Genomic DNA, 72,089 nt, shown 5'->3' with positions numbered 1-72,089 from the left:
TCAAACCTAATTTTTTTTTCTTTTATGTTACGTTTGAATGTTTGAGGATTTAGATTTAAAACAATTTCTCCATTTAAATACGTAAGATTTAGATTTAAAACAATTTCTCCATTTAAATACATAAAAACTTATAGATTTAGATTTGATTCAAATTTAAACTCATATTTTTATTGTAACTTCTTTACAATTTTAAATTTCTTCTATTTTAATTATTTAAAATTTCAGTTACTTCAACATTCTCATTTTTGCATGTTTCTATTATTGATACACTTCGATCACACTCATCTCTCATCTCTCTTTTCGTCCCTCACATGAATAGAGATGAGTTCATTACTTTCAATTTTCTGTTTTTTCTTTGAATTTCAATCATCTTTCTTCTAGTTTTAAAATTTTTGCATTATCTAAATAAAAGATTTTAAATATTGGATTGTAAATGTGATATTTTAAATTCAAATTCATCAATTCAAATACCACCTTAGATAATTTTATACGAAGTTCATATCCATATCAAGACAAGTTAATATTAGTTTCTGAATGTCCAAAAACAAGAACTAAAAATACAGTCAAAATCCAATTAAAAAAAAGGGAAAATTGCATCCAAGGACCAATTTAACAACATATATTGCCAAAAAAATATCAAGCAATTCTGAAATAGCTTTGCAGAACTAAAAGACTAAAATGTACTTAAAACTTATTATGAAAAGACAAAATTATCTCTCATTTTTTTAAAAAAAATTACCCTCACTATCACTAGCCATCAGAACATAGCCAAAGGTAGCCAGATGTCACGGATGATATTTCCGTGACCGTGTAAAGACCAAGATAATGAACGGTCCGCTGGTTAGCCTCGCACAATATGGGTAAAGGGGGCGACATTAGCATTGGGGGTGTTCTGCCTCAGTCTTCGGACTGTGTGCACAACTGGTCGGGGGCTAGTGCCGCCTCCCTGATGAGCCCATGGCAGGGCGAAACCAGTGTGATCCGTACGTGGTAAGGCTTGTCCTGAGGATTATGGGGTCCTCCAGGACGCCGCACGGGCGCCGTGTGCTGCGCCAGACTCTCAGCCCGTGACAGAGTGGTATCAGAGCAGGACGTACTTTACTGCCGTGTGCGCGTGGGGTCCCACGTTGGGACTGGTCGGCCTCGGCACCGCTCCAGAAAGGCCTCCGAGCAGGTGGGTCCAAAAGTGGGGGCTCGGGCGGGATGGTTGGCCGTTGTCGACTCCACTCCTGTTGGCTCGCGGGTGCGAGTGGGTTCGAAGAGTGCAGGACTCGGGTGGCCACCCAGCAAGTAAGCTGGTGTGTTTGTGGCAGTACTGTACGTACGATCCTTGGGCGGAGTCGTTCTCCCCTAGCACGAGGGCGTGCTAGATTGGGTGTGGGAGAATGTCACGGATGATATTTCCGTGACCGTGTAAAGACCAAGATAATGAACGGTCCGCTGGTTAGCCTCGCACAATATGGGTAAAGGGGGCGACATTAGCATTGGGGGTGTTCTGCCTCAGTCTTCGGACTGTGTGCACAACTGGTCGGGGGCTAGTGCCGCCTCCCTGATGAGCCCATGGCAGGGCGAAACCAGTGTGATCCGTACGTGGTAAGGCTTGTCCTGAGGATTATGGGGTCCTCCAGGACGCCGCACGGGCGCCGTGTGCTGCGCCAGACTCTCAGCCCGTGACACAGAGCTCTAACGTAGGCCACATAACTACCACCGTAAAATAGATCTCCAGCTACCCAATGCTAATGATATTAAATTTTTAAGGTGGTCAAGGGAGGTGGCTACCAATTCTTTTGGTGACCAAAAAGTTGAGTTCAAACTCCTCTTGGCCATCTTGAAAAGTTAAATTTAGTTGTTATTTCACTTGAGCTCTAGCCACCTCCGAAGGTGTTCCGATGGTTGGTGACAATGGTGAGATATATGCACATATATATATACATATGAAGGCAGTTTTGCTTTTTCCTCATAAATTTTAATTACATTTAGATATTTTAATTTTGCATAACAATTTCAAAATTATTTGATCATTTTTTACGGAAAATTTGATTCCTAGGTCCTCTCGTGTGATTTTCCCTGAAAATAGAAAAGCAAATAACCCCACCATGAAATTATACAATGTCACATCTTTAATAATTGGGAGGTTGTTTACTCCACATTAGTGAAACATCAACTCTATACTTAGATTGAGTAGAAAATAAAAAAAAATTAAAAGAAAATTAAATTTAAATTTAAAATATACTGTGAATTATCTGAATTTTCACCACTAAACACATTCGTAGAATCATATAGTACACTGGACAACATGACAATCTCTTCAATGAGCAAGACAACATGATTTTTGAATATTAATAACTCTTGCAAACTGAAACAAGCAAGATTGTGCACATACAAATGCATTCACCGATAGGAAGTGAGGAAATTATGTAGAGTTTAATTACACTAATTATACATTCAAAACTTTTCCCTTGAAACAATTACACAGACCAGAAGGAAGGAAAAGAATATGTACTCATGGAGTCACAGGGAACACTTTTGTCTCCAAGAAATTGAAGAAACGTTCGGCATACAACTTAGGCTCAACGACAGATATTGTCACAGGGTCGAATTGCAAAGATTTATAGGCATGTTCAAGTTTCTTTCTTAGGTTGTACTCCTGCAATATATCAATTATTCCCATGTAAAGCACAACATCGTACACCTCAAAAAGCTCCACTTCTGATGCCTCCACCTTGTCCTCCAGAAGCTTTCGGTTTGCTTGCGCTGGCATGTTCACGCCTAACTGCACCCGCAACCTGAGTAGGAAAGTGATGACACACTTGGTTACAGATTAATTGACTGCGTATCACAATGGCAACAAATATTAATGCCCAGAATGTTTAAAAAAGAATGATAGATGATTCGATTTCGGTTCTCAACAGGGTTGATCGTGTCCGCTCGATTAATTCAACAGATGTCCTCAAATTGATGAAAACTTGAAAGCAAGTTAGAGGCAAGGATACAGGTAACAGAGAGTCAGGTGTTTATATGATAGGAGAAGCTGCACATCTCATCCAAGCTAGTGGCTGTAAAGGCATTAGTTGCCGATCATTTCAACTCAATGAAAAGTGAAAACCCTTTGAGCTTGAGAACTCTGAGGAAAAAACAGCCACCTGGTACTGAAATTTCATTTACTTATGAAGAATATGGTTGGCAAGAATTGAGCCCTTGATCATTGATTCATAAAAGCTGTAACCACATAAGAAAACACTGAACTATAAAGTCTTTTGAATAGTTTCATGGTAATCTCTTATTCTCCAACAATTACCGCTGACAATATCTCCCTTCCCAAGGTACTTATGTCAGCTGATCATCCAAAATTGACTGGTAAGTTTAAAGAAAAGCTTCGTGAGGCTACTGGATTAAGATCTCATTGATATGGGAAAAACAATCACAATTGTTTAACATACAAGAGAAACAGGCTTCATGTTAAGCTACCTTGCAGTACCAGGCAGTAGAAGATCAGCTTCTTTGTCACCTATAGAGTATGCCCTCAAAGTATTTCCTCTGATGTGAGGTCCAGGTGCCGTGTTGACAAAACTCGGTTCATGCGCAACTATTAACAGACCTTTAGGAAAAATCAACTGCTCCCCTTGTTTGAGTGCATCTAGGTTCAAAACCCAGTAAATAGACAGTTAAAAATGTTAAGGTTACTAGTTATGTGAGCTTGGGCACTCGAAATGAAACGACTAACCAAAAAAGCAAAAAAAAAAAAATGAAGAAACTAAAATATCAATTAGAATGCATGCTGTAATCATAAAATGTCCCAAGCAAGCAAATAGGGACTGAAGGCAGAAGCTTTTGGGAAGAATATTTACTCCCAGAGTGAAGTCTTACTAAAATTCTACATAATGCCTAATCAGCTCAACTTGGTTGCAGGCAACCATTTCATCCATCTGACACGAAGAGGCATCACAAACGAGATTTTCTACACTGCAACATATTCCTAGTGTTCACAATGTCAACTTTATCTTCAACAGAATATTAAATTTATAAAAAAAAATTAACACATGTAAAAGATCTGAATACCTGATTTATACCAAAATGCAACCTATAAGTTACGAAAGAAAACTGCAATATTACATTATCACTAACTCGCATCAGAGAAATTTACCATCACTCGAAGTTAAACTCTCCTGCTGTTCTGCCAAGGCCTTTAGATTCTCAGGAGCTCTAAAATGCAATCCCAATAGAAGGCTATAATCAATAATTTGTTGCGACTCCAAGAACCCGCAGTCCACTCTAATTTGACTGCACCAGGAAAACAAACTTATGCTTATGATGCATTTTATAATGCATGCCCATGCAATTATTCACAATTCAGATGTAACTGCTATCATGCCACAACCTTGTACCACTATAACAATAACCAAATCAAAATCCATGGCACCCTAGTAACTACACTATATACAAGATTCAATTTCAGTTTATCTAATTAAAAATTTGCCATTCAAAAGTTTCACAGATACACAAATAGTTTCACTATGAAATCATACAAAGAACAATCTGACATGAAGCTGCATTTAAAAAGGATTTAATCTTCATATGTATACTATATAGATCAACAGATTTTGGAATGCAAAGAGATAGACTGATCAGATTTTCAGGCATTGAAGACTATGAATTCAAAGAATTAATGAAACATAGTATTGTAACTTTGTTCACTGTATCAGCAAATAGCTGTTTAGTAACGAGACAAGACAAATTCTGAGGCTTCATAGTTTAGGATCTCAAAACCATAAGCAATATTACTTTTTGGCTGATGCTACAAGGGAAAAACCATGTCTCAGTGGAGGAACTTTATAAGATAACTAAGGCAGCTAATTTCCATGATAAAGAACGTTACAAATAAAACTTGCAATGCGATGGGTGAATTTGCTCCAGACGAAATTTTTTAGAATCATAATCTTAGGTTGTTTCAGTAAGTGGTCATTAATAAAATAATTACATATTAACCACATTACTTGTGAGGTATGGACTTACTGAAGCAGTGATTCTCGCAATTTCTTGTCCATATGAAATTCATATTTAAGATCCAGATCTTTCAAGGTTGTATTTTCATTGATTTTGTCTTTACAGGTAAATCTTCCTTGAGAAGACCCCTTCAAATCATAGCGACGGTGGATATGCAGTTCTGTGCAAAACATATTCCCCATTACCACGAAGCGCACCTGATAAAATTGGCAAGAATATATTTACACAATTTGATTGGAAAGAATAGTGAGAGAAGCTAGAGGAAGATGATGAATAATACCTTTTTCCCACCTCTTAGCATTATTCGATGGAGCCCAAAAAATTTTGTGATAAGAGTATTTTCAAAATTTCCTACATGACTATAATATTTAGGAAGCATCTGAAGTAGAACCTACAAGAAGAGAATATATGAACATAGTCATGAATAAGGAACACCTTTATTACAATCATTTCTTAAAATTTTCATAAAATTATAAAACTATTATAAAATTAGAACTAGAATAGAGAGAAGTTGACATACTATAACATTTACTTCCTCAAAAGAGCAATATAAATACATATTGGGACAACTCTTTTCATATTGAACTGACAGAAACTAATCCATACAAAATAGTATAATAAGAAGTGTTTGCAAAGAAAATTATGCCAGAGAACAATTAAATGTTGATCAATATTGTCAAATCAATTTTAACACTGTTACTTTAACAGAGTAAGTACTGAGTATCCACACTAGAGGCGCACCTTATGCTATCACCCTTTCAAGAAGTATTTAGGAAAGTATTGTGAATTAAGCAAAGTTCTTGGAGGACCCTAAATAAAAGGTTATAAGTTATTACATAGTAATAGTATTAATATCAAGAGAAGTTTCAGGTTTACAGGCAACTGTTATGTACTCACCAGCCTTGAGCCTTTAAGTTCAACATTTATGTTTTCTCCTGAAATTTTCCTTAACCATTTGATCTCTATTCTCTTTAACATGCCAATTCACATAAAAGCCCCATAGGCTTTGAAGCAAGGACTATACATAGACCCATTCAAATATTGTTTTAATTTATTTTGTTATCAGAAAATAGAGAGAACCAGCTATCTCAAAAGCTTGAGATATTAGGAGAAGGCTGATCTTACATCAACATATACCATCTATCTCAAAAATTTGAGATATTAAGAGAAGGCCCGTTTTACATTGACATCTATCACAGGAAACAGAAATATGAAAACATTCATCTATCAAATGAACAAACTAGGCATTGGATTTTATCAAGTATGCTTATTGATCCCAAGGATCGAAGACATGACAAGAATCAAATGGATATGCCTAATTATGAATGTAATACTAAGCCATACTGTAAAATTTCTTCTTCTTTCTTTCTTTCTTTCTTTCTTTTTTATGGCCAACCGACCTCAGAAAAGACAAATAGTGACTACAAACCTTCAGTTCAGATTTTGTCAAAGTTTTGATCACAAATCTGTCATCTTGAGAAAGATAGAAGATGCTGCCACTTTTTCCAGGAGATGTTATGTCTCTCAGACCAGAGTCACCACAAATGGACATCATGTACTCTGCAGCATCTAATTTGAACATCTCTCTCAAATTCCTGGAAATTTATGCTTAAGTAATTATACAAAATACAAGATAAAACAATAATAAGAACTATTTGGACATGTTTAGAGAAACATAAATAGTCACATGCGTACTGCAGGCACCTAACTGCATCAAATGCACAAAGCTTTAGTTTGTAAATCTTCAATTGTTTGTGCAAATTCTACCAGGTCAGCCAAATAAAACATGATGAGATAATTTTTCCTTGCCTTAAAACTTTGAAACGCTTTAATCATGCAGCCACTGTCAGATGAATATTCCAATACATGGCACCCATGATATAACTCTTCAACTTGGAAGTATAGGGTTCATGAAGTTGATTAATACCTGAAGACCATGGGGCAATAATCCTTCCAATAGAAGTCTATGGATTTATGTGGAGGAGTAAACTGTGATCCCTCTCTGGGGAAGTACATTCTTATTCTTGCTCGATCTCCAAAATCAGATGAACGAACTTCACGTGCAGGCACTGGTGTAATCTTGCCAACGGTATACCTGTGAATTCAATCAAATTTAGTCTAAGCTGGACTTTTGCCTCCTTTTTATTGTAACCAGATTAATTATGGTCTGATACACGTGCACCGTTGCCTCCTTTTTATTGTAATGCTGATATTTTAAAATTAGTTGTTTTCAGGTAAAATGTGTTATCTCATTGCATTTGTTACCTACCTAACAATTCAGAAACATCCAACATAGACACTTGACGGCAATTATACAAGAGAATCAGAAAATTGTTTTCAAGAAGTCCAATAACTTGTATAGTCAGGGTGTAGAGGTTATAAAGCAAAAGGCATAGTTAAGGAACTTCATCCATTGACTACAATAGCAATAGAAATCATCAGGATAGATAAAGCAGCATTTTCAAAAGTGCCATGAGGGATTTGCTTTATATCATGGAAACTGACATAACGCAATTATTACTTCCATTATTGCTGCTGTTAAATTCAAAACATTAAAATCAATCTTGGAGAGAACAGAGGAGATAGGGGAAATGTAAAAAATAAAAGACACGAAAGAGAACAACTTGTAAGAAAATAAAAGAGGGCTAAATGCTTAAAACATAAACGGGGAGGATGATAAGATTACATCAAAAACAGAGGAATGAGGAAGAATGCATGTAATTATCAAAGGCCTCAGACCATGCCTCATCAAATTCAGCTATATATACAAGTCTAACAAGTAGTCACCCATATCAATCTATGTGCCTATTTATTAATCTATCACCATCTTTCCTTCTATAATCATCTTGACATGCATCTTATTACAGCATTGAGGAGTCCACAAATTACTACAGAGGATTATTAATCCAACCGACAGAAAGTAGCTAACTAAATGTCTAAATGCCTCCCCTTCAGCATTAATATTTTCAACGATAACTGAAAAAAGTAAGCAAATACTTTGGACATGTATTTTATTAGCTAGATCAAGCATCATCAGCTGCATCTTATTTTGAATAACTGTACCAAAGATATGTCGCATTATTCTACACAGCAAGCAATAATTTTATATTATTAATATGTGAAGCAACTAACAAGTAGGTATTCACAAACTACAAAGAAGTCCACCATCTTAATGACTTCAACTCATCAAATCAGGTAATACAGATGTATAAACTCATTTCTTAAAATAACAGTAATCAAGATAAAAACAGTAACAATAAAAAATAGTATACATCCCTGCAATATTTAAATCTTCTATTGATTATTGATAACAGCCACCAAATCTTCCAAAGCAAATTAGAAGGGATTACCAAAATCTTAGATCAACAAATTTACCTGATGCCAAGTTGCAAGTTAAGCTTCAGATAGTAACTTCGACAACCTCCAAAATGTCCACACATGAACTTGGCTTTACTTGTTGTGCACCAAACTTATTTTGCCACTTGTTTTTGTGTGATAATTCTGAGTATTTCCTAGTTTTCTCCATAATCAGAACTCCTTGCATGTATTCCCTTTCATAAACCCAACTAATTTTATCTGGGTCCTCAGAGTGACCTTCATCAGAGGCAAGGGACCATCTCTGCGAGGAATCATTACATATGCATTCTTGAGCAGGACGATGCTGGGTCCAACTAGAATCCAGTGATGAAGTCCTGTGAGATATATGACGTGAATTTCTTAAGCTACCACTAACTGATACCTTTTCTGAAAGGCTGCGCTTAACCTTTGACTTTGGAGCCCAATGTTCCTCTGAATTCAAATTTGAACCATTATCATCATTGCTAAGAGTGCTACGCCATTTCTTCAAAGAAGGATGTTTACTGCCAGCAGGGTAGAATATTCCTTTTCCATCCTTTAGACCCCTACTCCAAGTCCCGATATAAAGCCCTCCATCTGCAAATCTATAAACTCCTGATCCATGTCTAAGCCCATTTAACCAACAACCGTCAAAAATATCACCATTAGCCCACTTCATAACCCCTCTACCATCTATTTTACCACTTTTCCAATTCCCAGTATATGTATTTCCATTACTCCAAGAATACCTACCACTGCCTTCATGTACTCCCTCCTTCCATAAACCTTCATAAATATCCGAATTGGAATACTCCTTCCGTCCTATCCCATGCTCGGCATTCATCCTCCAGCCCCCTCTGTAAACAGATCCAGAAGACATTGTGAAGGTGCCATAACCATGGAGGTAATTCCCAGAGAACTCACCTTCATACTTTGCTCCTGATGACCAAATAATCAGTCCCTTGCCTGTCATTTTTCCGTCTTCCCAGTCACCCTCATATACCGTTCCATCTAACCACATGTATTTTCCCTTGCCATGGGGCAATACTCCCTTAATCTCACCAATATAGACCTCCCCATTTGACAAGGGCTTCTCATCAAGCCTACAATATATAAAAAACAGTAGAATATAATAATTGCATACTGATGAAATAAATAAAAAGACAAAGAAAGATGAATAGAGTAGGTACCAAGGGGAAGTATTCATAAGGAACAAAAGAGAGAGAGCAACGGTATGTAAATTGGTTCATTACTCTTGAATAGCTTTCTGTGTACAAAGCCTGAGAACAGCTCTCTTATTTTTGGAGCCTTCTCTCTCTCTCTCTCTCTCTCTCTCTCTCTCTGTTTCTTTTTACTTCATCTAGGATGGAATCGAAAGGTCTACCCAACTCATGATTTTTTTAAATATGCCAATCTTAGTTTTTGTATTCTATGCTTAAGATTACGATTGCTATGGAGATTTCTTCTGATTTCCCATGAAACTAAGCTTAGGAAACTTAGAACACCACTTTTTGTAATTATGCAATGAAGTTTCCTAAGGAATCTTAATTTCCTTCAGCACCTACTTTTTCACAAAATTTCAGCAACTTAATACCAACTGCATCCATGTAATTTCAGTTTTACCATCTTATTTTCTTACATATATTCAAAATAACATTTTAATTTTTTATTAATTGCCAGGGTATCCTGATTAAACAAGTCCTTGGGGTAAATTGAAAACCTTTATGCCAAACACCCCAAAAAATGAAGGATTTCCACACTCAAAGGAACAAATCTCAACATCAAGGCATCTCAGTGAAAGACTATATCCAACAATAAAGCAGACTAAGGGTGAGCTCATTGACTCAAAAGCAGGCATGCCTAAATTTATTTAGTGTCACCTCCTTGGTTGCTGCATTCAGCTTTTTTCATGTATGAGTGCTGCAGATCAATAATTAGTGACTCAGTCCCAAATATCCTATCTTTAGAGCACTGAGAATAGCTGATGATAAGTTGCCATTGACCTGAGCATGAGCCATGAATCCTGCTGTAAATATTGCCAACAAAACTGAGAACAAGCTCATCTAAAATCAAATATATAACCACAATAAGCCATGAATCTCACTTTATAGACTACAAAGGCAAATAATACCATCATAACGCTACATTCTTTATTTGTTCTACTTTGCCAACTAATGAAATTTTGCTTCGGGGAATTCATGATATGATTTAATAAAAGAATTAGAAAAGGAAAAAACATATACATATGCATAATGAGTATAAACATAATGTATCTTATTTGTTCTTAATAAAATTGAAAGGCCATATGAGTAAACCCAATCCTAAAGTCAGAGCGCAACCCAGAAACAAAAAACGAAGGTAATAAATCAAACTTTTGTAAGAGACTATATACAGGGATACTGTAGAACTTCATCGATCTGATTGGCATTCTGCTGTTTCACTTTATCAGCAGACAAAGAAATAGCGAATATGCCAGCATTGAACAAATAACGTTTAGTTGGTTTGTTCAGTAAAACAAAAGGGTGTCAATAAAAGCATCTACACTCCAATTGATTGTACTTGAATCCATAAGCTACAGTAATACAGTTGAAGATGATACAACAGAGAAAATCAGCAAATCGAAAGATCCCGAAAAGAATCAACAAACTGACCTTGGGTTGATTGGAGATCAACACCCGTCTTCCCAAAGCGAAACTCTAATTGAGAAGATTCCCCAAAATTAAGCTTCAAGCACACAGCAAGTGAACCCTTATTTTTGGAAATATCTGATACAGAAGCTCACGATTCCTTGCCTAACTGGCCTTTATTCAGTTCCAAGCCGACAAGTGAGTCGTCAGTGTCACCCCAAGATTAAATATTGAATAATAAAATTGAGAAAGAGAGAGAAAAAGATCATACCTGCAGATACTATGCTTGAATCGACACCTCATGCCACCCCACTCTCTCTCTCTTCTACATATATTTCTCTTTCTCTCTCTATCGCTATCTCTGGAATGAGCAATCAACAATCGCTTCTTGCTTAGCCTTTCCTTTGCGTTTTATTGTAGCTGGAACAAGGTTGGTTGGCTTGCCCATGCAACGCATTTGCGGGGCCCTTTTCGCAGAAATGCTTCTGCCTTCTTGTCCCCTCCTAAAACTTTGAGCATTATATGTAGCGTCAGATGCATGAAGTGAGAGGAGATGAAGTTCGAGAAATGAAGAACAGTACTGATATTAATTATTAATTATTAATGAATAATGAATTGTTAAAATTTCAATATTATATGACATGCATGAACTTTCTTTCTATTACAGCATTTTAAATCTAATCTTACTTTTTAAAAAATTAATTAATTACAAATTAATATCATTTTTTGATATATGTCCTTATTTTAATCAAAAAAAATACCTTATACTTACTCTATACTTCCTCCATCAAAAAATGCAAAATATTTTTTAAGAAGTTAAATGTTCAAAAATATAATACATTTTTAATCTTTTAAGATGTAATCATTGTCTTTTTTTTTTAAAGTATCCCTATTGATAATGATTTTATATTTATTATAAGGTGTTTAATAAGAGTAAATATAAAAAGATAGGATTAGTTTGAAAGTAGGTAACTATTTTATTGAGGGGTGAAATTCAATTAAAAATGTTTTACATTTTTTAATGAAGGGAGTATTTTTTAACATTCAACCTTTCAAAAATATAAGAGGAGATTATAGAAATAATGTTTTTTATCAAACAAAAATAAATGTATTTTTAGTCATTACTTATTTTGTAATTTTTTTTTACATGATTAATTTATTTTTACCTAGAGACGCTTTGGTTCAACTAATAAGGGGATTAAATTAAATTATCTTGTGCCCTTAAGATGTCTGTGAGGCCACCATTAGCCCCACGTTTTTCAGGATACAAGGAGATGGAATCAAAAATTATTTTAAAATTTATTTATTTTGATTTGATGTCATATTATATGATATTTTTTTAAGAGTTACTAATAATTAAAAAATATTTATTTTATATTGTATATCCTCTAACTTAAGAAATTAAAAATAATTAAATAGAAACGAGCGCTGATTCCATTCGCATGGAAAAAATGGGAACACCATCTGTTCTTTTTTGAATTTATGTATAAATAGTCTAAATTTATTATAAACTATTTGAATTTTAATTTTTTTATTTCTTAATGCAAAAATCATTTTAAAAATAGAAGTCGGGGCTTATGACTTTGAAAAACATTTTATTTTTTGCATTTTATTCACATTTTATATTTTGTATATTTTAAATTACAAAATTCTAAAACTAGAATAGTTTACAAGATATGGAAGGTCTAATTTTTTAACTTATATGGTTAAATTAAAAATAATCCGTATATGTTTCATTTGTAAGATGAGTATAGGATCTAAAAACAAATATCAATCAGAATAAATTTAAATGGTCTATATTAACACAATTCTACTTTACTTTACTACACTCAAGAGTAGGGAATTCATTCTCATATTATTGTTATTACAACAATATTGTTATTAACTATAGATGGTAATATAGGTCAAGTCCAACAAGCCATCTCTAGTAGGGTTGAAAAACTTTAAGGTCGGACTTAAGAGCTAAGAAAAATCTTAGGATACTAAAATGATACTTACAATGTTAAATATGTTAATCTATGATTGGTGACTAGGATCATTAATCTTTGTTAGGTGGAAACATGATTCTATAGATTAACATAGTTCTCCACCCTCTTCTATTTTATGTTTTAAATTTCGATATGTTAAGATATAATTTCACCTCTTTACAAAGATTAACATTAATTAATATCAACATATTTAATCTTGTTAGTATATTCTCATCATTTTTTGGATATATTATAAAATAAACAAACCAACTTTATACCCAAGATAAATTAGAAGAATATGAAACAATAAAAATAATTATATAATAAAATTATAGAGACTAATGGCCCGTTTGGTTTAAACAATTATAGAGAATATAATATAATGTAATACTAAAGAATGGAATGTAATAAGGATTACATGTGTTTGTTTGTTATGTTATATGAGAAGGGGTATTTTGGTATAAAATGTGGTTATAATAGGGATTATATATATTTATTGATGTAATCCTCTTTAGAGCATATGATATACTCCCTTCGGTCTACTATATTAGTTGCATTCTAAAAAGAAAATGTGGTCTACAATATAAGTCATTCAATGATGATGACTTTGCATTTCAAAATGAAGTTCCCAAAATACCCTTACTATAAAGGAAAATTGAAAGGACTTTCTTTACTTTAGAGAGAGTAATTTTTGTATAAAGTATGAGAAGGAAATACCAAAAAAAATATTATATTGATTTGATCACTTTTTATTTTTCATTTGAGGGTTAGTTTTGAAATTTCATTTACAACTATTCTCTGTACATTTATTGTATTGATATTGATGAGATTAGTAAAAATGACTTATAAATAAAATCGAAAAGAGTAATCACCTTTACTTCATATAATCTCTTTTGTCTTGTCTAATGCCAACCAAACAACTGAAATCCTATAATGCATTAGGATTACAAGGAATCTTCTTACAATGCATCAAACCAAGCGAGCTATAATACTCTCTCTTATTCCATTTATAAGTTACAAAGCGGCTTTTTAAATAATATTTGAAATATATTTTTAAAATTTTTCTTTTATAAAAGATAAAAATAATATGATATTACTTTTTAAATTTATCATATAAAAATATATTTAAAATTTTATATATTTTTATTTTTTATATTAATATTAATAAAATTGATAAAAATAATTTATAAAAAAGATTGAAAGAATACTTACGTAGTTCTTTTCAAATGGAAAGTACTAGGATTTACCAACAGTACACAGACAAAACATGCAATGCGAGTACGGCACATTAAAAAGTGAGGGAGTTGAGGAAAAGGACGTGGACGGGTTGAAAAGTTGAATGGGACGGTTGACCATTGAGAAGTGGACACGTGGTGGAGAAGCGAGGAAGCAATGGTTGTGAAGGCTAAAGCGGATACGCTGGCGCGTACTTTGTGATGCGCCACGAAAAGGATAAAGCCACTTCGCCAACCCGAACCTGATTCTGTGCGCCGCCCACGCCACAACCTCGAACCTCCCTTTTGCTTTACCATTTTTAAAATATTCTGACTCGAAAATATCTAATGCCCTTTTTGTTCACTTTGTTTATGTTTTCCTTTTAAATTTGAATTGAGTATAATGAAATTTTTAATTCCCAACTTTATCTCAATTGTTGATTTTATCTTTTAAATTTAATTTTTATTAATCTTTCATTTTACATTTTTTAAAATTATAATATTAGTTTTCTAGATCTTGAAACACAAATTAGTTTTCAAATTAATGTGATATATAAAATATAATAATAACTTGGTATGGATAAACCATCATTTCCATTTCCATTTTAGCACACAAAGTCAATATGGTGATTGAATTTAGTTCTCGTGATTTTGTTTTGGCCTACGTTACTTTTGGTTTTGTCTTTGTTTTCTTCTCCTACTAGCATTCTTATATTTACAATTCAAGCTTCTCAAATTTACAAGGGAATCTTCATAATTTTTATATTAATTACTCAAGTTTTACATGTAATTAAATTTCCAGTTATTAACTTCATGGTTTTACAAGTCGATCACGGATTGATTAGGGACAATTTAATCTTTTGCACATGCAAAAAAGGACACACATAGGCCTTGGGATTCCACAACGTGTTAATAAATTCGTGGGACTTATTATTTATAAATAAATCCATTATATATGACATAATTAAGCTATTATTATTGTTGTTGCTGTTGCTAATGTTCTGTACTCACAATATCCTTAATATTAATAAACGTTGGCTCTAGTGAAAAGGAGCTACAATTATTTAAACATGAATTTTTGAGTTTAAGTTTGTGTGAATGCGAAAAAAATACCTTTAAAAAAGAGTATTTATCTCCAATTGTAAGCTTAACAATAGTTAAATCTAACTTAATTAACCATATAAAAAAGATCCTTAACTTATGGCAAAAAAAATTAATTAAAAAGCTTCCTTAATTTGAGAAATGAGCATTATTAACCTACAACTATTTAAACATAAAGTCTTGAGTTTAAGTTTAATAATGCTCTAATGAAAAGGTGCTTACGTACTGGCTAGGGGATTAGTATAGCTTAAGTCTCAAATTTAGGGCCACATATATGTAGCGGCTATTAAATTCTTGATGGGAGAACGCCCCTTACTCTTAAAAGAAGTGCTCGCAAGCTGCCAACTAAATTAATTTAGGTCAAATATGAAGGATATCATAGTGAAAGAAAAAAATGAAAAAATTTTTGTGAGAACATGTAACTGTCATAAGAGAATGGAGTGTTGAAGAGAGATTCCTGTCCAAATATAGACGTAATAACGTGGGCTAGTTCATGAGAAACATGTGGAATATTTCAAGTGCGACTTTAATTTTTTTTATTATTATTATTATTTAATACAAATTTGCAACTTTTCATTTAAATAAGTTTTAATGAACTGGGCGTGCATGTTGGGACCAAGATTAATTGTCCGATCCTTCATAATTTATAAAAGAAGCAAATAAAGTGATTAATCATGTGGGCGTCATGCTTTTCTGACACCTAATATTTATCCGTATTGATACTTATCAATATCAATAATAATTTATTTTCATGTCCAAAAAATAATTCTTTTGTTTTCTGATTCAGAGCACACTTTTGTTGATCAAACAACTCATTGGAACAGTTTGCATGGGATGCAATGCAAAGTATGTATCACACAGCTTTAAATATTTGATTATCAATAATCACATATTTTTAATTGTTTTGAGAATAATTAATTGTCTAGTGACAAAGCCATGACTACATCTTTTTAATTAAAATATCTTATTATTAAACAAAATGCAAGCCTATGTTAATTTAATAATCATTTTTTTAATTTTTTAATCATTAATCTAAAAACTGTTAACACTTATATTAATAAACATATGTATACCAAGATTATGTTGCAATTTTTTTATTATTTATATTGAATAGATTTTCTTAAGAAGAATCTTAAAAAAAATTGGTAATATTAGTTGGAAAAAAATATTTTGTAAAACTCTAATTAGCTTTGATATTAACAGTTATTGTAATTAGCTTTGTATTAATAGTTATTGTATTAATATTAACTGCCAGTTCAAGTGAAAGGGCTATGACCTCCTCATAAACATGAGATTTTGAGTTTGAGTCAATAACAAAGCATGGAACATCTTTAAAAAGTTATTTTCAATTGATCCGACAATGTTCAATTCTAACTTAGTTGAATGATGACATGAAAAAAATACAAAGCAAAGTAATATTTTGATTAATGTTAAGTATACTAATAGTTAGTGTATTTATAAATTAACATGTTGGTCATGTCACAGAAAACAATATTTTTATTATAACAACTCAAATAACTTTTTGTAAGATCTCCACAACTTCTATGTTTGACTCGGAGATCTAAGGCCCGTTTGTTTAAAATTTGAAAACAAAAGTCATTTTTATATATTTTAAAATTTTTATAAAAATTATTTTATAAAAATTTTACAAAAAAAACATATATTATTTTATATTTGATTACAATAATAAAAAATTATTATTTTTATATATGTTAAAGATTTTATAAAAAAGAGATTTTATATACTATCCTTGATCTATACTTTGGTAGTTATATTGGCTTGAGTGATTGACTAGAATTTCCAATTTGTGTTTGTGCTCGATACTATGATGAAACAAAAGGGGATGGTCATTCACATTATTCTTTTACAATAGAATATACTTCAACAAAAAGATAATGGTATTATGACTTGAATACATATTAACAGAAAAATGCACGTATTATATTCTCCATTATCAAGTTATTGCACGTTTCTTTAATTTAAAATGCTATTTTGTATGATATATAAATACTTCAATTTTGGCACCTTAAATTTGTTGCAGAGATGAGGTTGCAATAGGGATCTAATTTCTACTCTCTAAATTTGCAATTGCCTTGTTTTGTGCACTCTTAAATGCATTTAAAAATTGTATCTAGTTGCGCTATGTCATATAGTTCTTGTTTTCTTCGTCACACTCAACAGGATCTGTTTGACTGACCAATTAAACTTATTTTTATCAATTTCCTTATTTTTTTTGTTATTACATTTAGTTTTTTGTTTTATTATTGGTACTATAGCTCTCTTCAAAAAAAATTAACATGATTCTTTTTCTTTTTTGTTTTGGTTCGTGATGTAGGAAATATATAGTTTCATCTTTATCTTTTGCTTATGATATATAATCGTGTTTAAAGGTTATTGGCCAGTGAAAAAGATAATGAAGATGATGAAGTTGATAGTGGTATTTACTGTTTAGGGATTATGATGTTATGTCCACTTTTAGTTTTTTTTTTAAATTAATTTTAGTATGATTTGACACTTAAGTATGATTGCAACACACTTTTGACTGCGTAATGAATTAATGTGATACTTAGTTCTTTACATATTTTGATACGATTTATGATTTTTTTTATGCATAAAAATTATTATTATTATTATTATATGTTGCAAAGTTAATGAAAAAGATATTTTAAAATTATTGTGAAAATTAATAATTCAAATTATATAAATAAATAATGAAATTTGTGATTGAAGATAGTTTCGTGATAGATTTGAGATAAAAATATCCTTGACAAATTTGCGACAGAAATTTTTCACAAATATTTGGAACAGGTTTGTGACAACATTTGTTTTCCTAAATTTGTGACTCCTTTGCGACAATAAAATTCATTCCAAAAATAGCGTCTCAACTTTGTGGCAGATACTAGATTTCAAATGCAAAAAAATTGCAATGACCAAATTAGTGACAGACATCCTTCCATCATAAATGTCATTTGTGACGAAATATCCGTCTCAAATTTAGGCTAAAATCTATCGCAAAATGCCTGTTTTCTAGTAGTGAAATGCTAGTGGCTTCACAAGTTAATAATTTAACAAATAGTTATAAAATAATCTACAAGTAACATTGTGGATTTAACAAATAACACAAGGGAATTAACAAGTATTAATGTTAGCATTTTTACAAGTAAATTTAATAACTTAACAAGTTGGAATGGATGGATTTAACACAGGTTAGATAATGTATGAGTAATGTTATGGGCTTGACAAATAACGCAAGGGAAGAAACAAGTAATCTATAAGTAAAGTTAACAAGTTGTGATGGACAAACTTAACACAAGTTAAATTTAACAAGTAACACAATGAAATTAACAAGTAATGTTAGAGGGATTTTACAAGTAAAATTAATAATTTCTCTAAATCAATTAAGAAGGATATTTTAATCATTTTGCTTTAATATTTTATTTCACTTCAGTCCTAAAATTATGAAGTGTATTTCAAAATATTTTGTGTCTAATTTGTAAATGACTAGCAATTGTAGTCCTTACATGAAATTCTTCCAATAAAAATATCACCATGTAATTGCTAATGGTTTTGCAGCCTGGTGAAATATAAACTCCTCTATAAGTAAAAGGTTACAGGTTTTATCTCGCTTATGATCTTAAGCCTTAGTGCTTGCCTTTCTAATTCTATACACACATACATACATATATATCACCATGTTACCAATAGCCATTACTCGTAGTAGGAAAAAATATGATTGTTTAAATATGAGGTCTCGAATTGAGTTAATGTAAGTCCAAAAAATATTCTTAGAAGAGCTATCTTTTGTTGAGTTAAACATCGTTCAAATCAAACCTAAAGAGGTGGTGATTATTAAAAAAAAAATTGTCATGTTGAGTATGTGGGTGAAGGTATGAGTTGGGAACACGATGTATAATGGAAGGATTTTGTTAAAAAAAGGAAAAGGAGAAGGAGAAGGAAAAATGACAGTAAAATCTCATCAAAATATATAAATAACAATCAGGTTTTTGAAAATGTCATAATTCATTCAAAATTCTTAAGTACCTTTTAGACATTAATAATTTTAGGTTAAATAACTAAATTGTCTCTTGTTTAAGATAAAAATAACGTGTCTGGCTTATTTTCTTAAATCACAACTTTTGTTTAAATAATTACAACTTTTATTATGTGAATAGTAAAAATTGAATAAGAAATTACAACTTCTTGTGTGAAATTTTATAATTGATAAAAAAGTTCTAAAAATAACTAGTCCCAATTGCAACTTTAGTTACGCAATCATAACTTTAATTCTATGAATCACAAAAATTAAATAAAAAATCACACTTTTTCAGGTGAAATTTCTTTTATTATTGAAGTCTAAGTTTTAAAAATAACAAATAATAACTTTTATTTAAGTAATCACAACTTTTATTATGTGAATAATGAGAATTAAATAAGAAATCATAACTTTTCACATAAAATTTCTTTTATCATTAAAGTCTAAGTTTTGAAAATAATCAATTATAACTTTTGTTCAAACACTCACAACTTTTGTTGTGTGAATCATAACAATTAAACAAAGAAATCATAAATTTTCATGTGAATTTGTTATTTTTTATTTTAAATAAGGGGTAATTTAGTCATTTAATCTAAAATAATTAATTTCAATGTTTTTGAAACCAGATGAAATATTGAACTAAAAAGGCCAACAGTTTATAGTTTGCATGGTTTAATCAGGTTGGATTAATAATCAAACAAGGGACATAATAATTAAATTAAAAATTATCTATGTGTATAATAACCTAAATATAAAAAATAAATATACAATTGCTAATTAACTTAAAAATTAAACCAAATATTTTAAGTTTATTGTGACTTAACAAGTTATGTGATGTCATATAACATCAAATGATTAAAAAAATTAATCATTTTGTAAAAAAAATTGATAAAAAAAAAGAAAAATGTTATTTTTTTTAAGCAGTTTGGTTTTTTTAAAATCAAATCCCGTTCCCAGCTTGATCTTAGTTCTCAGTTTGACCGTTGGTCCAAAGCTGCCCAACCCCCCAAATAGTTTTTCATGCTGACTGAGTCAAAATCTAGACCTGTCGATGATTTGACCATCCAGTTTGTTCCAATTTTTTAATCATTGTTAATTTTAAAAAAGTATCTAGAGGCTTTAAAAAAATCATGACATTTTGATAAATTTGATTGTTATTTATCTACTTTAGTAGGTTATTATTATTATTTTTCAAAAAAAAAAACCTACATAAAGGAAGGAATCCAATATATATGGCTGGTATGGTGGGATCTGATTTCTTCTTCCATGATCGCACTTCCAACCAAACGAAGGAATCAGTACCTTGAAGCAACGATCGACAAGAATTTTATTGGGGTGAGCGTTTATGTCTTTTTATTCTTTTTTATCTCTCTTTCTCTCTTTTAATTTTTTATAAACTTACATATTGTATAAAGAAATATTTTTCCTTTTCTTTCTTACACATAAACTATAACATGGCATGACAAATATATATTTCCTCTATTTAAAAATATAAAATATTTTTTTAAAGTTTGAATATTAAAAAATATAAGATATTTTTAATTTTTTAATGTGTAATTATTTTCTTTTTTTAATACCCCTATTGAATAAATTACTTTATATTTATTTTAGAATAAAACACCCTATTAAATAGGAATAAATATAAAAAAATAGTGTTAATTTAAAAAATAATTATTTTATTGAGAGTGAGATTTAATTAAAAAAGTCTTATATTTTTAAATGAAAGTAATATTAATTTTTTATTGATTTAAATATTGTTTAAAGAACGTAATATTTTTCTTACAAACATTACAGTCACAGAATCTATTGGACCGAAGGAACCTATAACGGCATTGCATTTCATAAAAATAAAGAATTATGGGTGAAATAGATTAGGTCACGTTAGACTTTGATCAAATTAGCCTGAGTCTGTGTGATAAATCGAATGCTTAAGCATGACTTAAAACTTGGATAAAGTTTTTTTCATAACTCAAGCTTAAGCCTACCTCAAGTCTGGCATGGTTTTAAAGTCTATTTAAAAACTTAATTAAAAGTAAGTGTTTTAAACAGGCTCACATTTTAGTTTTAAACTTCTCTAACATTTCTTTCATTAAAAAATGTAAGATATTTTTTAAGAGATTAGATGTTTAAAAATATAAGGTATTTTTAATCTTTTAAAGTGTAATCATTACCTTTTTTTCAAAAGTATCCCTACTAAATAAATCACTTTATATTTATTATAAGGCGAGACATCCTATTAAATAGGGGTAAATATAAAAAGATATGGTTAGTTTGAAGACAAGTAATTATTTTATTGGGGTAAGATTCAATTAAAAATGTTTTATATTTTTGAACGGAGTAAGTATACTTTAAAACTATTATAATATATAATATATAACTTAATTTATCAATTACAATATATAATAACTGAAAAAAACTTACTAACTACAATAATAATATCAATAAAGTAATACATTAAAATTAATATATAAGTTTAATATGATTGAAAATATAATTAAAATTAAAAAATTAATTAAAAAATTAAATAATAAAATTGATGTGTTTGCAATATATTATAATATATATGTGCGTGTATAAATATATAGGCTGACTTGTTAAACTTGTAAGTTAAGTCTTAAAAAAAAAATCTAATCTATTTAATTAAATAATTTCTGTTAGAAGCCTGACTTTTTTAAGAATTTTGCCCTTGCCTATTCTCACACCTAATCGATTCTCTTCTCCACACCTTTTATATTTTTCCCAAAAAAGAGAGACTATGGTGAAGTCATTATAATTAATCTCCTCCTGATTTTCAAATAATTATTACTCTCACAATCTAAGGGAGGATCGAATAAAATCCAACGACAAACATCAAGGCTACATATAGTTAATTACAATCCAGCAAGCGGCCATCTTGATGCATGTGAATGGAGCACTTGCCGACACTTTCCCTTTTGCAAAAATTTATGTAAGACGTGTAAATTTTATCTTTCTTTCTTTCTTTCTTTTTTTTAAAAATATGGTTGACTTTTTTTTCGCCATCCCCACCACGAGTGACAGTTCTAGAGGTTAACTCTTGAAAGGTTAGCAATGGATCACTTTCCATTTAAAGAAAAAAAAACACAAAACACTCTTGAGAGGCCAAAGAATTTGTGAAAGTGGGGGCCAAAATTACTTTTAGTATTTTTTTCAAAATTAAAATAAACAAAGTTTATAATCAAATATTTAACTCTTCAAAGATCTATGTCTAACAGCCAAGGAGGGAGAGCCCATCCTGGCCCCTCGCCAAGAGACAATCTTGATCCACGATGGACCTACACACACGCATATATATCTTAGTGGGGCAGCTGTTCCCATAATTTCTTTTAAATTTCTTTAATAAATATATTTGTAGCGTGTGCTTGTATCTCATACTCTAATCTCATAATTGGTTACAGTGAGTGAGTGATAATATTATTTTCTTATGCCATCTATTTTTTTTATGTAAAGTATAACAATTGTTATTGTAGGCAATTTTTTGAACAATGATAATGGGTGTAGTTGTTAAACTTTTGAGTTAACTCTTTAAATTTAACTTTTTTATATTTCTAACTTACATAACTATGTCAATTTACTCATCAACTTAAAGTAATATAAACTTAGTTAAAATTTGTGAGTTTAACTCCACACTTATCATTTTTATGATTCTAACATGTAAAATCATATTGACTAATTTATAAACTTAAATTAGATATAAATTTTATTGAATTTATTAAACTTATCAAATTTTTTACCGATTTAATCAAGCTAAGCATATATTGCATAAAATTTGATTTATAGAAGTGATAGGACCTAATTTAAATAAAAAAACTTAAAAAACAAAAAATAATATTAATAAAAATAAAAAATATCAAAATAAGTTACTCTATTTTTAAGTTTTGTAAGACAATTTATCAATATAAATAAATTTAATTTTAATAATTTATATTTAAAATATATTTAAATTATTATATAATCATATACTTTTAATAAATATTTATTAAAAATAAACTCTTATTAATTTACAATTTAAATTTGCCACCTAAATTTATATTTCTGTCACAATTTACTTCTTTTTTTTTTTTTTTGAGCCAAACTGTCACAATTTACTTCAATTCGCAGGTTTGACAACTTTAATAATGGGGTCCATTTTTTGTTTATGGTCAAAAAGAAAAGGAAAGTGGAAAATAGCAAAATTGGTGGAAAAAAATATTAGTAATGACATGGTATTTGCATGCAGATAAAAATATTTTAATAAATAATAAAAAACTGAATGTGGGACCCTTAATAAATCATCAATTATGTTGTAAAGTAACAAACGACAATTTTTTGAACAGTGATAATCGGGCCCATTTTTATTTATGGTCAGAAAAAGAAAAGAGAGAGTGTGGAAAAAAGAAAATCGGTGAGAAAAATATGAGGAAGAAACATTAGTATGTAGATAAACAATACTTTAATAAATAAAAAAAACTGAGTGTGGAACCCTTAATAAAATAAAAAATTTAATTTATAAGAATAATCACGCGGTGTGAATTTTAATTCAGACAAAATAACAAATTATATTTTAAGATGAATTGTTCCTTGCATTTTTAATATGTGCTAGTAAATAAATTATCTATATTTTTGATATGTACCAAAATAATAAATTGAAAAAAACAAGACGTTTATTAAAATAATTTTTTAATAAATGAAGCATATGATATAATAAGTTATATATGAAATGAAATGTCTAGCTTTCAAATGGGCATGACGTAAAAATTAGAGATGATTTTACACCTGCCCCACAAATTTTTCCATCCTTTGTAAATTAACATGGCACCCTTAAATTTAGGGTTCAAAAAATAAAATTCATAGAATTTTGCCCCTAACGATTTACCAAATGAAATTTTTTTGAACATTGCTGAATGAAAACTTTGGCCTCCATGAATAAATCATAGCTTTGTGCTTGGTTAAAATTACTCTCTTCATATCAAATCATAAAATACTTTTAAACAAAATTTTAAATATCAAGTATTTAAAAAAATTACGGGAAAATAAGGCATATTGCTATATTGTTAGCATGCAAAAGAGTAACAAATATTTTAAAAAAAACAAATTCAACTTACACAAGTTTTAGAAAGGTAGAGTTTGAAATATTAATTTATAAAAAAATAAGTATTTTTATAATATAATAATCTGTTACTTTATTTTTATGAATACCAAGTACTAAATTATAGAATAAAATAAATTTTTATTTGTATTTAAAGTATGTAGAAGAGTGATAAAATTTAAATAATAATAAATTATTATTTAAAATTATGATATAAGGGATGTATATGGTAATAAATCTTGGATTTGGATTCAGTGAATGTATTTAATATAGGTATTGAGTACCTATACTATCTGAATTGTTGAAATTCACATTAACAATTCAAATAAACTCACTCATTCATTAATCTCAAATGTAGTATAAATTTATCGTCATTGATTTAAATCTTAACAGTTTAAATGGTATAGGTATAGGCCACTCAGTGTCTATATTAAATAGAGTTGTCAAATCTAAATTTACATAAATCTTTCTTTTCTTCTTATATTGTAAAGTGCATCATTCTATCACTATAGATCCACAGTTTCCTAACCAGTGTATTCCCCTATTACCCTTTAATCAAAAAATAAAATGAAAACTAACATAAAATTCAGTCCTCTGCCAAAAACTAAGAAAAATTAAGGAAAAAAGAAATCCAGGTATCAAAATAAAAAACAGCTACCAAGATTAAATTTAAATCAGACTTAAAGGACAAAAAATCCAAAAATAATAAAAAAATCAGGACTAAAACAAGACAACAAAAAAACCTAACATTAAACAATCAGAAATAAAATCAAAATAAAAATGGAAAACTTAAGAGTATAGCATATCCCAAGTAAAACAAAAAACAAAATAGGAGCACAAAATATTCTTATCAATGCACAAAACATCAATAAATTGATAAAGAAAAGAAATAAAGAAGAAGATGAAATGAAAATTTAAAACAAAAAATGCAGAATCTTGATATCCAGTCTCAACAAAAATATGATGGGAAGGGAAGAGCACATGTGATGCAATAGGGGAGTTCGATGAGCAGATCGGAGCCAACAGCAGAGGTTTAACAGTAGATCCGAGTCGATGGGACATAGATTCATATACAAGGAAAGGACAATGGAATCAAAGTGAAAGAGAAATGGAGAAAGGACGAAGGAAAAGTTTGAGAAGGTGAGGTTGGGAGATCCAGATCCTCTCAGAGGCATTTTCCCTCAACGTGTCAACCTTAAATCTTTAATAAATATTCAATGTCTCATATTTTGTCACATTATCCTATGTAAAATAATTTTGTTAACCCAATCTAAGAATTGAAATACAAGTGTATGGTGAATGAGATCAGTAGTAATTATTAGTCCTTCAACTTCAAAGATGCCTCTCAACTCTACTGACTTAATATCAGTTTCTTTTTTAAAAGTTCATGTTGTTGATGGCATGAAACGCGAAATCCCAACATTGCCTCAATTTAACGTAGTTTCAGATTGTCTTGTTTTACTGTTAGGCTCAAATATTGAGAAAAGGGCCCACTACATCAAATTGTAGGCCTCACCCATTTATCATGTTGGCCCCAAAAAAAAAAACATTCATCATTTCAATCTGCTTTTCAATAAAAGTTCAACGTAACATTTATTATTAATATCCTTCCTATTTTACGGGAGGAAAAGTTGAAATATTTTAAATTTAATTTAATGAGGTAATCATCCTTTCTTAATTGTAATGAGATGATTGAACGAAAAACATAAATCAACTAAAATTGCAGGATGATCAAATAACTAAAAAACATCACATGAAAGGTCCTTCAAGTGAATATTAGCCTCATAATTGCAGGAGGACAGCAAGGCTTAGATATAAGCCATTCAGTCCCCAAGGAAATATGATATTTTGCTGACTGATTTCATCATTGGCTATTTACATACAGAATGACACGAAGCATATTTAATCATGAAACAAGATTAACCAACAAATTAAATGTCGTCTATGAACAGAACACAACAAACTAGGTTGGCAGAAATTAAACATTAAAATGTAGAAAAAGCTATAAATAAATAAATAAATGTATGTCATGGGCAGCCCCAAGAGGTAATGGCAGCAAATCTGCTCTACAAGGACAGCATAAGGGACATCCAACGAAGGAGCTCCTAAAGGAAGGAGAACCATCAACGTCAGAGTAAATTTATATGTGATGTTTTACTTGGAACCATGCAAACACAGCAAGTTTGCCTCCAATCGTAGTAAAACATCTCAGCACTTATACAAATGTGATGCAATAAATTGCGAGGCTCAAAACATACATACATACATACATATATCAGGTATAACATCATCTCAGAATTGCAGAATAACAGCAAAGAAATAAATGACACTATTACCTAGATTCATTACCTAGAAACATGACCCAATCTACTGGAGGAATTCCATCACTGAAAGAACGAAAATTTCAGAAATCTGAAAGACTATATCTGGCAAGTGAAGTGATATATCGTCATTGGGTAAAAGCGAAATATCAGACTTACGTCTCAAGGCATATTCAAAAAACGGACACTATTATGACACGATCAAAAACCAAGCATATATATTGAACAAACCTTAAGAAAAGTAGTCTTGTCTCTCATGCCAGTCCCACAAAAAGCAATCACAGCATTGAGTCATGATCTGTCAACATCGATGATTTTCTTAATTGCGACGTTAACTTGGGAAATCGGAAAACACAAAGCAATAATCTGTAACTACAAATTGAATAGGGAGTCGGTAATTACCTCAATCACTTCTCATTCCGAGGAGGAAGAGACCGAAGAGAAATTTTGAAGTCTGATATTACAGAAGCTTTTGCGTCGCCCTAAAGAAGAGAGGTGCGAATATTTATAGTATATTACTAACTAGGGTTTGGCCTTTTTTTTTAAATATTTTATAAATAGTGAAACGACTGGAGTTTTGGCGGCTGAATTGGCAAAAGATAAAAACCTAATAAAATAGTGGTTTTTTTGGTACATAATAAAATATTAGTTTTTGCTTGCTGAGGTTGTTTCTGTGGGTCCAACACTTATGTGAGTTGTTATATTCCTTTTTCAAAAAGGCATTAAATTTTATTTCCAACGAAAAAAATAACAATTTGAGTAAATGTGAGTTATTTTAAAAAGATAAATTAAAATTTAAAAAAATTAAAGAGGGAAACATTAAAAAATGAAAATGAGAATAAAAATAATTAAGAGAGAAAATATCAAAATATAAAAGTTAAAACAACATCATTATATATTATATAAAAAAGAGATAATTGTGAAAAAGAAAACAGAGAGAGTAGGGGAAAAAACAAAGCCATTTATCTTCCTCCAAATTGCAAGCATGCACCAAGTATGTAAAATTAAGTATATAATTTTTTTAAATAATGATATTATTATTATTTTGGAGTATCGATCTATATAAATAATTTGAAGGTAAAAAAAAACTATATGAATAATATAGAATGACATTGATGACTCTTTTGAAGCACATGATATCTTTCCTTCAATTTAAGTTACTTTCTTTTCTAGACAGCAATTTCAATCATCTATACCGATATATCTATATATGTGCTTATTTAAATTTTAGTTGAATATAATAGATTATAAAAATAATTAATTAAATGATAGATTTCAATCATTATTAATTACATTATAATGCATTTTGCTGGATACTGTTTTTCTAAAATTAATTTTAATAAAATAAAAAATATTTGGATAATTTATTCAGAATTAATTTTAGCTGTATAAATTATCATAGAGGACATTGCCTTTCAAAAATAAATTTTTATATAATATTTAAAAATTAAAATATATTATTTAAATTATATATCTGATTAATTATAAAAATTTAAATTATATTAATATTAATAATTTTAATTTACATAAATAAATAACTCAATACTCCCTCCGTTCAAAAATGTAAGGCATTTTTGAGGAGTTAGATGTTAAAAAATATGAGATATTTTTAGTCTTTCGAGATGTAATCATTATATTTTTTAAAAAATACCCCTATTGATAATGACTTTATATTTATTATCGGGTGTTTAATGAGGGTAAATATAAAAAGATAAGGTTCATTGAAAAGTACGTAACTACTTTATTGAGAGGTGAGATTCAATTAAAAATACTTTATATTTTTGAACGAAGGAAGTATATCTTAGTTCAAATAAATTTAATAAAAGAGAAAGATTTAATTCTTAAATACCGAACATTAATTTTACAATAATTAATGAAGATAATAATGTGCAAGTTAATCTCTAATAATATTACAAATATAAGTCATATCTAATGAAGATGTTAAGCATTGCTTAAAAATTTTGGCAACATAAAAAATATAGCAATGTAACAAATGATGCAAAATCGCTCTCTCTGGATCTTTGCAACAATATTTGTAATGACCTTCAATTTTAAATTAAATTAAATTAATTTTCATCTATCAATTAATATTTTATTTAAATTAATTTTATAGCAAGTGCTAAATAAAAGATGGTGATTGATAGGAACTTATATTAATAACTTTTTTGAAGATTCAAAATTTGAATTTTACTAATAAAAAATATAAGAGAAGAGAGTTTGACTTTAATTTTATTAAATTTTGTGCCTTTTTTATAATTTTTTTATTAAGCCTTTCTTGTAATTTTTCCATTTCTTTGAACAATGCAACGTAGAGGCTGACTTTGGCAGCTTTGAGCAAAAATCAATTTTTTGGATAAACAGGTGTTTGGATAATTTTAACAAAAATTAATTTTTTCTCAAATAATCGACTAAAAATGCTATCCAAACAAACCCTATATCTAAATAAAATCAGGAACCTAAAGCACATGTGGCAACATATTATGAAGCCATGTCAACTCTACCTTTATCTCCCGTAACGACACGTGGATGCTGGAATATAATTCTGCACAAATAAAATTTAATTTATCCAGGAAATTAAGTTTTCTATTTCTTCCGTTAATTAAGGCTTAATTTTTTCTTTATCTCCTCTATTGACAAGTGGAAGGTTGAACAATTTTTCAATAAAATATTTTTAGATGCAATCAAATAATTCATGATTTGATTATTTAATTTATGAAAAGTATAGTCATTCTATTTATGGAAATTGAAATCGTGCATTGAATTAATTTATGGAAATAACTATATATAATTAACACTATGAAGGGAATAAGTTGGTGGCTTTTGCTCAAAAAAAAAAAGTTGGTGGCATAGTATATAGTCATTCTATTTATGAAAATTGAAATCATGCCATGAATTAATTTATGGAAATTGAGAGAAACTTTTTTTATTTTATTTTTGTGAGTACAAGTCACTAGAGATTGCCATTATAAAAACTTTTTGAAATAATTTTCATTATTACCTTGACTTTATTGAATTTGTTAATTGATTTATAGTTGGCATGATTGATTTTGTTTTTGAATGTTGATATATAAAATAATTCATATATCATTATTAACACACCAATTTGTGGGCTGCATGAATAAATTATTATTGCTAAATCATTAAGTTATATAGCCGTTTGAATTGCCTTAAAAAATTCTATGATTGCTATATATATATATATATATATATATAAACAGATAGATGGATACATAGTGTAGGTGCATTTGCATATTCTCTTCAACCCTTTATCGCGATCGAACGGTAGCCCTCTATTGGGATCATACAGCTGGTGATGACTAGAACTAAAAGGCTGACTTCCATTGAGATTGGATTATCGGCACTACCTGGGAATTGATCGCCCATGTCGACCAAGATCGGAGTATAGGTGATGATATCGGGATCAGATGACTGACTTTCACATAGATTGCATTGTTGAAATTGACCTAGACTAGAGTGTAGGCAAAGACTGAAATTAGACTACTGGCATCGACTGGGATTGGAGTGTAGGCAATGATTAAGACCAAATTGTAAACTTTTACTTAGACCAAACTGCCGACATTGAGAAGCCTTTTATCTTAAACTAATCCAATCTCAATTGGCATTGGCGATCCTGTCCTAGCTGGCGCTAGCAATCTTGCCCTGGTCAATGCTAGCAATCTGATCTCTATGGAAATTGATTGTTTAGTCTTGGACAAGGTCACTAGTTTGGTCCCTATCAAAGTTGTCAGTCCAAATCATGGCAGGATCCGACCATTTAATCTCCGTTGATATCAGCGGTACGATCCCAGTAGAAGTCTGCCGTCTAATCCTAGTCGGCGGCTCGATCCTATTGGCCATTAGCAATTTGGTCATGTTCGAAGCCAACAATGGGCTAGTCAAATTACGAAAATGTTGAGGTAAAATTTGAAATAATAGAAGTTTAGAAAAGATTTCAAATTATAAATAGATTGAGGTAGAACTTAGATTTAAACTTGTGTCAAATCCAAATCTATACATTCTTAATTACCTAAATAATGAATTTAGCTCAAGTTAGAATCCTTATGCTAACAAAATGTATTATTAATAAATCACTAACAAATATCAGTCTAAAATTTATAAAGTTGACCTATAATCCACAAGGTTGTGGGATCAAATCCCATTGCCGATCTATGAGTGTTATTTGAGACTAGTATGCTCTAGCCATGGTAAGTTCAAGAACCCAAAACTCACCTAAACTTTTTTATTTGCAAGGTCCATATTTAAAGTTTTAATTTTTTATTTTGATAAATACAATATTTAAAAATAAAATATATATAATATTTTAACTATAATTTGTAAAAAATATGTTTTAAAAAATTATAAGTTAAAAATTTTAAATTTAGATCATACAAAATACATCTAGATAGTCAATATACAAAAAATTTAATATTAAATTGGACTCTTCAAATTAAATATAGACTAGATTAGTCATAAAAAATTTATTAAAACTTTTTTTATAATTTTTATAAATTTTTATTTTAAAAAATATAAAATAAAAATATTAAATTAATTCTTTAAAACTAGATTGCATCACCCTATGATAAGCACCTAAGATGAATTCCACTGTTTCTTGTAAAAGTTGTGTGCTCTATCCCCATCTCCAAATACCAAGTCCTTCGTCTTCCCTTTGCGTGAAGAGAGAAATCAACATGCAAGGAAAAGAAAACACACGTATAATGGGAAAAATTTATGTAATTAGTCTTATATATTTAAAATATTTATTTTCAATTATATCAAGACATGTGTATCTCTCATAAATTATTTATTTTATGATAAACTCTTATTATTAATATTGTTAATATATTGAAAATCACTTATTTTGATTTAATTGGATAAAAATATTATTAAGTATATAAAGCTAAATACCTATATATTATTTTACATATGCACATGATAAGTTGATGGGAGAATGACATTAAAGTCCCAAAGCAATAAATTTACAGTAGTCAAGTTCCCAATAATTTTTTTAAAATTACAAATACTGATTTAGACAATTATAAATTTAGGAACTCTAATTGTAGGACTTTATTGTTATTCTCCCTAAGTTTATACAAAATTTATGCACAATCTTCACAAGTTATTAGATTAGAATTAGAATTATTAATAATGTTTTAAATATTCATTTAATTTAAGTTTAAGATTAATGAATAAAATAATTAGCTTGACTTGCATCCTTTTTTTTCTTTTTCCTATTTTTGGTTAGTGTGTACAATATTTTTTTTTAAATTAGTAAAATGGGCTCCTTTTATGTAAAAAAAAAAAATGAATAAAACAATCTAACACGCCAACATTTCAATCCTGGTTAATTAGAGTAACGTAATATGATTAAAAATGTACTATATAATTAGTGGATTGAGCTTGGGACCTGGTTTTTCTTCACTAGGTTACTCTTCATTGCATTTCTATTGCATAAATCTCAACCGTTTAGATCAAATTTAAATCTTAATTTTTACTTTTAAAAACAATTGAGTTTCAATCATTAAATCCAATTTGACCGTCCAAATTTGATATCCAATATGATGAGAAGCTGCCTCCAGAAAATTTTATAAAGTAAGAATAGGGAGAAGTCTTCTCTTCCACTTTGATTATGTGTGAATGAGACTTGAAAACGAATCTCTGTTTATAGACCTCAAATCATTATAAAATACATTGTATGCATGCTAATACTAAATTAAAAAGGGCAAAATTCAAGCCAAGATGTAATCTGATCATGTTTGGTCTGAATTTTTGTTGATACAAACTGCTAAATTTTTTTAACTTTGGCTTAAATTATCAACTTTAGCATTCATAGCGATTTTACCATTTTATTATCCTTTTTTAAAGATTTTTCATGTCTCTTATTTTAAGAAGGAATATTCTTTATAAAATATAGTGAAGCATTTTAGCTGGTGCTAGCATGAAAGAAGCCTTGCCACAAAAATATTCCTTTTACCTCTAAAAATTAAATGAGTTAACAGTAGCCCATGAAATTATTTTTTAAAACTGGCATATATATATCAGTAACAATATCGCAGGAAAGGAGAAGAAAGCACATTTGACTCAGAAAATTGACCATTGATTATTTTGATTGACTGAAAAACATGATTAACTATAATTGCAGGCTAATCAAATAAAACACATCTCGATCAAGGTCCTTCAAGTAAATAGCCTCGGAATTGCAGAAAGACACCAAGGCTTAGGCTTAATTTGAACAGAGAAAAAATAAGAAAACAAGGAGGAGAGAAAATTAGGTGCAAAATTTTCAAAAAATAGTAAATTTTTCTTACCATTTTTTAAAAACTTTTTTCTTCTTAATTTTCTTTCCTCCCTATTTTTTTTTAAACCAAGAATTAGTTATGAGCCATTCAATATCCAATGAAATAAGAAATTTTGTGGACTCATTTCATCATTGGCTATATATACATAACATGCATGAAGAACATTTAATCTTAAAAACAAGATTTACCAACAAATTAAATGTCATCCATGAACAGAACACACAACAAACGAGTTTGACAGAAACAAAAATCAAACTGTTGAAAAAGCTATAAATAAATGTATGTCGTGGGCAGCCCCTAGAAGTAATGGCAGGAAATCTGCTCCACAAGGATAGCATAAGAGACATCTGACGGAGGAACTCTCAAAGGAAGCAGAACCATCAACATCAGTGTAAATTTATATGTGATGTTTTACTTGGAACCATGCAAACACAGCAAGTTTGCCTCCAATCAAAGTAAAAGCATCTGAGTAACTATGCAAATCTGATACTCAAAACATACCTCAGGTAACATCGTCTCAAAATTGCAAAATAACAGCACAGGCATATATGTAAATGCCATTCAGTCACAAAACCTTTGGTAAGTATAATAATCATCACTTATAACTTGAAAGTCTCATAACATAGTAAATTCTTTACCAATTTACCAATAACATAGAAGAAATTTTATATTTGACGTTATCGACCAGGAAGTTTGCCAAAACCCCCCCCCCAATCTACATATTAGGAATTCCATCACTAAAACGAACTGAGTTCACAAAAATCTGAAATCAGGAACATGCATGTCAGATTCAATAAAAGGGAGAGACTATATGACAACATCAAAAACCAAACATATATTGAAGAATACTTCAGAAAAGTAATCTCGTCTCATGAAGTCCCACAAAGTAATCACAGCAATAAGACAAGGCCTGTCAACTTGACGATTTTCTTGCAATTTAGAAATCTGCAAACACATGCTAATCTATAAAATCAATGACATTACTTGTTAATTTCCTTGCTGAAAAATCTATAAATAAATGTTTGTCATGGGCAGCCCAAAGAAGTAATGGCAGCAACGATGCTCCACAAGGACAGCATAAGAGACATCCGACGGTGGAACTCCCAAAGGAAGCAGAACCATCAACGTCAGAGTAAATTTATATGTGATGCTTTACTTGGAACCATGCAAACATAGCAAGTTTGCCTCCAAACAAAGTAAAGCATCTGAGTAAATAAACAAATCTGATACAGTAAATTGCAAGAGAACATACAACAGGTTACAACGTGCGTCTCAGAATTGCAGAATAACAGCACAGGGATATATAAATTAACGCCATTTAGTAAGTAATCATTGCACAACTTGAAAGTCTCAAAACATTCATTACTTAAAACCATGATTATAAATTAGTTGGGAAATCTTTAACCACAGGCTAATCTGTAAGCTACACAAATTGAACAGAGTTGGTTACCTCAATCACTTCTCGTTCGGAGGAGGAAGAGATGGAGGACTCAAAAACCGAAGAGAAACTTTGAAGTCTAATTTTGCAGAAGCTTTTGTTTTATGTCGCCCTAAAGAAGAGTGACAAATATTTATAGTATACTGCTAGCTAGGGTTTGACCAATTTTTTTTTTTAATTGTGAATTACTAGGGTTTTGGCAGCTGCATGAAAAAAACCCTAATAAATTATTGGTTTTTTGTTTTTTGCTCAAACAAAAAAAAATTATTGGTTTTTGTTTGTTGAGGTTGTTTCTGTGGGTCCAACATTTATGTGAGTTGTTGTATTCCTTTTTTGAAAAAAAATAAAAAGGGCATTCAATTTTATTTTCAACGGAAAAAATAAAAGTTTGAATTTGAGATTTTGAGTAAATGTGACTTATTTTTTAAAATTTAAAAGAGGAAAACGTTAAAAAATTAAAAAATGAGGGTAAAAAATAATTAAGAAAGACAGTTATACAAAATATATTTAAAAACATCAATAAATTATAAAAATAAGAGATAATTGTAAAAAAGATAACAGATAGAGTAGCGGGGGAAAAAACGAAGCCATTATCTTCCTACAGATATTAACAATAAATCATATAGATCGATATTATTATTATTATTTTTCGGAGTATCAATCTATAAGAATAATATAAGTGTAAAAAAATCTATATGAATAATATAGAATGATATCTATGACTCTTTTAAAGCACACTTTCCTTCCGATTTAAGTTACTTTTCTAGCCATCAATTTCAATATTTTAATAAAGTTATAACATAAAATAAAAGCGTTCGTGGCCAAAAAAAAAAAATTGAAGAAATTGATAGGCCTGCTTGCCAATGAGTCTTCTTTATTGCAATTTCTTTGTAATATACTTTGACCATTTTTTCCCCCACAAAACACGAAACCGGGACAAATCCAAACCAATACATGGGAGGCAAAATTAAAAATTACTTAAAATATGGGAAAGCTAATACTAATTTTTACATTTTTTTTACAAGTAAAATAAAAATTTTCTAAAAATTTTCAAAGGAAGCACCACCTTTAGCCCCTACAGCCTCCCTGCATGAAAAAACACTTAATAAAAATTCAGAAGAAAATAACAAAAATTAAAGAGGAGCCCGATATTAAAGAAAAATGTGATTTATTTTTCAAAATATTTTTTAAAAATAAACTAATCAACAACAGATCTGTAAACACAATCAAAAAGATTTTAACGTTCAGACCAAAAAAATCAAAAAGATTTTAACGGGTTTGCAAATCACAAATTTAATCAAAAAGTTTAAACTTTTACTGTTAAGATTTGAGCAAGAGTGTGACTTCGATATCAAGGAGCATGAAACAATTTTTTTTTATAGAATAAAGGAAAAATTAAAGGGAGGGATATAATATTGCTAAAATTTATTATAAAAGACCATAAAAATTAAAGCTACTCTAAATGATCAAGATAAGTGTACCTGGCTATTATAACCTTAGTATAAAACCTGTTAATAATACCTTAAAAATAATTGGTGTGCAGTACCGCATAAGTTACAAAAATAAAGTTATTTATATTTCAATTCCACTTAGATAAAAACAAAAATATGTTATTAAATTTAATTAATTCAATATATATTAAAAAATTATTTTTCAATAATTAATTCAATATAATTTTAAAATAAATTTGAGATATGGTTATATAAATTATAGGAGATTTGATTAGGGATAATTTTATATTTTAGAATTTATATTTTTATATTTAGACCTTCTAAAAATCATATTTTTGAGATCCTTTCTAATAAATATTATTTTTTATACATCCTTAGCAATAATTTTTCCTATAATTAATAAATAAAGGAAAAAAATTATGTACTTAAGGTTCTTGTTTTTAATTAAATCAAGATAGGTGTACATATTATAAATTATTTATTCTATAATAAATTTTTCATATTAATATTATTAACATATTAAAAATTACATATCTTGATTTGATTGGACGAGAATATATTAAGTATATAAAAGTAAATATATAAGTCTTAACTGTAAGTAAATAACATTTGAGTATACACCTGTGATTGACTTATTTTAAAAAATTAAGTTAAATTTTAAAGAGAAAACATTGTAAAAAATCTACCATAATAGTAAAAATTAATTAAAATGAAATACTAAAAAGTAAAAAATATAACCATTTGTACCTATTTTTTTATATAGGCAAATACTCCATAATTGCTAATTTTACGTAAATTTAATTAATTATCTGAAAAATAAGTTGTATCTTTTTATAAGATTTTAATTTGATTCCTTAATTTTATAAAGTACTTTTCAGTCTTCTAATTTTAATATCGTTAGTTTCAATGATTATTAGTTCCTATAGTTTCATTGAATTTTGGTTTTAGTCCATACAGTTTTCCTTAGTATTTTTAATCTCCATAATTTTAGCTACGATTGGGTAACATTTATTTCTTAGGTCCTTAATGATATTAAATTATAGAGATTATAAGGACCTATAGAAACCAATGATTGTCGTTTCCCTTTTTTTTTGGCCAATCTTTATTATTTTAAAACGTTAAACTTAATATATTAACATTGAATAATATTTTGTCAGTATTTAGAAGTTCAATATAGGAATTTTTGCTGACAAAATTAATATGGCATTAAATTTAAAAGACTTAAAAATACTTTAAAAAATTAATTAAAATGAAATCTTATATAAAATTAAAAGAATAAAGGAGCACTTTAACCTTTTTAATAATATGCACTAAACATATCAAGATTCATTGATTATGATAAAAAGAAGAAGAAGAAGTGTTCTCTTCCCTCATCTGCAAGGACCAATTATATTCCTTCATCCTCCGTTTGCTGTAAGAGAGAAATTACGCATTAGCTTGCTTCTTAAACTTGGACAGGAATACTATCAATATATTGTACGTAAGTTGATCTTTGCTCTCAGACAGAGAAACCAACATGCAAAGAAAATAAAACATATATATACAATGACGGTTGTTGGTGCAAAGTCATACTATACAGTAAGTTGATGCTGAATTTATGGAGTAATAACGTCGTTTTTGGATTGACGCGGAGCCGGGAAATTAAAACTAAAATATTGTACTTTTAGAACCCAAACCAGATATTAATAGGCGTTGGTTTTAATAGAAGATATCAAATTCAAGTTCATGTGGATGTATAAGCAGCTTTTGAGTGCCTTTAATTAGGTTTGACGATGCTCGAATTTAACTTGATTTGATAATGATACAAAAAAACCAAACTAAATTGTTCAAAACGGATCTCAAACCACCTCTAGAAAATTTTATAAAGGAGGAATGTGGATGAGTCTTCTCTTTCACTTTGATTATATATGTATACATAAGACTTTAAGGTATGTCTTTATTTATAAATATCCTTTCATTACGTACATCGTATGCATCCTAATATAATAGGTAAATGTCTACTGTTAATCTTCCAACTTTGCACTAAAGTTTAGCTTTTTTGTACTGGATTGAATAATATTTTTTCTTATTAAATATTTCGCAAGGATGTCAGGATATTCTAATCTATTTAGAGCAATGTCACTTTTCAAGTGTTAAAATCCTTAATGTTGCCCATTGACTAATATACATTCATGTTGACAATTAATTTTGAATTGACTATAAGTTGAAGAGTATTTTCACCTCTAAATTATTCATAGAAGAGTAACTTGCACCTTAAATTAAGTTTGATGATATAGAGCAATTAATACCCTTAATTTTTTTTTAATGGAAACATGCATCATCCTTTTCAATGTCACATGTTTTGTTAATTAGGAATTCATTAATAAAAAGAAGTCTATCAACTTGGGACAGTGATCAATTAATAACATTATCATACGTTATATATGTCTATCATGACTTGCTAAATAGACATTTATCCGATCCTTTGATAAAAAAATCTCTTATGCCCCATTTGATAATAGAGAAATGGAGCAAGGAAAGTGGAACCCAAGATTTTGTGTGTTTGGTTTGCATGAAGAGATTCTTGGAGAATTGGGGCCCTGGTTGGTGCAATGGAATTGGGCTCATGAGATATTGAAATGGCAATGAAATTAAACTTTCCATGATTTGGTGTGCACTAATTCAGATTCCTCATGGAATCCAATTCTGCCAAAAACCCCAGATTTTCCCATCATCCTGTTAATGGAATTGGGCTAATTCCATGAAATTACTATGACTATACTCTCTCCCTCCCTTTCATTGTCTGCAAGTCCTACTAGTATCCCTCTTGCTTTCTTCCTCTCATCAGGCGAATCTAATGGTAAAGCCAGCACTTGCGATCACTTGCAAGAAGCTCTCTCGACGCTGCAACGTTATCTCCTTTCCAACAGTGCTGATGCCATTGGAAGGGATCTGTGGCTCTAGCTTTAGGATTGGCACCATTGGCATCTGCAAGTTGTCCAGCCTCGCTTTGGTCACCTATTGCACCATTTGACGAAAGTTCATCAGTCCGTTGCTATGAACGTCGTTTGCGACCTCTTTGAAAAGCATAACTTCCGCTTTGAACTCATCATATTAGGGTTGATGAGGTTCAGGAATAGGGAAACCATATCAAAAGAGGAATTGGAAAGGGATTTCTAGAGGGCTATAGTGAGAGCTTCGTAATCACAAGCACCGCCTTGCAGATCATACATGCAGCAGAGGTGGTCATGGATGGGGTTGCAAGCAAAAGATGCGGATGAGATTTTCTTTAAAACAAATTGAAATGGGCACTTTGATCTTTTGTTATTTTTAAAAAAACTTATCAAAATTATTAAAATTATATTAAGATTCTATTGTCGTATTAAATATGCTTTTAAAATCTGATTCTGTTTAAATTTTAATTTAATTCTATCAAAAATTATTTCATCATGCCAAATGAAGTTTGAGTACCATCAAATTTGATAAAATTGAGTTCTACACTCAGACCCAAAAAGCCTAATTCCACTTATCTAAAACTCTCTTGCTGACCATTTTGCCCCAACACCTTCCCCATAAAACAATTCGAGGCCAACTGCGAAGATGACGAAGGGTCACGTTCGACGGCAAGCTCCAGATCATCTACAGCAATGGTCCACGACGGTGACCAATCTTTTGATGGCGGCTCCGAGGAAGGCTATGGCTTTGACTCTTATGGAAACGGCGCCATTCACTGTGGCTCCTGCTCTCCTCATGGATCGTATTCACATGAAGAGTTGAAAACCATAAATTCGAGAAGGAGACATTTCAAAGAAGTGCAAGTAGTTTCAAATGGGTTAGACTCACTAATGGCTTTGATTTTCAGCAAAAAAAAAAAAAAACTTGTAGAAATGATGGCACAAGCAAAAGATGAAGAAGCACATAGGTAGTGGTGGGTCTGCCACGCTCCCGATGGAAAAGACAATCAGAAAGCAATTCTAGGAGACCTAGTTAGAGATCATCGACTATGGGTTTTGATGACAATGAAGACTTTTTTGTTAAAATTTTATGGGTGTTTTGTTTTTTTCAAAAAATAAATAAATAAATATATTTATTAAATAAATTTTAGTCCACTTTCTTTTGTATATCAAACACATTTTTAAGCCTCACTTTTTCTTCTATCTCCACTTTTATATTTCTACTTCCACTTTTCTTAAAAACATTTCTTATCAAATAGAGCATTAGTTGGCTTGCACTAATGGTTAATATCAAATCACGATACATGTGTTTAGTTAAAGAATCGAAAGATAAGATGGATGTAATTTGACTAGCAAACTAAAAACTTGTCAATAAAAAAAAAACATAATCATTGATCCCTATAATTTTATTAGATTTTATTTTTAATTTTTATAATTTTTAATATTTTTAGTCCATATAGTTTCAAAAAGATTGAGTAGCCTTTATTTTTAAGTTCTTATAGTTTTAGTTTTTTAACATTTTTAATCCTTATAAGAATTGAAAATATTGAAAAAAAATTATATGAACTAAAAGAAAAACTCAATGAAACTATAGGACCAAATATTTTGTTTTTTTTCAAAAAAAAAGAGATTTGTGAGCCCACACTTACTATAAACTGATGTGACAAATTACAAGTGTATTATGGGTAGTTATATGATTGATTGACAAATACATATATAACCTATGGTAGTGTTGACAGATATAACATGCGACATATTATTTTATTATTGGTGCAAACTAACAAAATTTTGAATTGATAAATGAATACCCAATTAACAAGTCACATGACACGCCACATGTTTAGGTAAAAGAAGATTACAACTGCTTCACATTATTGAACTTTGTAATGTCAGTTACTCCTTTGCAAATACTTTAAAGATAAAAGGGAGAATTAATTAGATCCCTCACAATCAAGATTTTGCTGAAGTTCCTGAAGTTCCTTTACATGCCCAAAGGCCCTAATTATAATTGAATATTTTGCTGAAAATATGAAGGAATCTGAAGTTCCTTTACAGGATTAATTGTAATTAAATATTTTGTTGAAATGATACAAATGCCCCCACCTCTCTCTCTATTTTTTTTTAAAAGTGTTTCAGTCATCGGCCTCTAAGGCCACCATATCAGTTGTCGGAGCTTCATTGATGATGGCCAGCCATCTACCACCCGTTGTCGAAGCTTCGGTAGTCAAACCCAATCAAAGCGGCCAAGCAATGTTTTTAGAATCAGATAGTATATTGAACCAAAAAGGCTAACAGTTTATAGTTTATATGATCAAACTAGGTTGGATTAATGGTCGAATCGTCGACATAATAATTAAATTAAAAAAATTATATATGTATATAATAATCTAAATATAAAAAATTACTACTTAGTTTAAAAATAAAAAAATATTTTAAGTTTATCATGACTTAACAAGGCACATGATACAATATAACATCAAATGATTTAAAAAATTAATCATTTTCAAAAAAAATGATAAAAAATAAAAAAAGAAAAATGGTATTTTTTTTTGGAACAATCCAATTTTTAAAAACTAAACTCGATTCCCTGCTTGATCCCGATTTCAGGTCTAACCACTGGTCCAAAGTAACCTAATCTAGCCCAATTCCCAAATAATTTTTTGGCCTTGACCAAGCTATTAACCTAACCAATCGATGGTTTGATTAATCCAACCACCTAATTCAATCTAGTTTTTTAATCATTAGGGCCAAGGGATCAAGGGGGATTTGAACCTTGACCCCTTGGTTAGTGTGCCACTAAATTACCAAAGCCTTCTAGTAATAAAATACAAAATATAATATATATCCTATAGCTTTTATTTTCAAGCATTTATCTGAATTGCTGTTAATCATGAAGCATTGTTATTCATATACAAATAATCACTTGTACATATTTGAACATAACTTGTCCATTAGTAAAAAAAATTGTCAAATTTTGAAACTCAATTTGTTTCTTGAATATTGACAAATTATCAATATTATGTAAAATGAAAAAGTATAAATATTATAAATTTATTTTTCAATAATTTTTATAGGCTTTGGTTAATCATGGACACATTATTATTCATATCCAAACAATCACTTGTAAATATTTAAACTTTACTTATTCATACATAAAAAAAGTTGTCAATATCTAATATTGATAAATTGTCAATACTATACTAAATAAAAAAGTATGTATGTTATAAATTTATTTTTCAAGCATTTCATGAGCTTTGGTTAATCATGGATGGAATATTATTCATATATAAATAATCACTTGTCCAAATATTTTGAGCTTGATTTCTAAATGTATGTGACAACTTTTTTTTATATATGAACAAGTTATGTCCAAATATTTAAAAATAAATTTATTTTTAAGTATTTTCATGGGCTTTAGTTAATCATAAACCTATTATTATTCATATATAAATAATTATTTGTAAATATTTAGACATGACTTGTTCATATATAAAAAAAATTATCATACACATTTATAAGTCAAGCACAAATATTTACAAGTGATTGTTAGATATAAACAACATTGCCATGATTAATCAAAGCTCATGAAATGCTTGAAAAATAAATTTATAACATGTATACTTTTTTATTTAGTATAATATCTATAATTTATCAATATTGAAGAATGAATTGTTAAAAAAAAGGTTAAAATGCATAAAACCCTCTTAAATTTTAAAGCAGTTGCACATGAGTCCACTCATTTTTAAAAATTTAAAATCTCTAATATTTAATTTTATTTGTCAAAGCCCTCTATTGTTAATTATATTATTTTTTTATAAGGGTTAAAATATCATTTAACTAAAAAAATATTATTAAATAAAATATTATATTATAAAATTATGGCTAATCAATTTCTTATATTTTTTTTAGATAGTTGAGGCATTGATAGTAAAAAAAAATGATACTCCTTCTGTTCAAAAATATAAAATATTTTTTTAAAAATTGAATGTTAACAAATATAAAATATTTTTGTTTTCTCAAGATATAATCATTACTTTTTTTAAGAGTGCCCCTATTGTTGAATATTTTCTATTTATTATAGGATATTTAATAGGGATAAATATGAAAAAAATTTGGTTAGTTTGAAAGTAAGTAACCACCTTATTAAGATGTGACATTCGGTTAAAAATACCTTATATTTTTAAATGGAGAGAGTATTATCCTTGCACAAAATTTTAAATATTTACTTTTGTATTAATTTTATACATTTTTTTGTTATCAATGATGCACAGTTTTCTTGTATTAAAGAATAAATTAATCTAACCTAATAATATTTAAAATTTTAATTATTTTAATCATGTGAATGACATTAATCTAACCTGAAAATATAAATAATTTTTTTTTACCAGCAAATAAAAATTTATCTTTGAGAACAATAAAACAATGAGCACCCAACATGGATCCGAAAGTAAACAAGAAAATGCCATTTCTCAACAAACAACGGCCATGAGGTCAGAACTCAGAAGTACGTTTCGCTCGCTGCCTCGTTCATGGCTTCTTCTCTCTTTTCGCGCTTCCCGCTCTCCCGCACCCTTCACTTCGCTTCTTCAAACCCCAAACCCAATTCCATTGTCCTCCATCGCCACACGCATCTCCTGCGCACCAGAACACTAACCTTCTTTGCTAATTCTTCATCACCACGTGATATCGAACCCTCTACAAACAGTGCTTCTTCTTCCTCTTCTTCAACTCTTCCTTCTTCCGAGAAAAGACCCTTTGCTGTGGCCACCGGCGAGCTTTTCTTGGGCCTTGCGTCACGGTTGTTTATGAGACGGCGCAGAAGCCTCGTCAGAGATTCGGGCACTGTGGCGATGTTTGAGAATTCAACGGAGAAAGGGAAAATTAATGGAGAGGAAATCGGGGCCGTGATGGAGGACGAGATTCAGCCAGATGTTGTGTGGGAACAGAGGGTTAAAGACGTCGAAGTCGAGCGAAACAGGCGCTTGATCACGAGTCCTGGCTTCAGCTTCTCCGCTGCTGGACTTCTGTTCCCTTACTATCTAGGGGTTGCCCAATTTCTTATCGAGAATGGTTACATAAAGGTAAGGTCTTCCACTGGAGAGGACCAGTTGGCATTTCTTGGGTGTTTGCGCATTATTTTTAAATAAATATATAGTTACAATTGATGTGTATGGGAAGTATCAGCTGGCATTTCTTGGGTGTTTGGGCTCATGTATGGATTTTGTAAGGCCAATGAATATTTTTAAGACGCATGCAACCTGGAATGTGGTGGCTTGTTCCTATATTTTGAAGTGAGCCGTCCTTTTCTGCTTCGTAATGTATATTTGTAATGTGCCTTCTTAGTTCCTGGCACATAACTTTATGTTTTCTTGTTTTTCCTTGTGCCGACACAAGTTTGCTTATTCTGCCGTTACCTTTTATATCTTACTCATTTCCTTGCGATTTTAATTTCCATGTTGATGCAGGAAAGCACGCCTTTAGCTGGTGCTTCTGCGGGAGCTATAGTCTGTGTCACTATTGCTTCTGGAGCAAGTATGAAAGAAGCCTTGAAAGCTACTAAAATATTGGCTGAGGATTGTCGGAGACAGGGGACTGCATTTAGGCTGGGGGTATGCTTCTTCCTCTGAGAGTATATTAAGTTATTCTCTGTGCTATCTGTAAGTTAACAATGCCAATTTACACTTCTTGTTTTCAAATTTCATACATCAATGACAATATAGCTTATCAAACCACCTTGGATAAATTACTTTCTTATCATTACTCTTGCTTTTTTTTTTTTGGGATAATATATGGGGCTACAATCCCAAATGATTAAAGACTAAGCTATTTGAGGCCAAGAGATACCTTATTATGTCTAAAATAAGCCTATTTAGCTAGGATGGTTCCTCTTTCAGGAGCCTAAGGCCCAATAGATACTGGTTACTTTGCTTTGCCATTGCATTAGCACACAAGTTTGGCATTTGTAGTCCTAACCGCCCAATCTGGTTCCATGTATACTTGAGTCTCTCTTTTGTTCACCAATTCCTCAAGTAGAGTGATAGCCATACGCGAGTCACTGTCTGCTGTGAACCTCTTGATGCCTAGGTTCTTCATAAATCAGAAGCTTGCTACAATATTCCAATGCTTTGCTTCAAGTGGGGTTCAATTGCCCAACCTATGTATGAGTCCTCCTATCCACTTCCCATCCTTGTTACTGACCAGCCCTTGTTAAACGATCTATGTTTGCCTTTGTCCTGCCTGATAAGGATCTGCACCTTGCTGTGTTTGAAGGCCTACCATTGGTCAGTGTGTCATGGTTCCCACTAATGCGCATGTAATAAAGAGTATTAAAAAAATACCATCATGACTTTCTGGTAGTTGGAAACCTTCTTCAAACATAGCAGCATTTCTTCATGTCCAGACACACCAAGTACCAACATGTGACAACGAAAAGTGTACTCTGGTGTCTCTTCACTCATTCTTCCTTTGACAGATTTGTGAGTAACCACCCACTTTTGCGCTTGCTAAAAAGCTTTGGAATCTTCCTATCTTTGAGAAGTTTCCTCCAGACCTTGTTTAGCACTAAGTATTCCCTGTTACATGTAATACAGTTTCCTCGTGTTGCTGGCATCCTGAGCATATCAGGGAGCTTCCTATGATCCAATTGCTTCTTAATGAAATTAGGTGCCTCTCATGTGCTTCTAGCCATGAGAGAACCTGCATTTTATTTTTTGGTCCTTTCAAACTCCACACTTTCTTCCATAATGGAGCCGCATCATGATCACTGATGTTTCTTAGTACCCTGTACATTGATGATACTGATAAACCACCAGTGATGCTTTGTTTCCATTCCATCTAAACTTGTCAATGCCATCTTTATCATTAAGTGGTGCCACAGCTCTTATCTTTAAGATATCCATATGGGGCAGAGGTAGTTTTAGTATATTTAACTTCCATTCTCCTCTTTTCACTAACAAAGTCACTGACTCTAGCATGAGTATCCATAGTGTTCTTGGGACTATCATGACATTAGTTTATCAATGCAGGATTGTTATCAAACCTATATCCTTCCAGAAATTGATTTTATGCCCATCTCTAACACTCAAAGCGATATTTGCATAAAGAGACAAGGTACTTCCAAAATGGTGAATTGCTCTATTAAAACTTGTCATCATTTCTGATGTATTTGTCTCTTAAAACTTTATATGAGGTTATGGAGTCATTACTCTTTATTACTCTTTATTCTCTCTCCAGGGTTTTTATCTATTGTAGCAACCCTTATCTCTATTTTGTCGCTGCTATGTTGATAGCAGAAGATCTGTGCTGAGTTTTCCCCCCACGTTCATTTGTGTTGCAAATTGCAATCAATGAATTATTGCAGCAAGGAAACTTTTTTAGGGTTCTGATCTGCATGTCTCTGTTGCCGTTTGCCACATAACTGCTGATAAGCAACCTTTTTGAATGGTTTTCCTTTAATATTAATTTTGTGTTATTCCATACGTCTGTCTCTTTTATGTCTCAAAGTAGCTCAGGTGTAGCTGATACCCCTATTTAAAGTTGATCATGAGCACAAATCACTGGAATTTTTAAATGGATAAGATCCATGGAACCTGATAAATAACATGCGGAATAGGATATATTTGAATTTGGAGATCCATGATCTAAGAAAAACTGCAAGTTAGGTTGGCCCTACATATTTGGCCAAATTCAACCTTCCCTCCCTGCAGCATTGCCTTATGTTTCTTTGACTCAACCAGAACCTCCCAACATGAAACGAGAAAAAAATCATATATCTATTATGTTGCTAGAGTAATGTCAGGTTATTGAATTGTAGCTCTTTTCCCCCCTCTAATGTGTTTGGGAAACCTTCCTGTTTAATCATAGTTTCTAGTTAAGGTTTTATGTCCAAAAATGTTCCCAACCCATGATCATGCCTAGTGCACCTGTTGATAAGTTTCAATTAATAATATTGCAAAACTGAAGGAAATATTGACTTGGAGAAATTGACAATTTATGATGCAAACCATTGTGGATAGTTTGCAAAATTGAGATGAGAGCCTTTGTGGTCTGTATAAGCGGCTTCTGACAAAGTAATAAAGTTATTATCCAGTATGTGAAGCCACTTTAAGGTTTCTCTCAAGAGAAGTGCCTATTCTTTGGGACATCTCTTGATAAAGTTCAAATACAATTTTGTGTGGTTTAATATTTCTCTTCACAGGCTGTTCTCCGTGATGTTCTTAACAAGTTTCTGCCTGAAGATGCTCATGTTAGATGCAATGGAAGAGTTCGAGGTGATATTTCATGTTCATATACTTCTGTTAACAGTTGTTATTAATGATAGATGCTTGAAACTGCATTTACGCAAAGAACAAAAGAAAGGAGAGTTGCTTCTTCTAGGATTTTATAAAGCTTTGATGAACCTTATATCGTAGCTTTTCTATTGCAGTTGCCGTGACACAGCTTCTTTGGAGACCAAGGGGTTTATTGGTGGATCAGTTTGAGTCCCGGGAAGATCTTGTCAATGCAGTTTTTACTTCTTCCTTTATTCCAGGGTGATTTATTAGCAATATTTGCATGATATTTTCTCACCCACGTTATAAAGTTTTGGGGAACTTAAAGTAAGTTATATCTCATTTCAGGTATCTTGCACCAAGACCTGCTACAATGTTTAGAAACCGACTATGCATGGATGGTGGTTTGATGTTGTTTATGCCACCAACATCTGCTGCACAAACGGTATTCAATATTTTCTGGAGTTGATTTGAAGATGAGCTTTTGATTTTCAATTGACTCATTACTTGTCAGGCCTTATCTCTCTCTCTCTCTCTCTCTCTCTCTCTAATTTTATTAACATACTTCTTCTAAGCCAGGGGATCTTTCCTCTGTGTGCATTTTGTCTTGTGAAAAGTTCTATTGGGCAAACTGGTAAAAATTCTTCATGTTGGTTGCATATGAAGGCTTGATCACATTCACTGCTCCCTTGGCCTATGTCATGTTGGTGAATGGGGTGTGAAATGGGAAATGAATGAATAATTTTTCTATTAAAAAAAAATTTAAAGACAAGGATGCCTTTAACATCACGAGATAATTTCTGTAAAAAAAGGGGTATTCTGGCAATTAGTTGATTAAATGATAGACTCCATGGATGGAAAGCTTTAGAGAAGTCATTCAAGAATTCAATTTTCAGGGGTAAAATTAACCAATGTCATGGTTTTTTCTCTACTACTACTATTACTACAGAGAGATGACTTATATTTTGAACCCTAGGACTTTGAATAAAATGACTTATATTTGAGACCATGGGGAGTATTTTTTTTTTTTTTATATCTTGAGTTAACAAAGCAAATGTCAACAAATCAAAACCTTATTCCCTTTTTAAATTTCGATTTTGTTACTTCTCCAAATCCAATAATAATGGTGAATTGGGGAAGGTTTTCAATATGAGTTACCAAATTTAAATCTGTAAGCATGCTGCATCATGAATATAGCTGGCTGTACTACAGTAGAGTGATTTGAGGGCATGATTGTGAAGTTTATTGTTGAAAAAAATTCACTTGTATCCTGTTGAGGTTCTTGTTGGAATATTTTCAAAATGAAGAGATGTTTTTTGAAAAGTCATGTCCTTATAAATTAAGGAATTTTTATGAAGGTTTATGTGAAGAGTTATGGTCACCAAGATTATGTCTCTTTAAATTCTAAAGATACCTTTAGAGGGTTATAAAACTAAAAGGTGTCACTTGGTAAAAAGAAGTGTATTTCAAGATACTCTACATGTTAAAAGGATGTTTCTTTTCATGGAAAGTTATTATAAATGACCCTTAGTTAATAGTAATTAATAAACTATGTAGGTTCATGAACCAACATAGGGATGTTTATGAATTAACATAAGATTGTTCATGAACAATATAAGGGTTATGAACTAACATTGGTTATAATTTTTAAGGAGAGTTTTATTGCTTAAAAGATATTACTTTAGTATCTATAAATACCCTCTCACCATCACTTATTTTGGAGATCCATCGATTGAAATGCATTGCCTTTATTCTTTGAATGCACCAGAGATAAAATTAAATTATCACTTTGTAAAAATCATAGTTGTTTTGGCTTGAGTTTTGGTAGTGCATGTTATACTCAAGGGTCTTCATTGTATCCTAAAAGAAATTCACTATCAATCCAACTTGTACCTGAAAATTGGAATGGGTAGGAGTGAATTAAGCCTAAAGAAAAGTATTACCTATGCCTTAAAGACAATGTGCACATTTTCTTCTTCATCTCTACTTTTGTTCTTCAGAGAGCCATCCCTGCCAACAGTTCTCATATGAATTCCCTCTTTCGTTTCATTGTCATTAATGTTTCGACAAGTTACTATATTTCAAACTTCATCATAGCTCTCTTTGCCTCCTGACAGGTTCGCGTTTGTGCTTTCCCTGCAAGTCGACTGGGATTAGAGGCAGTAGGGATCATTAGCCCTGACTGTAATCCTGAAAATGCGGCTAGTCCTCGACAGGTACATCTAAGTTTTTGAATCTAGACCTTCCCTTTTGCAAGGTGATGAGCATTATGCTTCAAATCATTTCAGCTTTTCAAATGGGCGCTTGAACCAGCGGAAGATGACATTATCGACCGGCTCTTTGAACATGGTTTGAAAGATGCTACTGTCTGGGCAATGGAAAACCCAGCTGATAAAATAGTTCAAGAAGACAGTCCTCTAATTTGAAACAGCAATTCAGCATAGCTCAATGTGGATATCCCAAGTTCTGTTTGGAGACTGGAGATGGATAAGGAATGTACAAATCCTTGTATCCCACCATGTCATAGGTTAGGAAGATGAGTGTTTTCCCTCCTTTGGCTAATATAAGATGGGAGGATAAAGTTAATGACAATGGAGTGCATAAATTTATTTCTTTTTTATTATTGTATGTGTTGTAATTGAATTTCTCATCTTGACCAGAAGAGGAAAAGGAAAAAAGGAATTTAATACCACTAGGTATAGTTTTGTGGTAAGGGATGTGTGAATAGTTGCAAGAGATTTTAGGTTCAAAACTCTATTCCATCATGTACCCAAATAAACAAGTCACACTTGGCCATGCAATAAAAAGGCCATGTCATTTTTTTTTTTAGCCATTACTGACCTGATTTATTGAGAAAGACAACGTTAGTTTCTATGTGATTCACAAGGTTAGTAAATGTACCTACCACTAAGTGATTCAAAATGAAACTGCCATTTAGAGTTTTTGTTGATTTTTTTTCCCGACACTTTTGTTGATTGGGCGGTGCTGTTAAAATATTTAAATTTTTAACATTTTCAATTGTTATTTCCCCTTGTGTTATGTGCCTTTTGTAAGTATACTAAAGATCTACTAAAAATTAGATCGATTGTTGAACAAGTCAAAATGGTTGTTCAAGAGTCAGTAATTCAATTGTTGTTGAATCAGGATCAATTCAATCATGATTAAACTAATATAATTAAATTAAAATATATAAAAATATTTATATATAACCCTATAAAGAGTACACATAAAAAAAAAAATTGAAATGTCCATGTATAAACCACACATAATCAACCAACATAGTTATTAAAGCACAAAGTTAATATACTGCTATTTTTTCTTTTATTTAAACTGAAAATGATAGCAGTTTAGGCTCCATAATGAGAGAAAAAAGATTTAAAATTTCACTTGACCAATCTTTCCAAAACTCTTGACTGTACTAGCCAGAATGTTGGTCCATCAGTTCAATGCTTTGATCGGCTACTTGGTTTAGGTTTTAATAACATAAGAGTTTACTTATCTTCCTTTTGATTAAAATACATTTTGGCTGAGTTTTTTTTTTCCCCCGGGGTAGAAGAGATCAAGTTATAATTGAAAAAAAAAAAATTGTAATTAAGTTGCACGTTAGAATTTAATAATTAAGTTGCAATTGAGTCAAAATTATTGAAACTAAATTAACTGACTAATTTTCCCTGCATTTTATAATTCTGAATTAAATGAACTTTTTTTAACCCCTTCCAATTCCATTCCCAGTACCAAAGCACAAACCAATCTCCTTCACACATTTATTATTACCAAATCCATTATCAGCATTACAAAGCAGCAAACATATATATTATCATTACATCACAGCACACCATTCTCTTCACACCCACATGCACGTGACTAGTAATGGGCTAATAGCAACTAATCAGAGACACTCAAACAACTTAGTAGTAAACTAAAGCAGATACATGATGTAGAAATTAGAATCTTACACCCCACACACACACACACACACACACACACATAATCAGACAGCATTGACAGCAATCTTCATGGCAGACTGGCAGTGGCCAGGATAACTGCAGATGAAGTAGTTGGGTCCCTTGACGAGCTTGATCTGATCCTTCCCTGAAACCAAAACCTGTGCACCTTTCGGAGTCCTGCATGTATTGTATCCTGCCTTGTTCACTATCACCACGTTGTGAGTCCCGGGGCGATAGTTGAACACTGTGATGGTGTGTTTGGATTAGAAGTTGCAAAACTAAATTTAAAATAAACTGAGTTTTGCAAATTGAAAATTAGAGAAAATGTCAGTGATTTCAACATGATTCATGTTTGAATACTTTTTTAAAAAAAATTAAAAGTCAATTTGATCTTCAACTAAAACCAAAAGCTCATATTTCTAGTTTCCATGTAAACAAGTTTCTGAATCAAAAGCTCTTTTGATTATTTTTTTATTCAAATAACATTTCATGTTTTCCAATGAGCTTTTAATACTCAAACTTTCGTTTAGATCTTACCTGAACATAGCCTTGATTTATAATAATAACAGGGTTACCAAATTAAGTACTACTGGCTTGTAGGATCTTGTATTATATGACGAAGTAATGAGTTGAGCCGGTTTTCGAGTCGCATGAATCACCAGGGACTCAGTTTGACTCATGCACACTCCTTATTGTAAGCTATTCATCCAACTTGATTTGTTGTTTATGTGAACTATGAGATCTACAACTGATTTGATCAACTAACTTTTAAAATATGCTCTTTTCGATTCAAAAACATAAGCAACACTTCAAGTAATTAAATGTGAAAATTTAAATCAAAGAAATTTCTAAATAATTTTAATGATGTATTCTCTTTGATTCTTTTTATAAGTTACTTCAAGTATTTTTTATTGAAACCAATGAGTAATATGTAAACTATATTAATAAAAAAAATTTGAAAATTAACAAGGTTTTCAACTTCAATCGTATTAAACTTATCTTTTAAGAAGCTAAAAATCGAAGTTTAGAAAACATAAACCAAGATTGATTAAAGATAATGTGAAGAACACGTAATATATCTACGGTGTTTTATAAAAATGACCACAAGTCCCTCCTTAAATACTTTAAAAAAAGGAAGAAGAAGAGGAGAGGGAATAACCAAACTTCTCTTACTTTCAATAAGTAACTAAATATAGGATGAGGAGAGGACATTCTCGAGTTTTATATATTAATCATCTTTTAAAATAAATTAATGTTCCTATATATTAGTTATTTTATATAAAAAAAAGGTATAGCATTAATTTTATTTTCAAAATCAACCTTATTTATAACTTAGATTTTTTTAAATATATTAAAAAAAGTATAAACTTGAAAAGTTTATTCATAAGTTTTTTTATTAAAAACATTTAGGTGACATGAACCTTGGGAAATCACTAATATCAAAACATGCCTCTGATCTCAAGATATTTTAGATTATGAATAAAATCCTAACATTAATATTTGTTAATAAAGTTAATTCATTATTTTTAAATACTATCTTTACCACATAATTGTCCTTCTTAAGTGGACAAGGTTGCTAGAAATTTCTATACTTAGAATCGAAGGTAAGAAACTATTTAAAAACATCACCTTTGACTTTATTGACACAAGTAACCCCATCTATTAATTACATTGATACTAGAGTTCCCGTACATGCATATAGCATTAATAAAATGAGACCATGGAGGTCGTTTTCTGACCAACTTCAACCACCTCACTCACTTTGAAGCATAAATAAAAAATATAAATATTTTATTTATGTCAAAATTACAATATTAGCTTTTTGGATTTTTCGTTTTTTGTAATATTTGCTAATTTTTAAAAAATATCATCATATATATATATATATGAAAGTAATCATTAGGTTCATGTAATTTTGACACACCTGTAACTGGAAGCGAATGGATATTATAATGTGATAAAGTTAAAAAGAATTATAGGAATATAATATTGTTTTAGATGTGGATCCGTCTCTGGCAGCGAGTTCAATGTGTAGTTGCAGGAATCTGGTGGCCTCTTACTGGACTGGACACGCGCTTACGTTTAAAGAAAAAAACTTAATTCCATGTGCAGACCCTGAAGTCTCTATATGAAATATTTCCAAATGCAGAAACTGACAAGTCTGTATATATATGTATAGTTAAAATGGGATTTTTTCATGAATAAATGGACGAAGGAGAAGAAGAAGAAGAAGTACTAACCAAGTGTATCTCCAGCCCTAAACGTCTTTCCCTGAGGCCATCCTTGGGTGTTAAAAGTCCAACCACCGGAGTCTCCGACGGTGAAGGTGGCCGCCTGAGCCATGTCGGAGAGGAGCACCGTGGTGAAGCAGAAGAGCAGAACCAGAGCAGCTGAGATGATTGCGCTTGCACTGCCTCTTCCCATGACTTGAGAGTGGAAGAAATTAGCAAATTTGGGTCTGAGAGACAGAGATGAAAAACTTGAAAGTGATTGTTTTTGGTGGCGATTAGGTTAGAGAATGAACAGGATTTTATAGCTGAAGGGAAGGAAAAAGCCTTAATGATCATTCATGACTCCAGGTCCCACCATGTCCCTCACTCCCACCACCTTTAAATTCTGTGTCTGCCTTTAATGTTCCTTGTTACTTTTCACACAGCTATGCATCCTCATTCCACTATTTATCATAAGGAATTTTTTAAAAATATTACTTAATTTAAAATATAAGATATTAAAATATTTTTATAATTATTTTTTTAATTATATTCTTACTTTATTTATTAGTTTTTATAAAAGATGAAAAAATTATATGACACTGTTTAAAAAAATTAATTAACTATATTAATTATATTTAAAAATAAAAAAATTAAATTAAAACACCTGTCATTAATTATGTTAATTAAGTCTTCATTAATTATTTCTTATGTGAATGATCAAATTATAAGGAATAATTTAAAAAATTTGTAATAAATGCTAATTGGAAGATGATATTTTGCTTATATAAAAAAACAAACTAAGAGTAATAGTTTTTCTTATAAATAAAAAAAGGAAACAATATATAAGATATTTAATAAGGGTAAAACAAAAAAGATATAATTTTTTTTAAGAAGTTAAAGTTTCAATTAGCATTTTTTGTAAACCATGAATTAATTATTAATGCTTTATATTTTAGTCGAGAAAGATTAAGTTGTTTTCTATAAATTTTGTTCGGTCAAAAATATAAGGTACTATTGAGTATCTCCTCTGTTAAAAAATATAAGACATTTTTAACTCAATCTCATTTCTAATAAAATAATTATTTACTTTCAAACTGATCCTATCTTTTTATATTTATCCTTATTAAACACCTTATAATAAATATAAAGTCATTATTAATATAAGTATTTTTGAAAAAAATAATGATTACACTTTAAAAGAATAAAAATAGCTTACATTTTTTAACATTCAACTTTTAAAAAAATACTTTATATTTTTAAAAGAAGGGAGTAGATGTTATATATTTTACTTCAATTACATCCTTATTTTATTTAGTAATTATATTAAAAATGTTTCAAATAAGTTAAATATTATATCTATTTACAAGCAAAAGTATCATTACAAAGATATAAAAAAATTTAAAATGTCAAAATTTTTACCAACACTTTTTTTTTTTGAAAACATAAATGAATTAACAAATATAGTCCGGCAGAAGTATGAGATTTTTTGTCAACTAAATCTTTCCTGCTAGTAATTTTTTTCCCAAAGGTTAAGTCAAAAAAGTTTGCCTTTGGTGCACCATTCGGGACCGTTCATATTTAGTATTGATTTTGTTATATCTTTTTAAAGATTTATATCATTGGATGTAGAATTAAAAATAAATATAATCTCTTAGTCGTCACTTCTTAAAAGAATAATTTACGGTATGACGATTATCAATTAAAAATTTTAAATTCATGTAATCTAAATCAGAATTGAACAGTCAGATTTTATCTGCTATGAGCCTATAAGCACTCAAAGCTTTTCCATCTAATTATAAGGTAAATTTTTTAAGTTTTACCCTTTCCGTCCCAATTTATGATGGGTTCCTTTCTCATAAAATTATATACAAAAGTAAAATTTATTAAATATAATTTAAAATTTTAATTTTTCTTATAAAATTTTAAAATTACCCTTTATTAATAAGAGAGATAGTGAAATAAATTTATTTAAGGAGTGAAATAATGAGGGGTAATAATATTGTAATAATTATCATTAATAAAATTTTATTTTTAAAAAAAATATAGTATATTTTGAAACACAAAATCACCCCACACAAAAAAAGAAAAATCTTTATAAGAATGATAATCAAGCAATACAAGATGAGAAAAATCAAGATCAAGAAATGTCTCATACGCTTGTGAAACAGATAGTTTATGGGACTCTATCACTGAAGCCGACCCATATTAAATGATCTTAATTAGAACCGGCACAAATGTGTAAGGTTCAATTATTGTAATTCTTCAAAGGATCACTAGAAACACTACATGGCACAATTGTCATAAAATTCGATAATTAAAAGGTACCGATTGTCCCCATCATCATCTTGCATTAGCAAAATGATTGGACCTTGATTTTTTATAAAAATCATGTGTTGAAGCTGCAAATTCAACAATACTAATGTTTTATCTTTATCAATAAATGAACACTTCGCAAGACTTGAGTTTATTATAATAGTCTTTCATTTTATTTTATAAGATATTTTTGAAAAAAAATTATTGTATTAAAATATAAGATGTTTTGAAAAAAATAAATTTTATTAATTATAATTATTCCAACAAGACCCCTCATTATTTCGCTCATTAAATAAATTTCATTCCCTCTATCTTTTATTATTAAAGGATCTTTTTCAAAGATTATAGACAAATTAAAATTTTAAAACTGTATTTAATAAAGTTTATTAATATATAAAATAAATTTGCAAAAAAAAAAACCTTATAAATTGAGATGGAGAATACTGCTTTATATTCGAAAGCTAATTATTAAATCGCAACCGCCGCCGATCATCATGAGATTTTAAGGTAATTAGAATTATTATGTGAAATTTGATAGTAATAAAAATATGTGATCATAAAGTGATCAACTAACCACCAAAGCTTTAGAATGATTTCTTTATCCCTTATGTCTGCAGATTAAGGTGAATTCTTTTTCTTTTGTTTCCCTGATTCTTCCTAAAATGGTGGCAACAATTAAATAATCAATCAATATAAATCCTAAAACGTCTTTAAAAGTTTGAATGTGTAATAATTTGATTAGGAGATTAAAGTCATTAGTTAGAGTTTAGAAAGAGTTTTTTGTAAACACCTATTTTGCATCAATCAGACGTCGGACAAAGGAATGGGACGTGTTAAAAGTTACCCTAAAAGTTATCAAATTGACAGCAGAGTTTATTGTCATGATACGTGCCACGAGCCGCAGCGCACGGTGCCACGAACCACGGTGCACGCCCTAAATTTTTGCAAAATTATTTTGTATTCAAATTTTTTTACTAATGCACTCATGTTTGAAATGATCTCATACTTTCGCATAGGTGTAAACTTTGATTTGTCTATTTTAAAGACTTTAAAAATGATTTTAGTTTTTGAACACTTGAGATCCTAACTTTTTCACTTATTTGCAACTTAGTATTACGTTAATTATTTTAATCTAATTTCTTTATTAATTGAGATTTAAAATTAATCATGGGTTAGAAGAATGAGGATACACAACACATGCGGCATGAGTTGCAGTGCAATAGGCCAGAAAACACTAAGAGCATCTTTGTGTCATATGCCGTAGCGCATGTCACATGCGCTATGGCACATAGCTAAAACTTAGCAAAAATAGAAAGAGAAAAAATAGAATTGTTGAACGAGAGAGAGAGACAGATGGTTGGTGGGCTCTACTAGGGCTTGTTTCCTTGAGGATTTTGAAGCATTTTAAAGCTAATAAACTCTAAGGATAAGTTCCCTAGTCCTTCTTCCCTCTTTCTCCTATATTTTTTAGATTTTAGTTAGGATTTGTAGTTGTTCCCTAGTCCTTCTCCTCTCTTTCTCCTATATTTTTTAGATTTTAGTTAAGATTTATAATTGGGGAGTGATTTGCTATCCATAAAGACTATAGGTCCCAACCTATTAATTTGAATAGAGTTAATAGAAGTTGTTTGAGTCACTTAAACTAAGAGTTCAAGGTTTTGCATGTTTTTGGTTGTTGGTGAACATTAATATCTAAAAATATGCATTGATGGAGGTGGTTGGGTATGCTTTAATGTTATCAAAGGTGGGTTGAAAATACAAGGAAGCTATTATGAGCTAAAAAGGGTTGATAAACCCAATGGTTAAGCTTGAATATAAGAAACTAAGATTTTGGTATGGATAGAGTTGAAATGGGAAGTTAGATTTGTGTAAATAGTGATATTAATGGTAATGGATATGGTTGATTATAGACTAATTGTTCTGTGCACCAACTTAGTTTGGGATCAAGCTTTAAAAGCATTTATTTGAGGGCTAAATATTTAACCACTCAAAGGTTTAAGATAATTGAGGGATATCTATTCTTTTATAGTTGCTTGTTAATTGAAGGTGATCTTAAAATGGTATTTTCATGTTAAATATGATTTGTGAAATGTGAATGTACAACATATATGTTTATATATGAAATTTTGAGGATACTAATGATGAAGTGCATTGATTGACGATGCAATTATGAAATGAACATAATGAGATATAGAAATTGAAATTACGAATTATAGTCTTTCATGAGATGACTAAGTGAAAAGTATATGAGTTATTGCTTGATGAAAGTCAATGCAAGTTTATGCGTTTGAGACCACTACAACAACAACAACAACAACAAGCCTTTATCCCACTAGGTGAGGTCGGCTACATGGATTGCAAGACGCCATTGTGCTCTATCATTTATTAAGCTTTTAGAAATATTATTAATTAAGAGATCACGTTCAACAACTTCCAAGAGTGTTCTCTTAGGCCTTCCTCTACCTCTCTTAATCGGACTCAAAGTTATATGTTCCACTCTTCTCACTGGTGCCTCCCTTGGTCTTCTTTGTACATGCCCAAACCATCTCAACCGATTTTCTACCATTTTTTCTTCAATAGGTGCCACCCTCACTTTTTCACGTATGTGCTCATTTCGAATTTTATCTTTACGTGTATGTCCGCACATCCATCGTAACATTCTCATCTCTGCTACTCCAACTTTATGCTCTTGCTGTCCCGTTAGAGCCCAGCATTCACTACTATATAACATTGCCGGTCTGATAGCAGTACAATAAAACTTTCCTTTAAGTTTATTAGGCACCTTACGGTCACAAATAACTCCTTTAGCTTTTCTCTAATTAAACCACCCAACTTGAATTCTATGTGAAATATCTCCACTGATTTCGCCATCATTTTGAATAATGGCTCCCAAATATCTAAACTTTTCCACTTGAGGTATAATTTGATCTCCTAATTTCACTTCCAAATTATTTTTGAATAGTCCTTTACCAAATTTACAATATAAATATTCCGTCTTACTTCTACTCAGACGAAAACCTTTCGACTCCAATGTCCTCCTCCATAACTCAAGTTTGTAATTAACCTCTTCTCTTGTCTCTGCTATAAGAACTATATTATCCGCGAAGAGCATACATTTCAGAATTTCCTCTTGAATATGTTCCGTCAAAACATTTAAAATCAAGTTGAACAAATAAGGACTCAGAGATGATCCCTGATGTAGTCCAATCTTTATAGGAAAATCCTTTGTTTGACCACTAGGCGTTCTTATACTAGTTTTTACCCCCTCATACATATCTTGTATGGCTTTAATATAAGCAATCCGTACTCCCTTTTTTTCCAACGCTTTCCAAAGCACTTCTCTTGGTATACGGTCATAAGCTTTTTCCAAATCAATAAAAACCATGTGTAGATCTTTATCTTTACAACGATACTTTTCCATTAATCCCCTTAGTAGATAAATCGCCTCTGTAGTTGATCTACCTGGCATAAAACCAAATTGATTCTCAGAAATACTTGTCTCCAATCTCAACCTGTGCTCAATTACTTTCTCCTACAATTTCATTGTGTGGCTCATGAGTTTAATCCCTCTATAGTTAGTACAATTCTGAATATCTCCTTTATTTTTATAAATAGGAATTAATGTACTTCTCCTCCACTCATCAGGCATTTTCTTGGACTGTAAAATCACATTAAATAACTTAGTTAACCATCTCACCCCTTCTTCACCTAAACATTTCCACACTTCGATAGATATACAATCAGGTCCGTTAGCTCTACCATTTGCCATTTTCTTAAGAGTTTCCTTTACCTCCTTATCACGTATTTTTCGATAGAATGATAAATTTTGTTCTCCTTCACCAGTTACTAAATCCTCCAAGTTACTAGATGAATCCTCTCCATCATTGAAAAGTTTAGAAAAATAAGTCTCCCATCTATTTTTAATCTCATCATCTGTAACTAAAATTCTTCCCTCTTCATTCTTAATACACCTTACCTGTTCTAGATCTCTTGATTTTCTTTCCCTACTCTTGGCAATCTTATAAATATTTTGCTCTCCTTCCTTCGTCTCAAGGTTCTTATAAAATTCTTCAAAAGCTTTAGAACGAGCTTCACCCACAGCTCTCTTAGTTTCCTTCTTAGCCATACGATACCTCTCCCAATTTTCCTCATTGTTACACAAATGTATGGCTTTAAAACAGTTCTTCTTATACTTGATTTTGTCCTGTACACTATTATTCCACCACCAAGACTCCTTATCTCTCGGACCAGAACCTTTCGATTCTCCCAAAACTACTTTTGCAACCTCCCGTATCTTTTTAGCCATATCCTCCCATATGATGTTAGCACTTCCCTGAGAATCCCAAATTCCTTTATCCAAAAGATTTCGCTTGAAAATATCTTGCTTCTCACCTTTTAATTGCCACCACCTAATCCTTGGTGTTACTACTTGTCGACGTTTTTGGATTTTACTCATAATACACACATCAAGGACTAAGGACCCTATGTTGTGTCGTTACAGCATCTCCGGGAATCACCTTACAATTTTTACAAAGTTTTCTATCTGTGTTCCTAACCAAAAGAAAATCAATCTGTGACCTTGAGGCTCCACTTTTGTAAGTGATGAGATGCTCATCTCTCTTCTTGAAACAAGTGTTGGCAATCTTAAAATCATACGCCAATGAGAAATCAAGAAGAGTTTGTCCTTCATTGTTTAGCTCTCCAAAACCAAAACCACCATGCACCCTCGCATACTGACCAGCTTCCCTCCCAACATGCCCATTAAAGTCTCCTCTAATAAAAATCTTTTCACTCTGTGGTATGTGTCGAATCAACCCCTCCAGATCCTCCCAAAATAATTCCTTAAGACTGGCTTCTGTCCCGACTTGCGGCGCATAAGCGCTAACAATATTAACAGTCTCACATCCAATTATCATTTTTAAAGAAATAATTCTGTCTCCAATTCTGCTAACTTCTACAACGTTCTTCTTCCACTCCTTATCTATAATGATGCCTACTCCATTGCGTGCACTTACTTTTCCTGTATACCAAAGTTTGAAACCTTGAATATCCTTAGCTTCTTCTCCACGCCATTTTGTTTCTTGCAAGCAAAGGATATTGATTTTCCTTTGAATCATAACCCCTACAACCTCTATAGATTTACAATTTAATGTCCCAACATTCCAAGTACCAAATCTAATTTTGCTCTTATGGACTAACTTCTTTAGCCGCGTGCGTCCAGAATGACGCGGTAGCTCTTGCTCATTTAACACTACATCCGGGCGCTGATGCAGCGGCTCAAACTCACTTATCACTGTACTCGAGCCATGCAGCGCGTTACTTACGGGCAACGACCTAGCATTAACATTATAACGTCTATTGTCCATGTTCATGATAGATTCAACAAATTTTTACATTGGCTGTTGATGGCCTAACACAACCCTCCTCCTTTACCCGGGCTTGGGACCGGCTATAAACATAGGCGGAGTTGCGTTTGAGACCACTCTTAGGTGAAAATAATGGTGATTGTAATAAGATGTGATCATATGTGATGGGATGTTGTGGAGTTATATGTGATGATCACATGACGTAATTTGTTACATGTGAAATCAATGAGTTTGATATTGTGATGACACAGATGTTGAAATGTGTGAGTGTAAATCATTGCATGATCATGTTGTCCAAAGTTTACCTAAGAAGATAAGTAGATAAATTCACGTGGCATGGCTACCTTTCAATATCTAAAGGCTAACGTTGTCCCACTGTTTGTTTAGGGATTGTCCCATTATTTATCAAGAGACTTAAATTTAGCTATCTCCACATGTTTGTCAAGGAGACTAGTTTAGAATTTATGACACCCCAGGAATTCAAGAATGAGAGAAATTGTGTTTTGAGAGTGGGTGTAGTGACCTTTTCCTGAGTTGTTTTTCACAATTGGAAAGTTTAGGCAACCCATTCACATTGATAGAGCCATGTTTGAATTATAACTCATGGTTTCAGTATAAGGAAGATAAAAGGGAGGAGTCTATCATGCACATTATTCAACATATCACATGGTTGTTAAATTTGTGATCAGTTATAAGTATTGATTATTTTATGATCACATGATTGTTATTGTTGTAGCAATGAGCATTATGGAATGATTTGTGATGAATGATGAATTGTGTTGATAATTTGAGTTTTATGTGAATAAATTGTGGTTGATATATTTATAGGAATATACATGTTAAGTTGTCAATTAATATACAATTACATAAAATAGATGTATATTATTTATTAAATGGTTGTATGTATCCTCTCTTTTAATATTTTACAAGCACTAACTCAAGTATGGAAAAAAGAAAGGCTGTCAAGGCTTAAGAATTATCATATTCCTATTATAAAGCCCTTATACTCATTTTGATTCATGTGTAAATTAAGATGATAATTACCAACTAGGGTCATATTTTGTTTTACACTTGTACTATGTGACTTGCATGATTGTGTTGATGTATTTTGGGCCCTGGAGTCATTATGTGAGCATGAGTTAATTTCAATAGGGTTAAAATATTAGTAAAAGTGTAAGGGTAATTGTTATACTATCAACATTTGATTATTTTGAATATATTCAATGTTAAATCTTCCTTTTTTGTTTTTGATATCAAGGGATTAAGGTTCAAAATAAGAAATGAGTATTATATTGTGACTATGTTGTGTTACACAAGTAGTCTTAGGTTCATTATATGTGGTTAGAGGTGTGGATTGTAACTTTTGGCACATGTGTTGATTTTGGACACCCTTGATATGGGAAGGTATGAAATATTTGTAAAAATGTATTTGAGTATCCTATTCGCTTATGTGAAATTATTTGGACATATAAGTAAGGTTAGCTTTGGTGTGTTTCCTATAATTCTATGCTTCTCAAGATCCTAATTTGTTGCTAGGTTCAGACTTATATTTTAATCATTCATATAAACTAAGTAAGTGGTTACAAGTTGCACATCTTCAAAATATACTATATTACTTTATTGGCCTTCAACTAGATTTAAATATTTGAAATTCAAATCCACCCATTTAAAAATATTATGCTGTTGTAAACTCAAAGCCCAACGTCAATCCTTTTTATGTTGTCAAATTATTTTAAATAATTATGAAATATTGAGTTTTGAATTTTGAAGATTTAAATTAGGTATGCTAAATATAAATAAACTTAAGTATCTATGCATGCTACTTTAAAGATTGGCTCGTTTGTTGTTGGGATAAAAAAAAAAAATAGTGATTTTTAGATATGTTATAAATTTTGGAAAAAGATATACACTTTATGAGACAATATATGAAACAAATATTATTTTATGTTTGGTTATGGTAAGAAGATCTTCCTATTATTTAGTTTTTTTAAGATTATGTAACTAGATTATCTTATTTGATTAGAAAGTATACCAAATTTAATTTCACAGATTGATTGTGTTTCAAAATTTGTAACTTTAAATTACATGTAATTTGTATTTAATAATTTCATAAAAATTTGGTAGGTTGGTTCATTTAAAATCAATCCTTTTATTTAATTTTAATGCTTATTTATCCATAAAATTACTTAATATGTAACTCATTTAAGAAAAAAAAATTTGTCCTATTTATAAGTCATTGTATTAAATTTTCAATACAAATTTTCTTTTTTCCTTTATTAAATGTCAAAAAAAGAAAATATATTGTTAAAATATATATATTTAATAGGAGTAAAGTTGATAATTTATTAAATTTTAAGATAGAGTTAATAAATTTTAATTTTTTTAATTTCGGTGAAACATGTTAGAATTAATTTATAAATAAAATCAGAAAAATAATGTGTATATTTATTTAAGATGTATATTTAAAAGGCTGATAAACTTTATAAAATATTAAAGCCGTTACACTTTTTCTCCCATTATTGAATTCAGTTCGGGATACCGTGCTGCACAAATTTTATAAACATTTGTATTTATTATATTCAAATCATAGTCAATAGTAGTATTTATTAATTTAAATTTTGTAATCGTGGACAATATTTAATAAATATTTTTGGTTACACAAAATAATCTCCTTGAATTTTAAAACTTTGACATTAGTTCCCAAGATATGCAACTTGTCCGGCCAAAAAAGAAAGACATGTAATTTGGATAAAATTGTCAATAATTTTAATAGGCATCACCACCAAAGCATTGGGAGACCCTAAACTTTAATCCCAATTATTTTTTAAAAACTTTGTGTGCACCATTCTCTTTTACAGCCTATCTTTAAAAACTTATTTTTTTTAATCCCAATTACAAATGAGCCAATAATTTTAAAGTAGGCCGAACAAATACATAAATTTATTTATATTTAGCACACTTAATTAAAATCTTTGAAATTCAAAACTGAATATTTTACAATTATATAAAGGATAAAATTTATGTACTTAATTTTATATACTTAATAAAATTTTATCTAATTAAATCAAAATAAGTAAATTTAAATGTTCTAAAATATTAATAACAAAAATTTATTATAAAATAAATAATTTATAAATAATACATATGTCTTAATTTAATTAGAAACAAATACCTTAAGTACATAAGATTAAGTATATAAATTTTTTTCTTATATAAAATAATTTGACAACACAAGGAATTGTGTTCAGTTTTATATTATAATTTTGAAGTTATATAACTTCTAAACACCCTTTTAGTTTTTATATAAAAATTAAAAAAAATTAATCATTTGATTTTTATAATTTTAATTATAACTCAATCCTTGAACTTTGATTTGTCATAATTTAATCTCTATAATTTTGACTCAGTTGTAAATCAATCTCTAAACTTTATCTCTAACAATTTAATCTTTAAAGTTTCAACCTCTTAGATATTGATTCTTATATTTTAAAAAATAAAATTATAAAGATAAAAAATATTTTAAACTTTTAATGCTTATAATATTTATAAATATTAAAAAGGTTTAGTAATTTAAGATATTAGTAATAAATTTAAAAATATTTTTAATTTTTATAATTTTATTTTTTTAAATATAGTGACTAATATTTAAAAGGTTAAAACTCTAAAGACTAAATTACAAAAAACAAAATAAAAAATGATTTACAGCCGAAACAAAACTTTAAAAATTAAATTATAACAAATTAAAGTTTAAAAACTGAATTATAATGAGTCAAAATTTAGGCACTGAATTATAACTTGATTAAAATTAAAAAAACTAAATGATTTTTTTTATAAATTATCCAAAAAAAAAATCTGAACCTAACAACAAGCCAGTATTCAAATCTAACTCTTGAAGCCCAATATCATGGAAAAGGCATGACAAAACACACCAAACTAATACTACTTTTACAAATATAATATAATGATGACGACTATCCTGAGAAACTCAACAGAACATTAAAAATCATAAAACGAAAGCATTGCTGGCCATCATTACTATAATAAATTTTCTGGCAAAAAATAATGGTATAGAAAAGTTCATTAGCTATCTAGGGGGAAAAAAAACGGAAAAGACCAATGAACTAAAACATTTGGTCACATAACAAAGCAGAAGTATAATTTAAAATTCTACATCTAGTATCCAAGAAGGGGCTTCTTGAAAGAAAATGTCAAAAATAACTTGATGCTGTCACAGCTAAGATAAACATATGTTTTCCCAACATGAATTCGAAGTAACAATGAAGGAAAAATGATGTGTTAATACTTGGAAATGATGTAATTGCCTTGTGTGTCTCAAACTAAACCTAGCTCTTCCTTGAGGGCCTTAACTGCCTCTGATACACCATCCTGTAATTTGGAGCATCATTGTGAAAAGATATCAGCATGGTTATGGGATCTTTCCGAACATAATTTATGTTTTTTAAAATGTTTTACTGAAAAAAATACAAGACTGGCGTTAGTCACAGAGCAATAAAGATCCATAAAACAAAGTTGAGATTTTTTTTTTTTTTGGAATAAAAATTTAGATAAATTAGGTATCAAGGATTTACAAAAGCTAAGGCAGGCATGAGACTCAAAAAGTATTTATAAAGATGCTTATAAATTTCTTATTAACAAGATCAGAAAATCAATAGTGGGATTTCCACACTCTAGTGAGTCCTATCCTTGTCAATTTCTTACTATGCGATGCAATTTCTAGTTCCAAAAAAAAAAAAAATACTGGAAACTTCATTCGTACTGAACGAGCACAATTACAAACAGAGTAACACACATAGAGAGTTCCAAAAATTTTAAATTTGATAAGATTACAAACACAATACACTGTAATTTATCATATATATATATATATAATGTACATAAATTAAGAATAACTTACCGTACTGTAATAAATTACTGTTATAGAAAGAACCAATGTCAGAAAAATAAACTAAAGATGTAAAAGGTGGCAAATGTTTCAAATAAATGGACAAACTAAAATCCTACTACCTAATTAAGATAAACATATTTGGTTTTCCAAGTATATATTTGTGGACAGGACGTTTGTTCAACACTGTTGACTTCAAAAAGGAGAGGAAGACAAACAGAGGAGCATAAAAGTTCAACAGGGAGTCATAAAGATATTTATTTCATAATTTATATATTGCAATGTGACAATATAAAGTATATACTGTATACTACATGGTGATCCAAACAAGAGAAATTCTTAACTGCATTCACCCATGTGATGAATAGGCATTACCTCGTGTGATATTCTTTCAGCAATTTCAGCCGCACGTGCTTTGACCTTAGGCGATAATGCATTGTGTATTGCTGATGAAAGTGCATGTGCAGCTTCCTGGACACTTCTCTCATCATTTTTATCAGGAAGCAGATGGTTTCTATGGAGTGGTTCTGATGAAACACCAAGCCAATATGTTCTCTCAGCCCAATAAAACTGATCTAACATGAAAGGACACACAACCTGCAAGTTTTCTGAAACCAGTCAAGCTCATCTGAAGATGCATCATCATCAGCATCCTGAGAGTTTCATAGAGCTGGAAAGGTTTCTATAGGATGAAGCATGTACAGGAACAAGGATTTAATTCACAGTTCCTTACTAACCTGTGGTGTACCTGCCCGCAACGCAGCTGCAGTAGTTCCACTAAATTAAAGGAAAAGAATACAAAATAAAAGTTAGCAACTGCAAGTGGCACCCTAGAGTGCCAAATTATCAAAACACCAAAAAGATCAAAATGCAAATTCTCCTACCTGCCTCCATGGTGAATTACAGCAGCACATTTTGGGAAAAGCCAATGATATGGCATGGATCTGTTCACATGAAAGAACAGTCATCTTTAAGAGAATGTCATTCAATAAACATTTTGCTTCTTTTCAAAAAGTATCAGCAGAAAAATGAAACTGAAAATCTTTTAATCAAAACTCAAATTGCCAAAACCCAGCGAGTTGCATGCCCCTTTGTTGAAATCCCAGCAATTGTTTCAGAAGTTCTATTTTACATGAACTGGTAACCCACTTTTCTTGCACTGAAGACAACGGGAAAACCCACCCAGAAAAGCAAAGAAGTCGCCCACTGAAAAGAGCAACACAATCTTCACTTAGACATCTCTGATTTGACGTTTCATCAGCGAACATGTGAACCACTGATTCTAAAGGTTTATACCCCGCTGTAAAAAGAATAAATCTGAAACTTGCCATCACCAGAACAGTCTGAAGAACACAAATAAACGTACGAGGGTCTTTCAGAAAACCCATGCTGCATGAGAAAACAGTAAGGTTAGGTTTAGAGAATATACATCAACAAACAAAAATGCTGTCGCAAAAACTAAGAGTCAAATTCAAAACAATTCATACCTTCCTATAGAACTTAACCCAACAAAAATTGGTGTAGTCTTTATAAAGTTTTGCAATTGTACATGTCTGAGACATAACTGATCTTTAGCACGTTTATGTTCTGACGAGCCAACTATTGATACTTCTCTGCACAGTGTACATGTAAACTGCCATTCCATAGGGAGGAACCAAAAGCCACAAACCCGTACTTTTGATGGCCAATATGCTGCCAATGCCCTAAAATTAGTAGGGTAAAATTAACTCTTAAAACTAGTGACCTAGAGGAATCTTGCAACACCACCAAGTAGAACATTAAATTTTGTCAAGAATGAGGCTTGTAACATTTATATTCCCCTACATGGATATGGAAACAAACTTAGGCACATGCCAGTTCCCAACTAATTTTGACTTTGCATAGTTCTCACAACAAAGCATTCATAACCCGGAGACTATTGACATGAATAATAAATCATACAATTTGATTTTAAACAAATCTCTGCTCCATTTTCAACAAAATATGATAGGCAAAATGAAATTGAACAGTACATGCAATACACGTATAACCCAAATTATATTGGTCACAGCTCATTGTTGTGCAAAATACATCTTTGGCCCTAACAGACAATAGAATGGAATAGCATAATTTGAGAAGCATTAAGTGGAAGCAATACTACATCTCTAGCAAAACAGGCCTAGCCACACAAACACTGCAGCTGCCATGTCTCAATACAAAGGTCAAATAGATAAATAACTCCCAGATGAATAAAGAAAAGTAAAGGACATATATGTAAACAGAAAACAATAACAAGAGAAAGCAAGTACCTCTAGGGTTTTCGTTTTGAGTAAACAACTCAATGAACAGGTAATGTAATGACAATTGACAACGATAAATATCGGTGGTGTGAAGAGGTATAGAATTTTGCTTTACCAAAGACATTAAACATACCAGGGCATTCAACCACTTCTTTACTAAATCCATACCTGTTGCAGAGAATCAGATCATAACATCAGAATTATATATTGGATATCTTCTCTATAAATAATGCATGCTCCACATAAATGCCCAGAAGAAGAATTGGAGAAAAAAAAATCTACCAATCACACTAAAGTAAGTCTACACCAGAAAAATCTAACTTGTCCACTAATGGCAAACAAGGAAAATTTATTCATCTAATGGTAGCTAATGTGTCCTGTGCCACATTTTTCATGACTTGTGAACAATGTAGCTCCCTAAACATCTTGTATAATAAATGATAGAGTACAATAACGTCATATAATTCATATAGCCGACCCCACTTAGTGGGATAAGACTTGTTGTTGTTGTTGTTGTATTGATTTCTTTGGCTTCACAAAACTTTTACCAGTCAAAAACTACAACATAAAGTTGTTACTAAAAGAAGACCCCAATCTCCAGTGGCTTGTAGGCCGTAACATTTATCATTTCCAACTTCCCTACAACTTAAACCTTGTTCACATATTTAAGTACACAAAAAACACAGACTATATGAGTAATAAGTCCAAGAGAACACCAATAATACCAATGTAATGATCATACTAATTAGCATCCAAAGGAAGGATTTTTTTTTTTTTTTTTTCCTGGTAAGAGAATAGTGTTAGGGGGAAAGCAAGTAGAAGAGAAACTAACATATACTGGAAGCAATTATTTATGTAAGAGGTCTTTGTTGAAGCTTGAGTATTTATAAATAGTGTCTGCTTTTAGTATACATAACTTACATCACAAGTGGAGATTGAGGCCTATGATGCCAAGTAGGGACGCCTGTTACGGGATCCTTCAACCACAAAAGAAGCAACTATTAAGTTTTAAAGAAAAGAAGACGCCCATTACTACTCTTAAGTGTAACAAGTCTACAGTAATCTGACCCAAGTAGTTTAAAAGTTGTTTGAATCTCTAACTTGTAGCAATGGAATTTATAGTACAAAATACAGCAGAAAAGCATATACAAAAAACACTGACAGTGAAAGGGCATTGACTCAGATGTAAATCATCATATCTCCATGATCCCCAGTGTTCAGTGAAAAGAGGCCACATCCAGTGAATCACATCCTCCCAGCAGACCTGCATGTAAGTAGGAAGATCACTTTATGCAAGTACTAAGTAGAAAGAAAACATCATCACATGTGTATCAAAAAGAGGGGGGCAGGGAAGAAAACACAATTACATGCAGCAACTAAATGAAGAAGTACCTTGTCACATGGACCATCATTGAGATACTTATACAAAAGAGGAAGCTCCTTGCAGAATTGGCGCTCAAATGATGCAGGTGCACTACATACCAGATCAATAATCAGAATATGATGATATCCCACCTAAGTGTTTTCAGCAACTAGATTGTAACTAAGCAGACATGACACTTTATGTTCACATATCTTGATAGAATAATTTTAGAAGACAAAAAAAAAAAAAAAACTCAGTATTCCGAGGGCAAAACTGAATGATTAGGGTACAGTGCTGCTTCTGGTCCCACTAAACACTTGATTGATATTGAAAGCAATTATATCCCAACCAGATCCAAGAAAGTTATAAAAAGGCATGTTTATTCAACCAATGGCCCATTTTTATCATAAAGCATAATATAATTGAAAATGGCAGGTTATTAGTAACACTCATCTAAAAACTTGAAAGTTCCCAAATGAAACGTGTATCTATGGCAAGTTCACTACCTGGTAGTTATTGGCAGTAGAGTTTCTACATTTCCAGTTTTGCATTATAAGTGAAAGAAAGCTTATTTATCCAAATTTTAAATTTTGAGCCCTCCGGGGATGATATTAAGACATCAGCAATCTTATGAGAGTGACTGCTCACAATAGGTCAATTCCAAAACGTTCGATGATATAGAAGCAAGATAAAAATCAAAATACCTGTATGGAACAACGTAGGGTGCAGCTAATATGCAACGGACATGAAAAAGTTCTGCAAGGCTCCAGCCTTCCTGAACCAAAACATTTTCCCTCTAAGAAAAATTCAGAATTGAGTTTTTATTTTGCTTCAATTTAGCAAACAGACAGATATATGCATAAATTATAAAAATCCGAGGTGTTCACAAGACTTCTCCAGTTAATCAGAGTCACAGAAATATTTTACTATTGTACTAATTTATTAATCAGGAACAGATCAATGACTCTCTCCCAATATACATGCTATCAAATTAGAGACATATTCTCATGAATTATACAGAGTTTATGGAATGAATTGAACTACCAAACAACATTTGAGTAGTGCAACTTATTATAGATTTTATATTTTATCCTGATAATGGATGAAGGTTCTACTATTATCAAATCTGTTTGTGTCCTTTAAGACAAAGAAAGTTGTACGCAAATTGTGCTGAAATTCCTATTCCAGCATCACTATTTTTTATAAATCCAAATCACAGCTGTGATTAATAAGTCTTAGCATCAAAGCACATACAAAATAATTTTAGTAACTTGATTTAGTAGGCTATTTTGACTTCATCTTCCAATGTAAATACCAGTGCAAAAAAATTAATCACAATAAGGTCACCCTCCAGGCATTGGCCCTCTCCAAATATCCTTTCAACTGCAGAATAGCACTCTTTTCTGTGATCTCGTGTAACGATCTGTTTCTGCAGGGCAAAGGATGGCTCTGATACCCCTGATAAGACAAAATATTCAAATGTTCCATAACTCTCCTCCTTATAACAGAAGTTTATATTTCATATGGAGATCCAAGTTGATTGTTGAAACCTGAAATGCCATTATTCTGATCAACAGAAAGAACTGGTGGTGATGAAACAGAACAATATTCAACATGCTTCTCAGCCAGGTGAGAACTTAAACTCTGAAAGAAAAAATTGATCAACCTGACGATTACAGCAGTAGAAAAACATTGTGTCACAGGAAATTTACAATAACCCTAGCAGAAAGTATTACATATCAATTACCTAAGATGACCAAATTGACAACACAGTTAATCATACAACCGAGCTAATATGTGGATCTCTGTAACAGTAAAGGAATGCTTGCTCTTCTATTAGCAGTGCCAGCTCAAAGGGGAACTATGGTAACTGGATAAGCGATCACAACCGCAGCAATGATTTATTTTCATTTAAGTGCTGTTATGGGTTATGTTTGGTTTAGATAATCCTTATCTATAATTCACGCGGGACTAAAGAAGATCAAAGCCATCCAAAGTGACTAAACTACTATAATGCTCTTCTAGACTTGAAATGCAAACCTCATGCGCTGAATGACTTATTAGAATGACATTGTACTGTTTCTGGTCAGAAGCAAAAGCTGCAGCAATGGCCTGCAAGCAACAATAATGCAGATAGTCGCAATTTAAACTTCATAAACAAAAATACCAGAAACACAGCAGGGCACTCCACTACGACATTTTTGTATATTAGCATCTGACAGAATTTTTTTTTCTTTTTTTTTTCTTTTTTTTTTTTTTGCTTTTCCTGCTTGAACGTTTGGCGAACTGACTGAACAAGGTTTAGTGATAGAAACAGAGAGAAATAAAATCCAACCAAAAAACTTAGTAATATTAAGTGTATGAGAAATAAATTCAACACTACTTAATTCTTAAAATTAAAACCATTATCTAATTCTATATTAACCTTCCAATTCCTTTAACAAGTTGTAGCCAGCAGCCACTACCATACCATGTCACAACTCTGTTTAAAATTTCAATACAAGTAGTTACTGAATTAAGTTATCACCATCTGGAAAACACCAGCTACAACGGTGAAACTCTGTTTGACCACTGACCAGCAATAATGTCCAAAACATTTTCACGAATTAGCGTAGTTCCGCAACTTCC

The 72,089-nt window shown here is 30.8% G+C and overlaps 4 protein-coding genes and 1 non-coding gene across 16 annotated transcripts in view; 1 reads left to right on the top strand and 4 right to left on the bottom strand.

Moving 5' to 3' along the window:
* Nucleotides 1-2,312: 2,312 nt before the first annotated feature.
* LOC129306071 (phosphatidylinositol 4-phosphate 5-kinase 8-like) lies at nt 2,313-11,459 on the bottom strand. Its single transcript, XM_054946408.1, is given in 12 exon segments — nt 2,313-2,786; nt 3,469-3,637; nt 4,145-4,281; nt 5,014-5,201; nt 5,285-5,395; nt 6,434-6,599; nt 6,932-7,099; nt 8,380-8,434; nt 8,437-9,443; nt 10,221-10,363; nt 10,992-11,141; nt 11,239-11,459. Coding segments are annotated over 10 exon segments (2,301 nt in total). The 5' UTR covers nt 10,238-10,363; nt 10,992-11,141; nt 11,239-11,459; the 3' UTR covers nt 2,313-2,503.
* Nucleotides 11,460-26,145: 14,686 nt separating this feature from the next.
* On the bottom strand, nt 26,146-26,242 carry LOC129307541 (small nucleolar RNA SNORD96 family). The gene has a single exon (XR_008592430.1). It is a non-coding gene; the product is annotated as a small nucleolar RNA SNORD96 family (small nucleolar RNA).
* A 17,031-nt stretch (nt 26,243-43,273) lies between these two features.
* On the top strand, nt 43,274-49,904 carry LOC129306674 (uncharacterized). Its single transcript, XM_054947379.1, has 7 exons — nt 43,274-43,888; nt 44,273-44,416; nt 47,005-47,077; nt 47,233-47,338; nt 47,426-47,522; nt 49,195-49,293; nt 49,366-49,904. The coding sequence occupies exons 1-7, from the start codon at nt 43,337-43,339 to the stop codon at nt 49,501-49,503; spliced, it is 1,209 nt and encodes a 402-aa protein (XP_054803354.1). The 5' UTR covers nt 43,274-43,336; the 3' UTR covers nt 49,504-49,904.
* A 915-nt stretch (nt 49,905-50,819) lies between these two features.
* LOC129307039 (basic blue protein-like) lies at nt 50,820-53,546 on the bottom strand. Its single transcript, XM_054947893.1, has 2 exons — nt 53,265-53,546; nt 50,820-51,268 (listed from the first exon to the last, which is right to left on the bottom strand). The coding sequence occupies exons 1-2, from the start codon at nt 53,446-53,448 to the stop codon at nt 51,069-51,071; spliced, it is 384 nt and encodes a 127-aa protein (XP_054803868.1). The 5' UTR covers nt 53,449-53,546; the 3' UTR covers nt 50,820-51,068.
* Nucleotides 53,547-64,948: 11,402 nt separating this feature from the next.
* Nucleotides 64,949-72,089, bottom strand: part of LOC129306382 (sterol 3-beta-glucosyltransferase UGT80B1) — a 7,888-nt gene continuing 747 nt past the window's right edge. For 3 of the 12 annotated variants that reach the window (XM_054946953.1, XM_054946954.1, XM_054946955.1), the window contains exons 3-16: nt 71,502-71,573; nt 71,012-71,105; nt 70,777-70,919; nt 70,166-70,236; nt 69,491-69,572; nt 69,261-69,362; nt 69,020-69,075; nt 68,232-68,266; nt 67,307-67,511; nt 67,002-67,208; nt 66,704-66,763; nt 66,557-66,596; nt 66,195-66,416; nt 64,949-65,302 (exon numbers count right to left, since the gene is read on the bottom strand). In XM_054946953.1, coding sequence (XP_054802928.1) covers nt 65,249-65,302; nt 66,195-66,416; nt 66,557-66,596; nt 66,704-66,763; nt 67,002-67,208; nt 67,307-67,511; nt 68,232-68,266; nt 69,020-69,075; nt 69,261-69,362; nt 69,491-69,572; nt 70,166-70,236; nt 70,777-70,919; nt 71,012-71,105; nt 71,502-71,573 — 1,443 coding nt within the window. In that variant the 3' untranslated portion in view covers nt 64,949-65,248. Of the gene's footprint in view, nt 65,303-66,194; nt 66,417-66,556; nt 66,597-66,703; nt 66,764-67,001; nt 67,209-67,306; nt 67,512-68,231; nt 68,267-69,019; nt 69,076-69,260; nt 69,363-69,490; nt 69,573-70,165; nt 70,237-70,776; nt 71,128-71,501; nt 71,574-71,988 lie in introns of all 12 variants that reach the window. The other 9 variants (XM_054946958.1, XM_054946959.1, XM_054946962.1 and 6 more) reach the window with 8 other exon arrangements.

The sequence above is a fragment of the Prosopis cineraria genome, unplaced genomic scaffold (genome assembly GCF_029017545.1).
Source record: "Prosopis cineraria cultivar Desert tree isolate PC_DT_omini unplaced genomic scaffold, ASM2901754v1 PC3, whole genome shotgun sequence".
NCBI lineage: Eukaryota > Viridiplantae > Streptophyta > Magnoliopsida > Fabales > Fabaceae > Prosopis > Prosopis cineraria.
Note: the sequence above shows the minus strand (reverse complement) of the source record. Positions and strands in the feature narration are given on the sequence as shown.

Excerpts from the sequence above, each read along its gene's own strand:
- LOC129306674 (XM_054947379.1), top strand. The coding sequence starts at position 43,337 with ATGGCTTCTTCTCTCTTTTCGCGCTTCCCGCTCTCCCGCACCCTTCAC. Across the intron at positions 47,078-47,232 it reads ATGCAATGGAAGAGTTCGAG|TTGCCGTGACACAGCTTCTT; the intron begins GTGATATTTCAT and ends TTTCTATTGCAG. Across the intron at positions 47,339-47,425 it reads ACTTCTTCCTTTATTCCAGG|GTATCTTGCACCAAGACCTG; the intron begins GTGATTTATTAG and ends ATCTCATTTCAG.
- LOC129307039 (XM_054947893.1), bottom strand. The coding sequence starts at position 53,448 with ATGGGAAGAGGCAGTGCAAGCGCAATCATCTCAGCTGCTCTGGTTCTG. Across the intron at positions 51,269-53,264 it reads TAGGGCTGGAGATACACTTG|TGTTCAACTATCGCCCCGGG; the intron begins GTTAGTACTTCT and ends ACACCATCACAG.